The following is a 72,089-nucleotide window of genomic DNA, read 5'->3' as shown; positions in this document are numbered from 1 at the left end:
TATTATTATGTATTGTTTAGAACAAATCGAAAGAGATTTGGTAAAAGAAGGCGAAAAATTATCTGACATGCTATCGATGCCAGTTAAAAACGCCATGGGAGTCGTGTTAAACGTCGACTACGAAGCGGACATCGTAAACGTATCTGAAATATTAGAAATGACTAAGGCCAGGTGCCAACTGTTTTGTGATAGTGTGGAACTGCAGCGATTGACGTTGCAACAGGTTTCTTATGTATTAAACTATGAAACAGACGCTTCACAAGTAAGTCTTATAATACTGATTATATAGGTAGCTTATACCAGTTATGGTGTATCAAATTATAGATATTCAGTGCAACTAGCAATCGTGTATTGTAAATCAATTTTTATGGGAGTAACAAACTTGTAGTATAACTGTTTTCAGCTATCTGCGAGCACTTATTGTATGCAGCATTAATCAGAAAAATTAGATTTAGCACGGCTTATAGTTTTTTTTTTTGTTATCGTCATATTAGTTGATACAAATCAATTATTTGTATTTTGTAATAATTATAAACATATTATTACTATTTACTACATTGTTCTATTCGATCATTTGTAGGCAATCCAATGGTTAGAAGACTTATATCACGTTCTGCTTAAATCTCATTATCACGTAGGATCTAACGCGGAAGAAATTCAAGCTCAAAAAGAAGAACACCAAGCGTTCCAAGAAACCGCAAAAGTAATTATCGACAAAAAACTACACTGTTCGAATCTCGATTGACTAATATTTTATCGGTTTCATTCGTTCAGGGCACGTACGATTACGGTTGCCAATTGCTTAACGCAGCTCTATCCCTACGACAATCCTGTAAATTGACCGAAACGAGAAATTCTACACTCGCCAACAGCCTATGGCAGTCTTGGAAACAACTTGACGATATCAGCCAAGAGCAATTGACGCGGTTACGGGTGTCTACCGTTTACCACAGAAACGTAGATAAGGTAAGAAAAAAGTCAAAAATAAATGTGATGGATGGATTAATGTTAATAAAATATTGTCGTGCTTACACAGTATACGATTTGGGGCTATACACGTCGTATTACCTCGTTACAGTGTTGATTGAATCGTTATTGTGATTTGTGATTATTATTGCATACCTATATTTATATAGTACTGCGGACAACTCAGAGAGTTAATGGAAACCGTGCAAACCATTCAGGACGAGAACAACAACAACACCAGTAAACACAAAGGTCGATTGCGCAAGTGTCTGGTGTCGCGGGAGAAAATCCTGTTGGAAGTCGGCCGGTCCGTTCGTCTCGGGCGCATGCTCAAAACTAGACTTCGCGAGCCTCTTTGCGTTCAACAAAAGTAAAAAAATAAATAAATAATAAGAAAAAGCAACACACATGCGTTTAATGTGTATATATTTCGCTGTTTGTCATACAATATCTGACGATTATGCATTTATATGTCGTTTTCAGGAACGAAGATGTACGGTACCTCAACGAGAGCGCGGTTGATTCGGTTTGTCAGAAACTGTCCGTGGTCACCGAACTAGCCGAACAGTTGGATTTCACCCTATCTGGATTGGCTCAGAGTACGGTTACGCACGTGCTAGACGATTCCAGTGGCAACGTTACACAGGTGGGCTTATAAATATTTATGAATTTATCCTGTGATACTGCAGTATAATATAAGTATATAACCTATCCATTGGCACGAATGCGTATTAGAGTGGGTATAGATACAAACCACTACCACACCCCTGACGTCATAGATCTATCACGAGACGATAAATCTGCAATCTCATACATTCACGAATAGTTACATTATAAGACCCCGAGCAAAGTTCAGTCTACTCTGAGGACATCATAGCAGTGCATAAACAGTAATAGGCTTTTAGATAAAACAAATGTAGTACCTATAACTTTATTGTTTGTTTTTTTATTCTTTAAATGTAGTTTTTGAACTATATAAATAGACTCAATAAGACTTCCCAAACAAATTTAGACCTTTTTTATACATTATTCTATTATTGTAAGGAATCGTATAATGTGTAGTTTTAATTCTTCGTTGATAAATAACTTATGAACGATTGTAAAAATATCCGATGGTCATAATGATTGCTTTATGAATCATGATATTAAATAATAATTAACACGTGAATCTGTTGGTGCTGCAGGAGTGGTACGTGAATCTAAACAAATTTCCTGACAGAAATAAGGACTGCGTGACAGTGGCGACGAAAATGGAAGAGAACATCCACTGCGGTAGTAGCCGTTCGGACGCCGAAGACTTTGTGACGGCTTCTGACTGTACCGGTACGCCGCCCTCCAGGTCATCTTCGTCGTACCACACACCGTCCGAAGGCGAAGCTACTTCCAATTCGCCATGGTGGGAACTCGAAACCATTATCGATGCTGAAACGACGATGGACAGTTCCAAGTGTATGCAGCTAACGGATGAATCTCAACAGGTACAAAATTTAACTTTTTTTAAAAATGTTTGTTTTGATGGTTATGGAAGGGTTTTTTCAAATAATCGTTTAACCTTGATCGATTTAATCGACTAATGTTTTTTATTTCATAATCTTAAGCGGAATACTATTCTAAAAACGTGAACAAAAAACCTAAGTATCGATTATTGAATAAAATATATACAAAATATATGTATTTTTCCAATAAGCATTGAAAGTTTAAATCGGATCATGAACTTTAACTTTGGATATTTCACTCCGTTGAACGCTCATTTAAATTTTAAAGCACAGGGTCATTTATGCGGAATTAGATAATGATTATAAAAAACAAAAAGGCTTAAAGAATAATTAAGCAACACTCAATTATCAACAATATATTTCGTATAATAACTTAACGTTATAACAAATTACTGTCACATAGCCCATGGTTTGAAATATGATTTATTCCTAAGAAATTGAAAATATCAAATTTTGGTTTTACTATTTTTTTTTGTTACTTTCTAATAACTTCTCCTTTATCCTGGTCGAAAATTAATACGAATGTACTAATTATTCAAATTTACATTTTATAGGATATCGACTTGAAAATCGAACTGGAAGAAAATGAGTCAGAATCGGCGAATACCAGCGATCTGCAGCTGAGTACCGACAACGTTGCAGCTACAGAGAAGAGTCTGCCGATTTTGGACGAACAAGTCAACAGCGACGCAATAGACGAAGGAATTATTATTGTACAAAGTCCGGAATATGAACAGGAAACCAATAACAACGATTGTACCTTTTACAAGCAGAATTTAGCCAAACAAGCATTAGCCGGAGTGTTTTAAAGTACCTATTTAAAAACCTTGTAATTATTTATGTTTTAATTTTATATCTATAACGCACTTCTGCACCAACAAGACTGGTTCACGAGACAAGTGTCTTATTTTTAATTATGTTTAAGAAGCAATATTATTATTATTTTATATTTTTTTCTGTTATTAATTTATTACATTTAAAAAATTAAATTATTATATCACCAAAATGTGTCAATTGTCAATACCTACCTATGTAGAAACTGGTATACACCTACTGTAATAGTCAAAAATTGTAGCTTATTGTTTATTTTAATTTTTGTCAATTGATTAATCTTTAGTTTTATTTTTTGTAAGCATTTGTATTTATTATCATTATTATTATTTCAATAAATTAAATGCCTGTTGAATTAATTATTAATATTATTTATTACTACCATACAGCAGTTACAATGGAAAATTGGAAGTACATTCATTCAAATACTTTTTCGTCGATCGTACATATTATACTTCTTGTCTTTTGACGAAAACATCATTTCAGAATTTTGAGCCAAATGTTATTTTGTAAATTTACCAACAACCAACCATAATCATTAAATAGGAAACACTCGTGTAGTGTTGTATTGAAAATCCTTATTAATTATCAGTTTTATTAAAGTTTTCATAGGGAATATAATATTATTTTTTTCTGTAACTAATGGGCTATGCCCTTTTCACTTAGCTGGCTTACACCCGTTTTTAACTCTTATAAATTTTAATATACTGGCATTTGTCTTTAATATCTGGAATTATTGTAACCTGTATTTCTCTTAATACTTCTTATTTTCATCTATTTTACGTAGTTTATTATCCTCATTAGAATGAATCAATCATTTTCTGCTTATTTTAAATACCTGATTTTTGTAAATAAAAATGGAAAAACATTGCTCAATTTGTTCGAAAAACATCTAACTAGAATATTGATATTTGCTATTATTTATGAAAAAAGTAACATATATATATATATATATGTAATTAAAACATTTATTTACCCTCCGGCCTTCTTATAGCTATTGGCCATAATATAATATTTATATACAAGCAGCCAGGTAGGTACCTATTATAGGTACACCTACTTATTCACCTTTAAAAATGTTAATTTTATTAATTATAATAGCGAATTGACATTTGCCATAGGTAGTTCATTAGTATCTAAGTATTAATACATCAACTGTTGTAGTATTTGCAGTGTAATAAAGTATCTGCTTTATTCTTAAATATTTTTGTGGTTTGTTACTACACATAGGCTACAAGGCTATATTATTACGTAGGTAGGTATACAATATTGGTATAAATACTTTCAATACTTTTGTACCTGTTTGAATTACAATATTTTGGTGTCTATTATATACAATTTTATTGGTTTATTTTTATTTTTGTTGACTTGTTAAGTAGATTAACACCTTTTTTGTGAGGGTGAAGTCATACATCCTGGACAACTGGTAAACTGGCAACTGTGAACTGTCACAGATTGTAATTTGTAATTATTGAAAAAGGAATAGGTTCTTGATGTAAAGTATAAACGACCGCAGCAGTCTCTTGCGGTCGAGTATAGATACTCGCAGTTACTAAAGCGGCGGAGTAGATGGAGCAAGTATCACCGCACTATCAATCGACGGTCTTTGATTACAGTTGTACCGTAGTTCGTCGATAAGAAGATAACACGTCCTCAATTTGGGGGTTATGTTGTTATCGTTATTATACTTGCTTACTATAACTGATTATTATTATTTTTCGAAAGTCCGAAGACACGTCGTCCGGTTTTCGTGGTCCATTTGCAGCTAGTGTTCCAACCGCTTGAAAAAATGGTGCTCGACTTGGACTTGTTCCGGACAGAAAAGGGTGGCAACCCGGACCAGATTCGTGAGAACCAAAAGAAACGTTTCAAAGACCCGAGTTTGGTGGACAAAGTTGTCGAAGCCGACGGCAAGTGGCGGCAGCTGCGTTTCAAAGCGGACAATCTAAACAAGTTAAAAAACCTTTGCAGCAAAACAATCGGTGAGAAAATTAAATCTAAGGAACCTCAGCCCAAAGATGGTGGTGACGTTGCGTCCGATTTCGTTTTGGACACAATCACAGTTGACGTTTTGAAACCGTTGTCAGTGGAACAAATCAAAAAAGTGCGAGTACTCATCGACAATGCGTTGACCCAAAACGACAAAGACCTGCTTGACATAGAGAAAACGCGAAACGATTCTTTCAAAGAAATCAGTAATTTTGTGCATGAATCGGTTCCGTTAAGCAATGATGAAGAAGAAAACGCTGTTGTTGCCACTGTTGGCGATTGTTCGGTTAAGAAGAAGTACTCTCATATAGATCTAATTCACATGATCGACGGTGTAGATGCTGATTCAGGAACCACGGTATCGGGCACCCGAGGATATTATCTCAAAGGCCCAGCTGTGTTTTTACAATCGGCACTTGTCCAAGAAGCCTTGCGCCGATGGGATGACAAAGGATACAAACCATTGTATACACCGTTTTTCATGCGAAAAGAAATTATGCAAGAAGTTGCTCAACTTGCTCAGTTTGATGAAGAACTATACAAGGTAATTGGCAAAGGTAGTGAAAAAGTTGGTGATCATAATTTAGATGAAAAATATTTGATTGCCACTTCTGAACAACCAATAGCAGCACTTCATCGTGATCAATGGTTACCTGAAGCTAGTTTTCCCATTCGCTATCTTGGAGTATCGACGTGTTTCCGACAAGAAGTTGGATCTCATGGAAGGGACACAAGAGGAATATTCAGAGTACATCAATTCGAAAAAGTTGAACAATTTGTTTTAACTTCCCCTTTTGACAATCAATCTTGGATTTTATTTGATGAAATGATTAATAATTCAAGACAGTTTTATGATGAATTAGGCATTGCTTACAGAGTTGTTAACATTGTATCTGGTGCATTGAATCATGCTGCAGCCAAGAAACTAGACTTGGAAGCATGGTTTCCTGGATCTGGAGCATTCCGTGAATTGGTGTCTTGCAGTAATTGTTTGGATTATCAATCAAGAAGATTACTAGTACGATATGGTCAAACAAAAAAAATGAATGAAAAAGTTGATTATGTGCATATGTTAAATGCTACTGCATGTGCTACAACTAGAGTAATCTGTGCTATTTTGGAGACGTATCAGACCGAAACAGGAATCAAAGTGCCAGAAATATTGAAGAAATATTTGCCAACCAGATATCAAGATGAGATTCCATTTGTGAAATCGGCACCCATTGATGAAGAAGATACAAAGAAACAAAAAAAACAGAAAGAGGGAATGAAAAATAAAAAATAAATTTTTTTTTAAATTGTTCAACATTTCATGTATCAATAAAAATGTTTAATATTTAATTTTACTTGAATGGGTAAATAAATTAATATGCTATTACATCATAAATTATCCTATTTAAGGCTTATGACTGGTACTAAGCTAAACAACTTATGTATAGCTTAAATATGTATTATTTTGTACTTTTTACATGCATACAGTTCTATTAAATAATTTGTGATTTGTATTAGGTCTAAGATTTAGATAAAAGTTGAATTTAATTAATAGATCTTATATAGATAAAGTAATATAACAATTTGAGGAATCTATATTGGTATGAGATTGTTATGATATTATTGCTTGTACTGCACAATAATATTGTAATTAAAAATAAATAATTTTATATACACTAATTAATTATAAACTTTTTTCATTTATTAATGTAATTATTAATCATGAGTTATTAGCGGCACATAGGTCATAGGTATTGTTTACCTCTAATATTACATAAAAGTTATAATATTAAAGACTTTTTTACAGTTTATTTTATTTGTGGTTCTTATTGAACGTAGTGTTATGTTATTAATGTTAAACCTGACTATATGATTTCAAGCTGGCCGGAGACATTAAATTATAACGTTAATAATAAATCAATGTCCAAGAATAACAATTTAAACTCCCACATAAACAATGTAAGGATGTAAAGATCTAAATTTAATCCAAGTATCACTATTTACCATGTGTTCTCATTTAAGTCATGCTTCAGAATTCTGTCACTGATGCTTGGTAATTAGTAATTACTAACAACTATATTGTACTATACTGTACTTTATATTAACTATATATATATACACACTCTATGATTCTTGTATTACACAAGTATATTCCCAAATGTTATTGAGAATCAACAAATATAGAGTATTGTTGAAATTAAAAAAGTTAAATTTAAGTTATAACATAGGTACCTATTAATATATATACAATCAATCTAACAAACGATTATCTATGTTAAAAAAATATAAAATATACAACAGCTTGAACTTTTATTTTGTGAGGCCAATATAGATGCTAGAGGTAGACTGCTAGCCATCACCATAATATAATTTGCATATAATTATAATATATACATTTTATGATACAAAACCGTAACCGTATGTAATGGGTCACATAAAATAGTGGTTCATATTTTATAGCCAAAGGGTACCTCCACAAGCAATAGACCAATGAAATACCCCATCACTGGTGTCAACCGTATGAAATATCTAGGTATTATCGTCATTTATATCCGTTCATGTAAATACAGGTTACCATATATAATAACCTAATGCACTCTTACTATGTTAGGCACTATAAGTAACATGTTGCGGTTAAAAGTGTCACATTTTCAGGGTTGTCACTATAGGTTAGGGTATTTAAGGGGGGGGGGGGGTGTTAGCAAAATGTGCAATCACTTCAATTCCCTTGTAATGATACCACAAGAGAAAAAAAGGTTAGTGTATTTAAATATTTACCTATTGATTATTGCAAAATATTATTATTTATTATTAGGTAGGTACCTATCTAACTATATTAGCAAAAGTATCAGTCTTGTTTTTAAACATAAAATACACATATTATCTTCATTCACATTTCATAAAAGTCACCACTCATCACATCGGTAAACTTATAGGTACTTTCAGGTGGCAAACAATCTCAATATATTTTATTGAAATCTGGTACCTACGTAACAAAAAAGTTGTTGGTTAATTCTTCGTGGGCTCTACATAAACACTAGTACCTATGTTTAGCGAGGCCCATTCTGTTCAAATAAATAAAAATAAAAATATACTCGTTGATATGAAAAATAATAAACAACGTAAATAATTCTATTATTTTAAACGAACTTGAACAAATATAATATGAACAATTAATTATAATAGTAACATAAATATAATATAGGTACATGATGTACCGTACATCAAAATATATAAAAATAATATCATTGATAAACGCTGTGGTTTAAAATTAAGAAAAATAAAATTATTACTATTAATTATTATTATCATTGATATACCAGCTAGGTATATCACCTAATACCTACGTAAAGGTATAATATCATATAATATTTTAAAGGGGATTTGTACTTCGATGTGCATTATATACCTACTCGTTGGTTGAACCAATATTCGTCTTATACTTTTATGCGTGTATATTATTAAGTAATTATTTAGATTTTGAAAGGAGCGATGATCGTATTACGATTACACAACTACCTATGTAGTACCTATGTACCTATGTTTTTGTGTATGTAGTACCGATGTGTACTGTGAAGTGTACTAGTGCAGAGTCGTGCTCAAGAATTTTTAATGGAAGGGGGGGGGGGTCAAGTTTTTTAAATATAATATAATCAATATACCTTTTGAATTAAAATTAAAATTTGATGTAAGTAGTAGGTACCTAAGTTTATATATATTTGTCAAGTATCCATGAGGGGAAGAGGATTGAAATGCAGGATTTCGATATTTGTAGATGTTTGAGTGTTGTAAAAAATTTAACTTTTAGTTGGTAAAATCTTTTTTACAAGCAAACTATTATACCACCCATGTTTTTCGACCAGATTATCATTTATCTGTATCAGTTAGAACTTGGAATACCTAGTTCAATAATTGAACTTGCGTGCGGTATTTATTCTTCATATTTAAATATAATTTTATGAATATTGATAAGTGGTAATAGGGTATGCCGTATAAATATCACCAGATATACGTGAAAATCTAAGGCGAAACGAGAAGCAGTGGAACGTTGGTCAATACAAAACCACATATCTTAACTACTGGAAGAACCAATAAGTTAGGTTACCTACTTACCTAGAACTTAGTTTGAATACTTTTTCGAGAGTGTTAGATTTGTATAGCTGTAATATAATGGACATAGGCTTATACAAGTCTATAAGTCTACGAATATGGCCTAGGAGCCTTATCAAAATTCGAATGATCACATTTTTAGGCATATGACCATAAATGGTAATAATATTAGTGATTCAAATATCTGAAAATGTGGCCGTGAGCGTCCTTTACTAAAATATACAATAAAAATATTGGATGGTACACACAATATACACCTAATTCGGTAATAAACGCCATCAGAGCGTAAACGTTAAACCGTGATTCGCGCCTACTGCAAGGCACGAACGACGAGCGTACACATTCGTATTCCTTCGTACAATCTCGTGATGATGGTACCTACCTGTTTTCGTATTTCGCGCTGAATTTTATTTCTTTTTCGTAGGATCGCTGCAACCACGCAGCTATTATAACTATATGATCAATAACAACACAATAATATATTTTAATAGAGTTGTCTGACATTTAAGACGTTAACTCAAATAATAATGCGTACATGTGTACTATGCTTGAATATATTTGTCTTCAATAAGTTTTTGGAGAGTTTTTTTTTTTATGTATGTGCATAATTGTCGGGCCACCAAATACTTTATTCGGGTATCATTTAGATCTTACAAACCTCTATACCTATATTACACACTGTCACGCTACATATACAGTGATGGCGTAATCTTTTTTTATTACATGAGTCCTATACATAGACGCTAGAGGTTCACCACCTAAATTTTATAATATAAAATCGTGCGTATTAATATGTCATATTTTATAGCCGAGGGGTTCCACAACCCGATTGATCGTGAGGCAATGGCCTCATGAAATACCCTTACGCCGGCACTGTCCATCACTATATAGTACGAGTATATACTATATATAGTAACTATAGTAGTTACCTATCTGCTAATACTGTAGGTACTTACAATGTAGAAATCACAACATGGGATAAATGTCAACAAACTTTAATGTAGGTAGTTATTAAACGAAGTTGAATATTAATATTTGTTTGATTAACATGATTCATTTTAATTGAAAAAACCTATCTATACTCATATATTATTATGAAAAGAAAACACTATATATCCAAAGAAATTTGATTATTTTATTAATACAATGTAGGTACTTGTGTACCTATTTGAGAAGGTTAGACCTATAGTAGTATGACTATAAGTTAATTTGTTATAGCTACCAGTAAACCAAATTAACATATCTGACTGATCGCAAACATAATGGACTGAATGGCCTGAATCTTTAGTTTCTAAAAAAACATTTTATCTGGAGAAACTGATAAACTTGAGCGCCTGCCTAAATTAAATAAATTTTAAAGTTCCTTTACAGTCCGTCCGACATTCACAATTTTCACAATTTTCACCGCTATCCACCATGAATTATAATTTGCCAAATAAGCCTATTACATATTACAATTAAATTAAAGTACACTGTATTATCCGAGTCTATATATTAGTACACTGTCTTATTGTCAAATTATCTATCTATTATATGTGTTAATGTAATTTAATCATAATTTATACGGGGTTAGAAAAAAAAGCAAGTGAATAAAAAGCAAAGGAAAAAAAGCAAGTGAAAAAAAGCGAATGAAAAAAAAGCATATTGGAAAAAAAGCGAAAACCAATTATTATTATTTTAGTTATAAATTTTACATAATAACAAAAATTACTAATAAAGTATACTAATTTTAGGATTATAACCTATGCTATAGCATACTAGTGAATTATTTTGGTCAAACTTATATTTCGGGAATAAATAGACCAATTGGAATTTCACGGCCAGGTAAAAAATCTAAATTTCGAAATATTCACCCAATCTTCCCACCTGCTACGTGGAATGTACACTAAACAACTATTAAAAATGCAGAGCGTACTAATAATCAAACAGAAGGATTTAATCATCGATTTTCTAAACCCGTTAGCTATAATCATCCCTCTGTTTGGACACTGATTAAAAAATTTAGATTAGAGATAGATTCAGATAGCACTATCATGTTGGTGCACTTAACATGTAATACCTACACTTGTGACTTATTATAATATTATAATATACATAATATATTTAATTAATGAATTATTTTTATTTGATTTTTTTTTAACAAACTATTTGTAATAATTTATACCTATAGTAATAATAATAATTGGTTTTCGATTTTTTTTCCAATATGCTTTTTTTTCATTCACTTTTTTTCAATTTGCTTTTTTTTCCTTATGCTTTTTTTCACTTGCTTTTTTTTCCTTTGCTTTTTATTCACTTGCTTTTTTTTCTAAGCTCCATTTATACATAATACTAGGTTAGGTCGGTTAGAGATGTCTGCAGACGTACCATATTTTACGAGAATATTCCGTTTTTTAACTAATCGTATCCGTTATTTAGACAACTCTTTTCTTTAGGTAGTTAGTAAATAGTGTATAATATAGTATAGTATGTAGTATATGTAGTATAATAGGTATGTTATAAGTATAAACTTATAAGTTATAGGTACCTATGGATAAATGTTATTATAATATCAACTTATAAATTATTTTATTAAAACTTATAAGTACCTACCTATATGCACCTATAACTAATTATATATTTTAGAAAATTAATGTTAAAATTAACTCACTCCTCAAAAAATCAATGATCGTCCTATATCTATAGATTTTTTTTAGAATTGACATATTTTAACATAACTTACAGATATTAAACATTTTTTGAAGTAAAAAAATTAACCGAATACTAGTTCTATCAGTTCCAACATCTATCAGTTTTGCCTTAATGCTGCGTGTTGTACAATTAAAAAATCGTGTCATTTTAATATTGGCGGTGACTGCCGACTGCCCAGCTGGTATAATAATAGGTAGACTAATTGTCTGCGGACATACACAAATTCAGTTCACAAATTAAAACAGTTACCAACTTTTGAGACACTAATATTTTTCGAATTTTGTTTTCTATTAAGCTACCTTGATACCTGCAGTCTACACTCTATACTATGTACACTTATATCATCTTAATATAACGTAAACCTGTCATATAATTGCTTTATTATTATATTAATATATTTTATACTGTTATTATTATAATAATATGTATTATATAATATATAATACGAATATATTACTTATATATTATTGTTTAGGTAAATTGAGTTTTGTCTGTAATACAGATTAGTATTGTTATTAATTATTAAAAGCTAAAATAGTATAGACTATAGTTAAATGGAATATAATTATTATACTTAATACCTCATATATTTTTAGTACTAAGTACCTAGTAAGTACTGACAATTGAATTGTGGGGACTTAGCTAAAATTGGAGGGGAACTAAATACGGGGGGGGGGGGGTTATTAGCGCAAATGAATATATTAACAATATTAAATATTGATTAATGATTTATATCAAGAGGATATCAAACCTGCATGTGTTGTCTACGTCTACAATAAACAAATAAAACTACATAACAAAACGAACAACGTAGCAAATCTGCATTCTTCATTCAGACATTTCTTCATTCAATTTTGTATTTTTACTCTTTATATTTTATATTTAATATTTAAGCCAATATTGGGTATTTGGGTGATTGACCTATTACCAGATTTACCAGAAGGAAATAAAACATTTTTTCACTCTAACACTCGTGCACATGTCTATCTTAACATTTTGCAACTCCATTGTATAACAAAACATTAAACAATGTTTATGGCGGAGATATATTATTATGATATGTAAGCCATTTAGGTGGGAAGAGTTTAAAATAAATAATTTTGGCACTGTGTCGTCGGGCGATGGGCGACTCTCTCTTATATATAGTGTATATATTTTTATAAAATGACAATATTTAAGAGAATAAAAAAAAACGTTTCATAGAGGTGTTTCTCAGCTATGCCGACCATCAGTGTAATGTGTATCGTGGCCGTTTGAACGTTGTTACTGCAGTCGTATCACGGTTGCCCGTTTTTTACTTACTGCATAATAATATTATAAATTATATACACAAAGTATTTCTATTATATAATACATATTTATGTCATGTACAGCTGGTTTACTTTGAATTTCCGTAGAATGCTCATTTCGCCAAAAACGGAATAAACTCGGGTGTGCTGTTATTTCAACGGCCCGTCGTGTCGAAATAATACGTTTTTGAGACGGTAACATTAAAAATATTACCTATGCAATATAAAAACGTAAACCGCATCCGGGATTGCCGAATAAAATAATAAAATTCGCGTTTTACTGTACCCATATATATATTATAATATTATCACCGACGTGTTTTCCGTGTAATACGAATATCGGTTTAAATACATTTCTAGTGTCGACGACTTCGGTATATCAGCAACAGTGCAGCTGTAAAAAGCCTATCTATATGTATAATATTATATATTAACAAGAATAATATTAATTTATTGTTATTATTTTTAAATCTTACAATCGCACGCTGATGATCATTTTAGTATAATAACACTGTAAGTACAAACCGCTCCAATATTCGTGTCAATACTACCCATGCTTAGTATTTACAGTAGTTAGTATATAATTATCTGCTTACGGAGCTTTGTTTTTTATTTTATTTAAAAATATTGTCGGTATTTATAGTGCGCTTATATTAAATGCAACTGCATTTTTGATTGCATCAGGGTTTATTGAACTTATTGACCACGTACAAGCATATGCTACGAATTACGAATTTTTATAAAGAAAAAAAAAACTTGAAATTAACTTGCGCTGTATTTTTTATAGAGAGAGGGGGCTTAGAATTAAAATTCAATAATAATATGCCACCATTTATACCATTCAATATTAGGTATTCATCAATCATCATTTAATTATTTTCGTGAATAAAGATTATTACTATTTTAAAACTCATTTTATTACTTTCGAGATTAGTCTTTCAGTTAAGTATGTAAGTAATTAGGTAGATATGTAGGCAGGTATTTACACCGAAAGGTATTTCATTTTTCATTAGAAAATTAAATAATATGCATTTAATATTACTATTAAATAGATACTTAAATTAGAGTAAGAAAATGGTGTTGTTTTATCACATTTTGTATTATATTATATGTTTATGTTCACATAAGTACCTACATAACAGTTATAATACAAGGTTAATATATACATATTACCGACTACCCACACAGTGGCGTACCTATCTATCTGACTATAAATATTTTACAATTTCCAAAGGTTAGAAAAGAAAAATGTGATAAATTATAGTATTATAACTTTTAAAAGTACTACTTTAATACTGATCACTCTTGACGTCTGCAGCTCATTACCATTAATATTACGTCATAATGACTCAGATGGCTGATACTTATATAGGAATGCCTTCTACGATGTACCTTTATAGATCAGTTTGAGGTCGCATAATCGATACTGATACTTACGTTTTGGTATATTATGTCTTTCGATTTTCTATAAGTGTATACAATATACATGCAAGATGCATACTACAGCAATATACAGTTATAGTTGGAATTAAATAATGTAAATCATTTCAACACGGCCAAAGTAATTTAATTTTTTTTCTTCAAATATTAAGTGCTTCTACATTTTTCAACTATTTAAGCAATGTGTATAGTTATGTATTAAAAAATGTTTAGGTTATAACTTATAACAATGATCGGTATTCGGTAATACTTATAAGTGCCAATACTGTTATCGCGAACAATCATACATTTTTTATTTTGGTATGTACCTACAACCTACGTGATTAAATTTTTTTGTTCAGTATTTATTATGTAAGCAATATTATATAGATTATAGGTATTATATTAATTTTAGTTCATATATTTCAAAGTATTAAGAAAATGTTTACCTTCGTTATCATGACGAAAAGTGTAACCTTCTGTTATTAAAAAATACCCTTCATGGCTTTATATGATAACACAATTCTTCCCAGATGACACTACAAAAACAAACGTGCATTCCTACCCCTTGAGTAAACATGTACTGGTTCCATTAATTTAGGGTTCTCCATTAAATCATCTTAACCTCCATAGTGGTCTTACTTTTTATCTCTTCAGTTAATCTTACCAGAGTGCCAGACAATGAAGACATTATGAGTATTCTTCATCGTCAACAAATAAGATATTATATCATGATACAAAAAATAAAATAAAACAACATAATCCAGATTTAAGAATGCAATTATTCGAAAAACAAATATTATAAAATAGTACAATTTACGAGTTATACGAGTACCGTATTTAAAAAATAAAAACATTTAAAATCCAAACATGGATTCCAAAATCATTATGATACATTTTATAGTAAGATAAATATAAAGATAAATATGTAACGTTTAACTAAAATAGTAGTTGCATACTTACTTCTCACATTATTAGTATTATATTTCTTACATTTGTGTTCATAAAATCAGAATTTACTCGTTGAATATCGTTCAACCGTTGTATTTGTTGGTTATTGTCGTTATTGGTGGATTATTTAATTTGCGAGCGATCGATATCAAATTGAAAAATTGCGTTCAATAATTTTACAAAATATTATCATCTCGACATTATAAATTGTCAAAGCTTGACGAGATAAGTCTGTTGGTAATAGTCTGGTGCTGAAACAGCTGTCTACAGCTTGTCTTCCATTGATAAAGTCTTATACATTTATTATCCATGTGTATATAATATAATATACCTACATAAAAATAAACCATTCCTATATTTTATGAATCATGTTTTATGAATAATTTTTTTTATGTTGTTCCGCTACAGCGTTTTTAAATTGAATTTTAAAAATAAGAAATACAATTATTTATGTTACATAAATTATTTAATATTATAAACAATTAATTAAAAATACTCATGCATCAAAATCAATCACCCTCTGCAACACGCATACATGCAATTACGCCTGTTCAGTCCTTGGTATATATGTACCACTTAACAATAATAATAATTATCATATGCTATATATACGTACGATTGTTTATAGTGGGTATAATATAAAATAACGCGTATACTGGTGGTCTGGCCCAGGCAGAGGATCCTGTTTTTAGGACTCGACATGTGTGCTCATGTGCGCGAATATCCGAGATATTGTACGCTATAAATACGAACCCCGAAGAAGCTTTCTCCAATCTCGCTTTGTGCCCGGCAATCTGCCAAAAAAGATCGCCGCGACGACGGTTTTCCTAGATGAAATGCCGACGCTTCAAAGCCGTGTTCCGATGTTTTTTGTTTTTTTTTTTTAAATAATATTGGAGCATATATTTTACACGTTCGATCTCTACCCTGCAAGAGGCTGAACCCCGGACATCTTTTATACACCCGTGCATATCATAAAAAATAATATACAAATGAATTATAGATTTATAAATGTGTACCTACGAGCTACGTCCTACTCCAATATTGCAACACATTATTATTATTATTATTATAGCGCCTGGGTCTGTGTATATGCGTACAGAACTAAATGTGTATATTATGTAGTATACCTACTCGCCACTCTCGTGTCTGCGAAAACTTTATATTTGTTAAAATTAATAATAATATGTTTGGGAACGTTTACTCACTAAATTACTACTAAATTTTCAACAGCAGCCACGTTTATTTATGTCTTAAGTATTTTTGATGTTAATTCAGAATAATGAAAATTAAATTTGTTGTTTTTGTGTCAATTAACGATATGTGAGGCAAATAGCCAATTTATCGAGCTAATAATTTATGTAAGCATTTTAAAAGTAGAATTTTACATGTTACACTTGGCGAGTGGGTAATGATCGTAATTAAGAGGAAAATCTGCATGTGATTGTCGAGAAACTAGAGATATTTACATGTATGCAGTCATATATCTAGCAAAATACTGTATGAAATTTTATTATTACGAATTATTCCTCATTTCCTTATTATTATTTATGACAGTTATATTCATGTCACATTTTGTTTTTTGAATAAGTATTACATTTGTTTCTTTTTGCGTCATATAGGATCGGATATCAATATAACCAATACAATAGATTGACATTTAAAATACGATTGTTTGAGCTGCTTGAGCTTAAAATAGGTAACAATAATATAAATAATAGTACCTATAATACCATGGAAGAAATTGATTGTTTTTGTGTTGTGCCTTCGATACATTTTAATCTTTAAAATATAAAATACAAAAACCCTTGTAGATGGGTATTTATTAAAGCGATTCTTTAGGCCGTGGTTCGAATACTTTAAAATGGATTTCAAGTTTAAATACTTTCAAAAGTTTTTAAACATTTAGGTAACATATTTATCAAATATGTTAGTTAAACATTATGATCGTATATTTAAATTACATCAAAGAAACTAATGAAAATGTATGGACTTATACAGCAGTTGTCTTAAAACACACCTTAACTACTAGGTTTGACCCAAAATAAAACAATCCCTGGCAACATTATATTATTATAGTGATAATTTTCTGATCGAGATTAATGATTAACGAGTTTAACCTGAAACAATATTTACAACTGTCATTAATTTATCTTTGAAGTGTTTAAGTACCTATATAACTAGTTATTATCTGCTTATTAAAGGTTACAATATACAATTATTGAATTATTTTAATATGTCTGTATCGAAAATATTATTTTTATCTATCAAGTTAGATGCATGGTATTGATAATTATATACTTATATGGCATATTTAATGTACCAATTTTATTCATATACTTAATACCATTCCTATTATTAACAGTCAATGAAACTGTGTAATGTCTATTATGATTTAATATTATGTTTCGTATTGTCATTTGTCATCAACAATTTGTGACTTGAGCGTAACGAATCAATATACTTGTTGCGTATATTTATTTATTTATGATTTTTGTGTTTTGTGAGCGCAACTATATCCAAAGAGTAAACAATTCTATGATTAATAATTACCTATAGAAATAAAAATATATTAAATATTTTTTAAGTAAAAACGTAACTGTATTTTGGTCTGGTCATATTATGGTTCCTAAAATTACTATCATTATTTTAACTAACTTATAATACATAATTTTGTTCAAACTGATTTATAACTATTTACTTACAACATTAATACTTTCAGGAAAAGGACAGATTATTTCATTACTAAATAATACAAACATCAAACTGACGCTTATTTTTTCTTTATCTTTATGATATGTGGTTATAATTTTCTTGGTCTGAATGTACCGATTGTTAATTTTTTATGATCATTTTAATAAAACATTTTTTTTTCAGAGAAATGGAGAGCGATGATGATTATTATACCGTTTCGGAGTGTTTAAGTTCAAAAGTTTCTTCATACGGTTCATGTACGCCAACCGCTTCTGATCAAGATGAAGAAGTAAATATCGTTTAGTAAAAATTTTGTATTATGATGCATTTCATTGATAACTATTAAGGTTAGGGTATGAACATAACTTGTACTGGGAAGGGGTACAGGGGAATATAGTTCCCTATTACTTTTGTTTTTTTGAGGGGCAGGGTGACACTGTGACAGTACCTCCATTTTGCAAATTACTTTTTTCCAAATTTTGAGATATTGACGTTCGACGTAATAAGAGTCTACTCTAATAAAATCGTAAATTTGAAAATAACACCCAATTAAAGAATAAAAAAACATTTTTAAAAGGAATTTAAATCATCAACGGACGATTGCATCAGTGTACGATCAAAAGGTTCTATAGTATTATATTATATTTTATATAATATAATTTTTATAATAATTAGAGCACTGGTTAGTTTCAAGAATTATAAAAGTACCATGATATTCTATGACAGTTGGAAATAATATAGAAACTAGTTATTACATTTTTTTTTGCATTAACATTTTCGAGCAAACATGTTTTAGTGTTTTATGCTTACATCCTTAAACATAAAAAAATGGTCATTGACTTCCAAATTTTATATCCATAATCCATACATGATGAATTCTTATTGTATCAACAATATTTTCATCGATAAAATTAATATCAAAATAGTTTGAATATTTGAAATGTATTGAATTCCATGTTCAATGCATTGCCGATAATATATTATCACTATCAATATCGGATATGGATCGTGTATGACACATTAACATGCATTTATCTATTTTGCACAGACATCAATATTAAATTCACTAAGCAATTAAGACAACATTATGTATGTTATGGTCAAAACGATTTATTTTCTTTGTAATGATAGGTATATAAATCAAAACTAAATTGCATGGACATTTACATATTAGTAAAATGTTTAGTGTAGAGTAACTTACCAAATATCCTAAGCATACAAAGATCATAATGAAAGGCTCGTATTGATAAACTTATAATGGATTTATTTTATAAACGATCCTAATCTTAAACACTTAATAATTTGCTTAGGTATATCATATAATCCGATAATGTAAATGTGTAAACAGTGTAATATTTAGGGTTCCTTTAAATTTTTAAATTTTTGACTTATGATTTTTCAGTTTGATACTGACACTGTTGTCCGAGAAGTGTTGCAAACTAGAAAATTAATGCTTTCGCCTGTTCGAGGATGTGTGGAAACTAGTGAATATATTTATAAAGATACGCCAATACTACGAACTGAAAAACAGCCTAAAGTAAGTACATAATTTATTTTTATCCCAACATTATGTAGTAAATTTCAAAGCATTCATTTATTAGTTATTTTATTGCATTTGTTTGACGGATGCATCTAAGAAGAGGTCAAGGAATTAGTTATACTATGGTTATAATAGTTATTTTATTGTTTTATTTTTAATTACATCGTTAATATTTATGACTTCGATGGTGAGACTTTACAAGTGTACGTGTTGGTACAGTTCATTACATAAAAACTGCAGTAGACCACAGATAGACTGGAGTTCAAATTAAATTATCAAATGTAATCGAAACATTCAATACCATAAAAAATGTTAATTATAGAAAATTTGCAATTATTCTAAAAATAAAAATAAAATGTATTATAGTTAAAACTCTATTTGATGTTTAAGCTTAATTATGTATACCAGGCTGATATCAAATTAAAGAGATGACAGCCAAGTACAAATAACATTAAATATTTAAAAAAAGATTGGCTACCTATGTAAAAATGACTCACTTAACGTTAAAAAGTCAAAACTTAAAAACATAAAATCATAATAAGGGTTACATAGTTTATAAAATTGTACTCAATTATACAAAAAAGGAATTGTTTAATATCTATACATTTTCTTAAAAATTAAATTATTTAAACTTCTAGTCGGGGATATCAAGAGTTTTGTGTAAAAAATAAAATATTTATGCTGTATGATAAACAAATCAACATTCTATATTCTAACATTGTACTAAATGTAATCATAAATTATTGAAAAACATAGAATCATAAAAATATATATTTAACCCAATGGCCTATGTCACCGAGGGCTCTTTCTAAAAAAAAAAATATATATTAAATCATATAAAGAATAGTTTTGATAAATATCTATGATGTCTCCCGATCTATAATTCCTTCATTACGAATGATGCCAAAATTCTAAAATAAGTTTAAAATACTATTTTAATTTTTCTTAAAAATATCAGCAATTCAATACTACAAAATACATAATATAACTAAAATAATAGCATCGTGGGGCGGAGACATCTATTTTAATGATAAAGCATCAATTGGATTTAAAACAGATTATGGAGCTATATTACTTAAAAAAGCCAAAATTAAACACTTAAATATAATCTAAGCTAAAAACTGCCATAAGAATATCAATCGGTGGATTCAAATCCAGTCTAGTTGAGACTTGCTCTCAAGTTGAGAGCATTAGGAATATTGCAAGCGAAATTCCACTTGACCTCAGAAGAGAAAAACTACTTCTTCTATATTGTGCCAGACTAAAAAAAAAACTTAAAAATCTGGCTAACAAAGTAGTAAACACATATATACAAGAACCCGAAAAAGAAAAGATACAAGTAAATAACATACTTGAAAGAAAACCATACACTTTTCCACCATTCTCATAGACCACAACGCCACAACATTTAATGTTAGTTTTTCTCTATAAAAAGAAAACACAATGCCATCCATCTATAACAACTTGCTCAAAAACATACTGCATGAGCACCCTAACAACGATCACATACTAATGAAATATATACTAACATTAAGGATCATAATTTCATTTCTTAAAAAATCAGAATTGTATAACTTAATTTCAAAAAAAAAAACTTAAGTGACACGAATCACACAAATGTAGATACATTAATGCCCAAGTTTTCGATGTATTTTTAGATCTATAAATAACAATTTAAATTTAAAATAAATGAAACGTATTATAATATAAAGTAGGTATACCAGTAAAGCATTAAGTATAGTTAACGCTCCTAAAATATACAGTGTTGTGGGCAGTTACCCTGTAGGGTCGACTTCTCGCTAGGGTTTGTCTTTATGTGGGTGCTGGAATGCTACACTACAGCGGACTTCACCGACTAAACAAGGAAAACGACCACAAGTCCTGCAACGACCCCGTACGAATTCTCTAACTTAATTAGTTAGACGGCACCGAGCAGTTCCCGGTCTAGACGGGTCTCCTGTTATTGGTTAATGATTTTTCGAACTTCTGCTGCATAGATGATAGGAGATTCTTCAGGACAGGACTTCTTGGTCTTATGATTATTATTTTTTTCCACATCTATAGATCCACGCACCCACTCCATCGATCAAAAACCACTATTCCTTTGTAGGTGTCGGATTTCCATTCATATCCGTAATCCCTCATCACATTAAATTTTGACTTTTTGATCTCGGCCTTGAGCTCGCTTATCATCTATATAACACGCAACGGTTGTCTTGTGGTCCCGTTAAACTTTATAAATCAGTCGTCAAATTTGGCTTGGATTTTTGAAATTCGATTGGCTACATAATATTCTTCACTTATAGGTTATAATACGTATCGAAGATAATGAGAAAACGTTATTACCTATATGGCCATATCCACATAATTGCTGTTTTTACATTTTATAATAAATATATTTAAAAGCTTGATTAAATTACCTTGAATTAAATGTAAAATGTTCGTTATTAGCTATAACCATATTTTAAGTTTTATAAATAGTATTTTATTACATAATATTTTATTCAAAATAATATAAATAAATAACAACCATTATTTATACTGTATTTTAAGTTTTCTCCTTTTTTTTTTAAATTTTGGTGCTGTAAATTACTTTTATCTTTTGTATTATTTTTAAATTGATAAACTACTGTTATTATTTTTTTGGAACTAAGAATCGACTGTCGGGGGATTATTACTTATTACTGATTAATGTCGCCATGAGTGTATTTTACATTTTATTATTTTGTTTGTTCAAGTGCTATATTACACTGTACGAGTTGGTTATTTTGGATTAGTTAGTGGTACTGTTTGTAATAAAAAACATAAAACATGTGAATACGATCCCTTCAATTCAAACATTCTGATTAAATGACTATCTATAAATATAATATGTCACTCGAATAAATAATAAAGTTGCATATTATTGTATAATGTATATTATATAAAATTCATTAAAATCTACAAAAGAATTCATTTGCCTTAGTATTATTTTTTGAGTGTCTGTGTGTCACATAAATATCTCTCAACAGCAGTTAGGTTTCTTGTCAATAATCACTCAATATATATCATATTATAAATAATATATTTTTAAATTTCAACTAAGATATTAAAATATATAAATAATGACAAATTTGCATATAATATCAAATTATTATTTTAAAATATTCATAGTTATACAATTAAAACTATATTATTATTAAAGATAAAAACAAAGCCAATTATATTTTATATAATTTAATTCTTTTTAAAAATAAAACTAATTGAAAAAAGTCTAGATAAAACATAAAACATAAAATTGTATATTAAATTGATTAATTATTATCTTATTTTTTATCTTGATAAATGTTATTCGATTATCTTATATATACCTAACTTGATTAGATTCATTTTTATATATCTTTGTTTTATACTGTATTATTTGGTTTGCATCGTAGATCCGACGAACGCTGTCGGTATTCTAACGAACATCAAAGGATGTTCAGGTATGATTGTTGCGCAAAATGTGTCAGTCATACAGTCACGCAACCCGAATAACCCACAGGTCATAAAGTACTCAGCCAAATTGTTGATAATTTATCAATAACTAATAGCCATACTAGACAAATAGGAACATAATATTTGAATTCATCAAATTAAATTATATGTTTATCAATACATATCTACCTATATTATGCATGCTTATTATTTATATATAATACATAATACATTTTCAATCATTATACAAACGAATTACAACATATGAAACATATAGTTCTGGTTTATCACTTAAAATGTCCAATTTAAAATTTACAAAAGCAGTTTATATAATTATTTTTTAGAATAAAAAGGATGCCTAAGATGCGCGTTATCCGCTTATGTTTCGAACATTTGTGTTCATCACGACTGGATCGCGTTTGATTATAAATTTATAACGACGAGGAAATATTTGTAATGCATATTCAAATGTATCAAAACATCGCATTGAACCTATTGTATTTTTTTTCTCGGTCCAGACGAGTTTTGGTCTCTCACATATTTTAGACGCGTATAACTATATAGGTGCCTACTACCTCGTAATCAGTATGGGAGTATGGAACGATCCTCTATGTCGGGCCGATATAAGTGTCCCAGCCACGGTTTGCCATTTCATTTTTTTCATCTTTAATTCATAACTGTAAGATCGAAAAAAAATCGTTTCCGATGTCGGGAGTGTCGGACTCGGACGGTGGCGGCGAAACAATAATATTATTACGACAATCGCGCGAGACGAGGGAGCGAGAAACCGACAACAACCGGCAGCGGTGTCGGCGGCGGCGAAGTGGTCGCGTCGTGCGTCGGCAAGTAGACGGGCGGCTGGGTGAGGCGACGTGACTCTGTGGTCATCTCGAGCGCGTGCAGTCAGTCCGAACCCGGTGGACCGATCGGTTGTGTCGCGCGTGTCCCCTCCGCTCGCGTCAGGTTGCCGTCAGGTGCCGCCGCCACAACAACGTTTCCCCCGAGCAACGCGACGACGTTATCTGACCAGCGTGCGCGTATACAACGGACGCGGTGTTTAACCGCGAACGGGTGGAAAATATTATCGCAGCCGGCGCGGGATGGACCGCGAATCCCGGCCGCCGGCCACCACCGTCAGCACAATAGCCGTCCGGAGCGGCGCCACCAGGATCGTCATAGCCCTTTTACAGGTACGCCACACGTCGTTACCGATGATTTACGATAAAGACGTTCTCGATCGGTCACCCTCGCCGTCCCATATTATTTATCCTTATTTATCGAACGACACGATCACCCACGGACCACGGCCCACCCGTCGAGTCTCATCTATATGTAGGGACCGATCAGATAGCCGATATAACGCACATTATGTATGTACCTATATTGTTGTTGTTGTTTTAAACGTCGTTCGGGTAACTCGCTGCCGTTTTTTTGACGAACACCCCCCAACGAAAAAAACAGAAGACCTACCGGGAAGTTCGTGACCCGTGTAGCTTACGCGATACGTACGTACTTATCATATTGTGGAATAAAAGTTCGAATCGGCACGCGATTAAAACCGTCATGCCGTATAATAGTACCCATCGAAAAAAACGATTTTAGGCGCCGCGACACATGTCTGTGATATAATTAATATATTTTTTAGTACACGCGAATAATACAATTACTATGATAGCACGCGTGTGCAGGTTTAATCACGTTTATTCTTAGAATTTTTTTTTTAAACGCCAGCGAATAATTAAATACCAAATTGTTTACACTGATATAGATACCTACTATCAATTGATTACGACGATTAACAAATTTTGCACTTTATAAAAATAAGTTTAATCGTTCAGCCGAGTTTCGCGTATAGTTTTATTATTAGCTAGCCATTTGCTAATCGTAAATGGTACTTATACGGTACATATTTTATATTAAATTATCACGTGTACTGTGTACTTACTACCTATGTATATTGAACAATAATGGCGATATTTATAATATAGGTATGAAATTTGAGTGTGGATGTATAAGAAAGCTTTTATATAAATCTACTATTTATGTATGACATATTGAGAGAATTTAAAACGAAGACTAAAACAATATACTATATACACTATTTCCCGACGTTTAAGAATATTTGTTGTCCTAACATAAAAAGGCGAGTACTTTTCGAGAATTCGATCGTGCACGTATTATAGTCACGCTTTAGCATGTTCTGTACTTTTGAATATTACTGAAATGAAAATCGACCGTTACCGATGTAATAAACGCGGATATTGTGTTTTCCGATTGTATTTTAATAAAACATACAATATACATTAAAATAATACATACGCGAGTCGTTTACCCGAGCACAATTGGACCGCGGAAGACATCTGGAACTGTTCCACGTATATAGGTCATAACTCATAATAGAGTATAAATGCACCATGACGCGTTGCCAGCCCGGCCAAACAAAAATCGCTCCACACAGGGGTCGGTAGTTTGGTGTGTGATGGAGGGGGGGGGGGTCAGGGTGCTGCAACTTGAATTATAATATATTGTATAATATTGTATACATACGAGTCCAGGGGCGCACAACTCGTTTTCAGCACGTTTGCCGTATTTTAAGACTCATTCGCGCGAACAGAAAATACGCGATTCGGCGCATACCGTACATTTCGAGTTAAATATACATCATGATAGATATTAAAGTCATTACTCATCATTACAATATTATAATTATATTATACGACCAACGGGCTAGGTAGCATTTTTTGTTTTTTCTGTGAATGACAACATTTTTCAAGTAAAAAATATTCGAAACCTTTGCAAATTGTCACGGCCCGAGATAGTTGTAGATCCGGGAAACTCCGACGAACGCTATCAGCGATTATCGTTTCGTCTCCTGCAAAGGGTTAGAACGTGAGCGTATTGTCTTCCCGCTCCGAGCGCATGTACCGCTGGACAAATTCTTCGAAGAATGTTGTCCCGGCGCTGCGACTCCTATTTTGGGCATGGCGGAAATGAAAGTCAGTGAAATATCATTAGTCGCCGTCTTCTACTGCAGTCTCCGCGTACATGTTGTGTATATATAGGTATTGCAGGTCATACGAGAACGTCACCGCTGTCGGATCGAAATTGTTTTCCTATAAATCATATTATTAAAAAGTCTCGAAAATTAGATTTCTCGCGGATAAGATTCTTCTTCTATCCGTCTCTTTCTGTACATAGGTTCTAAACGATTGGTGGTACGTATGCCACACAGTACTGTCGTACATCATGATAATAATATATGTAACTCGAGAGTGAGGCTATATTATTCTATAGAGCGAGATTGCAGCGTTTTGCATATCACCTAATTTGTTGGCATGAGATGTTCCGTATTTTTAGAATAAATCTCAGCTTGCAGCAGCAGCAGCAGCAGCAGGAGTTCGCGCCTGCTGTCTGACTTCAACCGCGAATAATATATAAACGCTGCAATAAAAAGAAAAATGTAAAAATAGAAGGAATCAGCGTATACACCAGACCGCACATCGAAACAATGTTTTTTTCTGTCGTGTGGATGCACGTCGAGTTCATTCATATTGCAATATTAAGTGCTTTCGGATATCAAAGTGTATATTTTATTGTATTACTGTAGGTGTAATATCCAGGTATAGAATATTTTTTTAAAATTATTGCTGTTTACCAAAAGTTATTATAGAGGAAGTATATGATATTAAGACATATTATTTTAGTGTAGGTAGGTAATAACGGATATTCTATTATTTCTACGTATAATACGTAATATTGGTGTTTTATTTCTTGTCAAAACGTTGTGCTTTGGGCCGATAGCGTTGAGTTTCATCAAAATATTTAACATAGAAATCAACTATTTGCACCACGAGTTATAGGAATAATAAATTTAATTTATGAAATGTTGATTAAAAAGAAAAAAAGCAATAATAGATTGAAGAATTTTTAGAAATACGTGGTAAATATTTAGAAAATTGTATATAATATGAACAATTTTGTGAACACATATGAAAGCATATACACTATACACATGTTAAATTATTGTAATGACAAAAAAAATATTTTGTTCAGTATAGTTAATGAAATATTTCATATTTCCATACCTACGTAATAAACTACAGCATGGAAGACAGACTGCAGGCATACATACGTACATCCATCATCATCAATGACCCAGAAAATCGAAAAAAATTCCGTCTACCATACGGTATGCGGTTGAGTGAAATTAATGTGAACTTGACGTAATACTTCGTGAATAACCATAAATATTATTTATGTATTATCATAATAATATATGAATTTAATTTTATAATATTTGGCTATTTAAATTTAAATCGTAATAAATTACATAATTATTGAAACAATTTTTTTTGTAAACATTTATTTGTACTATTTTCCAAAAACATTTTATATTATTTAAATATCGAAAAGCGTATTGTAGAATACTTTTTGTTTAAGGAAGAAAAGAACAGAGCAACGAGTAAAAAATATTAATTTTGTTAATTATAATAGTTTCAAATTTCTTACCTATATTCCAATACGTTTTGTTTTGGAATAAAACACAATATTTTTAGTAATTTTTATTTCAAATTAAACAAATTTATTGTTTGTTATTTTTTTGAATATTATTTGTTATTATACATGTTCTTACAAATTAGTTATAAAATAAAGACATTACAGGTATTTCATATTATTTTAAATAAGGTCATATTCCAATTTTTTTAACCACTATATGTCATAGACCCCATTAGGCCTACACTTGGAACATAAAACAATAGACTATTACGGATAATATGAATTCTCCGATTGTGCGTTGCTAACAAATGACGTGTGTCGTGTGTGCGATTTTTGATCATATTTGTCGAGGTCATATACATAGATTACTCGACAATTTTTCTACATGTGTTAGTGTGTATTTTAAATTGTCATTATCATTACCATTGCACATAAATATATAGTATATATTATGGAAATTTACATGGCAATTTAATGGTATTTTTTAAATAGAATATAACGTATATAGGTAGGTTCGACTCTAAATCAATAGCAACAGCTGCACATGCAATACACGGAAAAATGTCTCGGCTTTTTAGGTCTCACTGTTAAAAAATATGTACAAGTACTCAAAAATGTTGTATTATATTGATACTATATAGGTTGGAAAAAATATGTACTACACTACAACATATTATCAACATATTATTTAATTTTTAAATGTCTTCTTTTTAGTTATATATATATATATATATACATACATAAATAATATAATTAGTAGAGCTGAAAAAAAAAATAAAGACCCACAATATAATTTGAATAAAGTACTACATTTAATGAATTAGATTTTTCAAATCATATAACATCAACAAAGAGTTTGCATCTATAGTAAAAAAATATAGTTTGTTTATCTTAACCACTTCCGTTCAAAATTAATTTAATATGCAAGATGTAGTTTTGATTGTATTTTGAAACATATGACTACAAAATATATTGTCATTTAAAGCGTAAATTATAATATATATATTCTTCTTTAAATTATAGTCTGTGACCGCAAGTAGGTGTAAAACGTTTATGGGATAAGTCGCAGTTATATTGCCATCGAAGGGAAATTATACATACATATTATTTCTTTTGAAATATTTTTCATATTGTTATTACTTTCATTATCATTTGAATATTATTTGATTTATGGTTGAAATATTATTATTTTATATATAATATATTTATTAGACATAATAACAACTTATAGTATGATGTATATAGTAAGTATATACCTAATATATATGTTTATATATTTCCATTATACGTACGTCCTACATAATTCAGTTGTTGTGAACATTTATTTTAATTATATGAATACCACTCAATATCGAATAAATAATAAATAATATAGATAGTAGCCATCATTAGAAACTATTTAGTATTTAAAAAAATATATCTTATTTGTCTGAGAAATGATGAATGTTTCCTATAACATTTTCGTTTGAATTTAGTGGTTGTAGGCTTTTAACTTATGACATCGAATTAATATGCACATTTATATGTATATATAATATTATGATAATATTAAAATAAAATTCCCTGTGTTCATATCGCAAATATGTTGATAAAATTATTTTATATAGGTAAGATAGGTATTTATAAAATATATAAAATACATTTGTAGTTCAAATATTGTGTTATATACTTACATTTTGTGTTGTACTGTCTGTTTTCTTTTTGTAGTCTATAAACGAAACTTTGTACTTTTATGGCATATGTTGTACACTAGGTACCTAACAATAATATAACATACATGCATATACTAATGTAGGTAACAACACCCATAAAGGGTTTATATTGTAAACCATTTATTTACACGAATCGATGAATTATTATGACAACAGTCTGGACTATGAAATGTAGAACACGAAGTTTTGTTACATCTTAGTTGTATTGTAAAAATTATAGCCTCTATACTGCTGGTAGGTCACTGTCCACCACTAAAAGGACAATAAGATCTAAAATAAGTACACAAAATGTAACCTCATGATGGCAATACCCCAATATACTGATACATTAATGTTTGCTGTATTGGATGTAAAAACATCGTCCGTATGGAAATCGATGAAAAAATATTTTAACTGGATGTTTCTAATGTATACATCGAGTGCTTAAAAACCGGTTGAAACGGTATCTGTACAAAACAATCGTCTGCGTGCAACATCTCGGCGAGAAAATTGGCCAATCGTTCAAGTGTATCAAAATTCAAAGGGTATACCAGATACCTATAACATCCCATTTATATAATATTGTTTTAATTTATACCGTGTGTCGAGATAGTATATTGGATTTCAAGTATCCATTTGTTGGCAATTGATTTTATATTCATCACCGTCGAAGATAATCAAACAATTCTATTTAGAAAACATATAACACAACATGCACAATATTGATTACCTACCTAATTTAAAATAATGATTTTCATCTGTGCCACATTCCACCGTTACAGAGGTATAATTCGGTAAAAATATAATGAATATAAGTGTTAATAGTGATTATCAATTATCAAATAATATCTTTATTTCTATATAGTGCATAGGTTATCATCAAGGAGAAGGTCTTGTGAAATGCATTAATAAATACAATACGACTACAAGACAATGTAATTTGAAGTAAAAATGTCATAAACACAAATCTATTAAAAACCTTAGTCTTAAACTTAATCATTTAAACGATTTAATGTCAGGAAAATTGCTGAAAGAAAAACGACTTACGAGTAATGATCGAAACAATATTGATACCTTAACGATCCTAATTTGAGCAGAAATTGTTTTAATTTGACACCAGATAAGTGTTAGTTGTATATAATAAATAGTAATATCGAGTCTTGAATAAATAGAAAAATGTTTCACAGATCGCAATATAAATGTATACAAATATGTTATATGTATTGATGCGTATAATTGTATACAAACACTATACCTAAATGATTTTTGTCTGTTTTTTATGAAATACTTTACGATTTGTAAGATACGCTGATATTCCAAATACTGTTCAATATACTTAGGAACAATGACATTGTTTTTCATTTTTCAACGATTTCAGATCATATTATAATATTTAAAAAGTGAAATCATGTACCGTGACAATTTATAATTTACCATCAAGGAACACAAGAAATTCGGTTGCTATTAGACTTAATAAACAATAATATTATTATTTTTTAAGTTTATTTTTTTACACTCAATAACACGCTCTTAATACTAATTTGCACCTATGGATTTAGCCAGATGAATATTTGAAAAGTGTGTAGTGTGCGTGATCATATGGACATGCAATATTATTAACCTACGTAAAACGCCAATATAATAAACGAAATAAAAAATAGAATCTAAAATCACGTGGGATAATGATTTCAATTTTAGACACTATATATATACTAGCTGTCTACTGAATACTGTAACCATTTAGATTTTTATAGTTGTAAAAATCGAAATGTGATATCTTATCGCAATCGAAAAACGTATCGTACAACGTACTCGTGCATGCAGGACACGCACATAATATTATGTTATAATAATAACCAGTCTCCGAATATCGCTTGGTTGTCACTTGTTTTAATGTTTTTAATTTTGAATTGGTCGAAAGATTCCTGGCAAATAATGTTTTATTTACATTAGCCGTAGTAAATGGTGGTTATAAATATAATGTTACATATTTACATTATACTTATGTATTATTTATTATGTAACTATAAAGATGTAACCATAGAATAAGTCAATGTGTGTTGACATTTAACAAGTGTATCGTATATAATATGTAACACGGTACAGAATGTGTATATATATATTATATACGAATATACGATTATCGACACATACTATATAAATATAATATATGATATATATATACGTATATTGCATCCAAAACTATAAGTATATATATATTATATGGTTGAGTTCATGGTTTTTAAAATAATTTCTAAATATTAATAACAGTGCCGATTTTGTGATCGCGATCTCTTATGACTTGGGCGGGATTTGGACGTTGAAACAGTAAACCTGGTTCGTTTAAGAAATACGTGAGATGATATTTGTCTCATACAATGACCACGGGTTGAAATATTTTACAGGTAATTTAATATAAATGTTCGGATCGTTATCATCAGATAAAAAATGGCTGCGTTGCGTAACGGGATATCATTTTTGCAGGGTATCATCATATTATTATGTATTATGTAGGCCGTGGATTATTATCGGGTGCCTTTGAGCTGACATTTTTGTCTTAACTATGAAAGATTTGACGGGCGAACGGGTACATATCGTACACGCAATAACCTTGTAACCACGGCGTAGTCTACAGCGGTGGCTAACAATAATTATATTACGACGAATTATTATTCACGATCGTCGAGAAGAAAAGCGCGTAACTGCAGGTACAACTTACTCGCGGGATGACCAAATCGAGAACCGTGACCCGGAGTCACGTAATATTATCTGCAATGATCGATTTATACCTACCTATATATCGTCATATTCGTCGGACTTATAGTAATAATTATTAACTCACCAAACATCGACACCGGATGCTTCGTTACACTACCACCGATGTGCGTATGTATATAATATGCGCACAGCTAATATGAGCTCTTCGCGAGATGTATATAGGGGAATAGAGGTATATGGTAAGACTCGAGCGTTCCATACCAGACGACTTCTTTTCGTCGTTGACGTAGGTATACGCGAGTATTGACGTTATAGGTATAACAGGTATAGGTTAAGTGGTAGATGTTTATCGTATATGTGTGTGTACCGTACCTATATATATTGTGCGAACATCACAGTGGTTTTATATTTCCCGTAGGAACGTGTATAGATACATCTCAAACAATTTTTTTTTCATTTTGGCATGTATTACACTATTACAGTATTATACACAGCATTTATCGCTTATACTGCATGATCGTTTAAAAATTGATACTTTCATAATAAAACGTATTTACTAAGTTTTTTCATGAAACCATCCAATTTTAAATTACTTTATTAGCGTCTACGCGATGTTTACGTAGGTAGTAAAAATGTACTCAGACATTAACTAGCCTTTTAAACATTGTATTATTTAATAGTCGAAGGAAGTCATATGTATCATTCGTATCAGTGAGGTATCATCAATTTTCATGCGATGGCTGCACTTAGTTTCAGATGTCAGGTCCACTTTATAATATTATGAAATTTGTTAATACTATTAAACAAATCTGATTAAAATATTATATCTAGGTAGAGTTAGATACTGTTATGGACCATTGAAACATACAATTTATATAACTAATAAACAGGAATCAAATAAAAAATAATCATGCCCCCAAGTGATTAAAAAACATATGACGTACTATTTAAATTATTCGTTTAGTATACTACCTACTGTTATAATTTTAAGTATTGCACTTTATATTTATTTTAACTAGCTACCTAACGGTTTTAAATTCAATTAATTTTGATTAAAAAATATTGTACATTTCAAACTATGGTCAATAAACAAAATGTTTTCATTACTATAAATTCTATTATAATGATAGTTTACTTACCAATTATTAATAAATTATACTACAATACAAATTTCATGAATATTTATTAATAAAAAATTATATATGGATAGTGTTCAACAAGCTCATTAAATTATTATAAAATAGTGCGATTACTCATAAATTTTGATATTTAAGTGAAAAAAAACTAATAAATTATTCTTTCAGCTGAAACAGGATATATAAAATTAAAAAAAAAATGTAGGAGTTCCGATTGTCGTAGGATGCCAAAATAGACCACTGACCGCTATATTCTATACAAGCATTAATACATGTGTGAGCTCGATTAATGAGTCCATTGCATTGATTCATAATTTAACTACAACCCATTTTTCTAAAAACTAGAGCAAATATTCAAAAATCAAAATAGAAAATAAGTTAGAAACGCTGGTGACAGCTGACATGTATGATTAAGGAAATGTAATATTCGATTGAAAATCAATCATAAACCGTTTTTTTAGTACGTTTTCAAATGTAAGTATGTTTTATATCCAAAATAGTACTATAAGTACTTTTGTTTTTAGATGAAAGAGAAGACATTTTTAACGATTAAAATATGTCATTAAGTATATTATGTAATGTAAATATATTATATATTTTTGATTTAAAACATTTTCTGAAATATGAAAACATATAATTAAATATATTTTATTTACAATAAAGTAATACTTTTTTTTGCAAAACTATGAATTTCATACAAGAATGGATAACATATTTTTTTGGTTAGAGTTTAAATATTAGTTGACAATTTTGTGACTTCTCAGCTTTACCTTTATAAAGTAGAATAGTACCTATAGTATAAATAAGATAATTTTAGAAAGTAATAACTGGGTGACAAAAAAAAATGTTATATTTATGCGAAATGCGTAGGTGTGTAAGCTATAAAATATATATTATAACAATAAGACTCACATACAGACGTCATTATGACATATGGCCAATTGTTTTGTTTTTAATAATTCTTCGCGAGTCCATATTGTTATAATATCTATGATAATAGTACATTGCCTGAAAAATGCACGTTTTTACATATGCAACTCTATACCGTGATGAAATATTGCTGGCTTTCCGATATATCCTTAAGTGGAAATTAAAAGTATATAATATTTATTTATTTATTATTTGCTATAATTTAACTATCTAGGTCCACGTTTCGAGTCATTGTCGTATAATAATAATAATAATAATAATAATAATAATAATAATAATAATAATGACCACGCGCTGTCTGTACTTGTAACCGTGCTCCTAGATCATGGCATATTTATGCTCGCATAAATCAGAAAAAACAAACACATAATATTATCATAAAATAATATATGTATTGGAGGCTATTCGTATGTATGCAATTGAAGTTATAGTTCAGAATATTTTATTAGTTACGTGTGACAGACTTCTGTGATCTAAGAGCGCCTCGAGTAGAATATATAGTGTATACTGTATAGTAGGTACACATTAAACAGGCCGACGAGTACGACTATAACGACTTTTTCCGTGTGAACGTATTATTAATTATTAGACACTTAAACATTATATTTTAATCATTATTAACGTTGATAAGTCATAAATGTATGACTAATTATTGTACGCAGGACGCATGAAATATTTAGACTCTGCGTGGATCTATGAGTGTACTGCTATACTAGTATAATAAAACAATGTTTACATTTAAAAACTTTAAAAAAAATGTTTACACCTTTAACTTCGAGTATAGGTTCTATTAGAAAATTGGATCTGGTTGATATTTTGGAGTATCAACCTATTTGTAATAAACTAAATAATCGGGAAAATTGAAAAAAATAATTACAGTAAAGCGATAATATTTACTCAACACCAATTTTTGACCAAGTCGATTTTGTTATTTTGTTGTAATTCAAAAATAAAATAATAATCGTAGGAACTTTTAAATTTGCTTTCAAATTTATTTTAGTATTTTTTAGACATGGTATAATATTTAAAATTAGTTGACTTTATTTAAGATATTTATAGACATTTAAAATGTTTGACTTTTTGTTCTATGCATGTTGATAAAAAAATATATGCTATGTCAAAGAGCTTGAGGTGATTATAACAGTAATCTAAAAATCTTTGAAATACATACCCACAATTTTTTACTGACGATTTAAGTTTAAACTTTTACTTGGGTTATTTGGACTTTAAACTTTCCACCATTATATATATTCCTATTATTTTAGAAATAGAATGTCCAGAGTACTTATGTCGATCAATTCTATGTTATTTATACCATGAAAATATTCACACGGAGTTCTGCTCCTCTACAGTAGATACCTATATAGGCATTAGTGTGGACTTATAACTTTTAAGTTAATTATAGCTAGAAATATTATTTTATGAAATAATATAACAACTATAACTTTAATATATTAAACCTAATTATATATAAGATTTTATAATTCATCATACTCCATCTAATACTATTACTAGGTGCCTATTACTACTGCTACTAGTATAAAAGTAGATTACAACATAATATACAATTATTATAATATATTACAAAACATCCTGACAGTATCTATATTCTATGTCTATATGTCAGCTCAGAATCGGTTTTCGTATACTTTGTTTTATTATTGAATTCAAATTTACATATCGATAACAGTGAACTACTCAGTGATGAAAAACACAGGATACCGACTATACAGCAGAGTGACTTCTACGGTTTTTTTTTACGATTTCTAAAAAATGATCAATTCAAATTGTTTGGCTTAATGTTTACTTACTCATGGGGTAATAAATTCCTATATAAATATAATATATAATAGCAGGTTAATTTAAAGAATCCGATAAACTGTAATCGTATACAACTCTATAATACGTTAGGACTCATAATATGTAATATACAAATCTAAAACATACACAACAGGCCTTGATAAATCGTTGTCTAACATTTTTCAGCGAATGGAATGTATACCTAAGTACACAATGTTTGTATAATATAATATTGTACATATAGTTCGTATTTGTAGGTACCTATTACATTGTTTTCAAAACGAAATATTTCTGTTTAACGATATTGTCATATTGTGTTACACAATTATGTTCACTATTAATTCAAAGTAAAACAACAAATAAATATTGTATAGTATATAATATAGTGAGCCATTCAGAAGTAATCGGACACGGTTTCTTATTTAATTTATTGGTATACCTATAATTTAAAACGCGCGTATACCTACGTAGGTATAATAAGCGTCTGATAATAACATTCGGGGCATATCTAATGCAACACCATTCATATTATTTGTACAAAGCATCTCTCGCTTTCTACTCGTCATCTACATGTTTTACAACTATTATTAAAACAAAATTGAATTTTTTGTTTTTCAAATTTTTTTCACCGACTTCCAATAACTATACGTTTAATAATAATAATAATATATGGTATTATGTTATTTTTGTGTGCATGTGATTATGTAATAGGTACACGCGCACGCGTGATGAGAATTTTAAGCATCCACTCGACCCCGTCAAACAGACGCCGGGCGTTAAAATCCCTCCGAGGGATATATTATATGATGTGCGCGCCGATAACGAATGTATGTAAAATAAATTAGGTACAACACTTTGCTCCGTCATCGCACGAAACTCGTCCGAACAATATTTGCTTGATTATCATATGATTAGAATATTTTTCTCTAAAACGACAAGACGTTGGGCGTGATTATTCGTGTCGGCTGTGTTCGCGCGGACGGACAGGAAACAACGCCGAAGGAGTTGCAGCGCACATGGCTGCGGTATACCTACTGTCAAAATATATCGAACAAGTCATGGCTGCAGGTAGTATACATTGTAGGTATTCTTTCGCAGCGGCCAGCCGTATACCAATATGAACGCACGTAAACACATTAATCCTTTGGTCGCGGTATATGCGTTCGTATCTCCATATTAATATACTAAACCGCGGTCGTGGTCATCGCGCCGGAAATCCGTACGATCTGCGGATTGGTGACGAGGGGAACGATAAAAAAAACAAAAAAAAAAACAAAAACGAATAAACAAAAACGTCCAAGCCTGCAAGTAGAACAAATTAACGATGTAGGTATACGACTGCAACGGCGGCGGCGGTTGTCTGCGCGAGTTGTCGTCCGTGTTTGGGCAGACTCTCCGCGTCCCACCACGCTCCGCCTGCAGTCAGCGCACGACTAACAGCTTCGGCGGCCGAGTTCTTTTATTTAACGGGACTCTGACGGACCACCGACCGATGGCTCTCGGCGTGTCGGAAACGTTTGCATGTGCGAATTGTGTACCATACCTATATTACCTGTATTATAATAATATCCCGCGTGTAATCGATTGCGTACGAAATATAATATGTAATCATCGTTTTTATAATATAATTACTACATCGTCGTGTGTGTCCGACGTTGCAGATTTTTTTTTAATCGTCGCGGCGCGGCGGTGCGTAGGTCTACAAATATATAATGTTATATTGGGTATATCATATTATGCTTATTATAACCACAACTAGGTAGAGTGCAGTGTGGTACTATAGTGCGTGTATGGTGTATACATAATACATAATATTAAATTATTGGCACCGCATCATCATCATTATCATCATTAATATTAGTATTATATAATTAGCGGTAGATGACGGAGGAATAACAAATAATGTGTGATGTGTCGATCAACTGATAATTTTACGTTATTATACTTAGGTGTTGTGTACATAATATTATAGCAAGTACACAATACAGCTAGTACTGTAGGCGTTTACACAGTTTAACGATGATTATATAATATTGGGCTATAGGTAGTGTTATAAATTATAATCGTCACCGTCGCGAGGTATAGCGATAGTATATTGGCGTATATTGTATCATGTTAGTCGTGGTTTATCGATTAACCCCTTATGTGTACTATATATACAACGGTGTCTATGATAAAGAATGGAATGATAAAAAAAAATCGATACCTTACTACCTTAGGACATATTATGACGTGTCGACAGTAAAAACAAAGAAACAAATTCGAATTTTGTCACGTGCGCCCGCTCGACAATCGCCCGGGACTATATAATACGTCTATAATGCGTACCTACATATAAATATTTTGTTATTATGTTATGGCGATAACTAATAAGTAGCTGTATACATATTTCCTCAGATAAGATGTTCCGTTGAACAATTTTTCAATTGACGAAGAAACTGCAAATGAAAAAAAACTAAAAAGACAGCCGAAACCATCAATATATTTTTTATTATATATAGTTTGTCTTATATATACAATACTTAGTATAATACCTTTAAAATATTATAGTAGAGATCCTTTTGGCTTGGTGACTTGAATGGAGAAGTTACACTGACGATACTCCTGCAGTAAAAAAAAAAAAATAATTTAAGTTAAAATAGTCACTGGTAAAAAAATTTCCTCTGACCGTTGGAAATCGGTTCGTATAGAAATCTGCTATGATTACATATAATCATATTACACTGAAGTATTGCATAAATCAGTCAAAATTCTATTGTATTTACAGTTTAAAATTACTATTAACCAGTTAACACGCTGTAAGATTAAGTCATTTATGATCTTTTTATACTGATTAGTGATTAGAACACAAAACATGTTTTACAAAATATTGCTTTTACAGCCATCAAAAAAAAGTCATAAAAATGTATGTATCTGATAGGGATGGTTCCAATGAAATATTATTTTTTACTGTTTTTGTTTTGTCCTTTTTTTTACTGGTTTTCGCGGCTTGTGGATTCCACAAAGTTTTGCTTGACCGAAAACAACAACGCAAATGACACATACCTATTGTTGCCGGTGCGCTGACCTGTATGTAGTGTGTATGCGTATGGAAACATTACCTCTATATAAATGCGTATGTATGTGCATTTCGTTAACCCGCGTGCCAATATGTTACGCGTTTCTCGGTCATTTGTACGCGGAACACGTGGCCGAGAGCCATCGTCCGTGTGTATATAGATTCCTCCGCCGGAGACTTACGGGAGACGCGCATTTTGTGGGGCAGCTGATATTTTTTTAAGCCATTGTAATTTTGGTTTGTTTTGCACAAAACGGAAATGTTGCATTTATTTGCTAGATTCCGATCGAAACTAGAACAGTACATTGCGGGCTAAGTATGTTATATAGATAATATATGCTCAATCGAGTGTACCCTATGACTTGTCTTTACTCTTGTTTTGTACCCAATATCATGATATTATATTATACACACCGTATTCGTATTGTTAATATTTAAAAACATTCCAGTTACCCACCCCCTCTCTTTGGATGTGTTAAATACGCCTCAGGTCGATTTATCACACACACACACACACACACACACTCATTACTGTATCTCATATAATAACAATAATAATATAATAACAACAACAACAATAATGATGCTGGTATAGATTGCTTACAAGATCCAGACGCAAATCGTTTGATCTCTCCGAACACCTGTTGGCGGCTGTTGCATATTCTAAACGTATAGTAATAATATAATATAAGGACGGACGATGATCAGAGGAGCAGTATGAAATAATCTGTGGCGAAATAAATTCGAATCGGTCACCGTTATAGGCTGTAAAACATGATAACATTTCCTTAAACGCACACCTATTATAATAATAGTAAGAACGCACGTAGATTACTATAATACCTAATATAATATTTAATCGCATAATATATTACCACGGCCTATTCACCGGAAGCCCAATTAGCATAGGTATTTCGCACGCTTAGCTCATTTACCCATCGGATATAATATTATTAATATCTGCGACCAGGTTCGTTTATGGCGCACAATAATAACAATATAATCATATACTTGAAATGGTACACGTGTTTATGTTATGTCGATTTCGTACGTAAACTAAAATATTATTAAGCCAAAAACGTGTTTCTAAACGCATAACATTATAGGTACCCACCATATGGCATATATTATTATATTTTATTATTGTTCAGTGTGTAATGTGTATAGGGAATCGTGCAACGAGCTTGTTCGACAAGATCGAACGGTTTGCAGAACGCGAAATAAATAATATTGTGTACCTACACCACGCCGTATCTATATAGGTAAATCGATACGTTAAAAAAAATAATATTGTATTCTATTATAGTATAATTGTATGCATTCGTTTCAGTATAGTATTGTGTACTATTATAAATGATTTTCGTCTCTGTATATGTATAGTAGGTAACATTATTCGTGCCAACGATTGATAAAATTCACCCAGTTTATTGCGTGTTGTGTAATGAGTGATTTTACGATAATTATTTAAATTTTATAAATTATTTTTTATCTTAAAATTACTCTTTACAAATTAATTGTATATCTGCGACTCACATCTCATTTAACATACGTAATTTTAATGTCATTCTAGGACGGATCTAACCAGCCAAGATTGAAGGATTACTCTCCGGCCCACCATTTGTATTTATGTTCCGCGGGCTTCGCCTGGTGCCTTTCGAACCCTAAAAAAGAGTTATTATAATACTATTACTTGTATTACTATTTGTGTTCAAAATATCCTTTATCTCTCTTCACGGATACGTGACTGTGTTTCCGTAAATAACTTTTTGAATCTCTGAGGATAAAAAAATATTTTTACACTTATAATACACTTTGCACCTGGTGCACCCCGGGTGTCATCATACTAAAATAAATCTTTATTCACTGATTTATACTACTGAATGCGAATGCGAATAAAGGACACGCAAAGGAAACGGTTAGTGATGTCAATGGGCGGGTTAAATTAAAAATATTTCATGTTTATAGTTAATAACTTTCAAACGTTTACCAAAATGTTCAAAACTGCTGTAGTAGGTATATACGATTTTAAATTTATACATGAAAATAAAAACTTCAGATTACCATGGCCCATGAGAGTGTATATTTTAAACACAAATAGTATAATAATATTAAATACGAGTTTATTAAAAATGTCGTAGGTATATTTATTGAAATATTTGACATTCATAACAAAACTGTTTCATAATTTATTTAAATTTTCACAAAATATGTACTCACGACTTATTATAGTACGTGTTTTATAAATTGCACGATTATCTACTAAAGTAGGCAATTTTATTGCATTTCCATTAAATTAAATGTGTTCATAAATAAATCGCTTAGACGAACTATTAAAGAAATTATTGATAACTCATACTACCACTCATTCGCCTCACGCTACTACTTATATTAACATATTATATTATGATTAATTATTAATAACTATTATCTACATTAGCTTCATACTTGTTTACCTATAATCTAGATATATAACAAAGATTTACATAAACTGTACAATTTAACCACAATATTAACGAGTTAATTCATTCATTGTTATACAATTACATAATAAATTAAACTTTATATTTGTGTTACAATAATTATTTATTACGGCAAGTTATCTTTCATAGGTAATATGTATTTCCACACAATTATAGTTTATACCTATGATTTGATAGTGCCGTTGTTATTGTTGTGCTCAAGACTTATTTGTCATATAACTTGTTTAAACATTTTTAATTTAATATCTGAGGGGGAAGGTGGGTGGCAGAACCACGTACTACTAACTTCTTTAGGTACCATTATTGCACCTTCATATTAATTTTAACTTAATTTAAATTTGATACTTATAGACCTTTTTCTGTTTATCGTCTACGAGATCCCTTTGACGATCCTCCATGTGTTATAACTTATAATATATACCCCGAAATACATAATATATTACAGAGACTTGTTTAGTATTTATATATATGTCGGTGTACACTTGATTTAAGTTATTACAAATTTACGAATGTAATAATATGTTAAATTATCGAAATAAAAACATTGTCTTTTTATTATTGTTTTAGTGTCGTGACGTGTTGGAATTAAAAGTTCTCGAACTATGCCCGGAACTTACGTTGCTCGGGGAGACGTTGGAAGAGGCCTCGAGCTTGCAGGCCGAACACGAGAGAGTGTTGGAAAAAATACAGGTTTGAAACGTTTCAAAATCGATTGTTTACAGAGATTTGGATGTAAAGCGTTTAATTTTAGAACGATAAATGTACCGGACGCCTTGCGTGTGTATTGCTATGCATCGTATAATAATATATTACGGTGAACGGCGCCAATTTTGTTTCGAAACCAGACCTCTCCGTTAATCATTCTAGCTGTTCGCGTACATTATTTTTAAATATGTTATAGTTATATATACACTTAATAAAAGTATAATGAATATTATTATTTATTATGTTATTACCAGTACGAGTGCCTTCGTTTTTCGTTCACCTTGACGCCAACAAACACTTTCATAGATATGACTATTGAATGTAATGCGATTTACACGCTCATTAATGAGTTCGCCCCGATGATGACGGTCTCTTCAATTTAACCGAAGATTACGTTTCTATAATAAACTGCAGTCCATATTAAAACATTGCGTTGTACATTTCCTTCTTTTATATTTTGTTTGCGTAGGTAACATCACTATTGATGACTTTTATTTCATCACGAAATGAACAATTTACTACTTGGTAACTACTGTTATGAAAACTTCAATATCCCACAACTCTAACATCTCAACCTGGTTGTCGCAGTATAGTTATTTTATTTTTTGAACACTTAACATTTCTATTATCATCAATTGAAATCCAAGGACTGCATAATATAATGTACACCCAATTTATAAATAATTCTCTACGTCTATAATGTACTAGTTTGCTGGGACACTTCGACCGATAACTGGGTCATGATTCCTTGCACAGATACTTTTAAATACGCCCTAAAATGTTCTTTGAGTAAATAATTTTCAGTTTATTTAAATGAAATCCCGATAGCACACGCCCGTATATTATGCTGGAACTAAACGTACCCAAATTAGTCGCTGCTAAAACTACAGTTTAGACACCTCGATTCGCTCAACCTAACCATACATTATAATATTGTCACATCGCATCTAGCGCACGAATATTGAATAATTAATATCGCCTCACTTCATTAAAATAATATAAATAATAATATATAATATAATGTGCATACATACCATTTATGGCGGTAACCGGCGATGGAATCAGCCTTGACTCGATAACGCTATAGTATACCTATATACACAATATATAATATATAAACATATACCTACGTGTGTGTGTGTGTGTGTGTGTGTGTATTTTATTATGTATGCATATTGCATATATTACACATTTGTGTACATTCCATGTACGAATATAATATTATATACGTAACGCTAAAAAAATAAACGTGTTTTCGTGATTGCGGTGTATACTATAAACTATTATTAAAATATGATATCGTGCCTCTATTATACAGGAAAAGCAGAGTCCCGTCAACGAGTTGTTGAAGAAAGCCGATCATCTAATAGCCACACAGAACACGCAGCCCGAGGTGTATGCCGCTATGGCCGATTCGCTGGGATTAGCCTGGAAAGACGTAAACGATATACTTCAAAAGAGAAGTTACTTGTTACACCTGAACGTCGAATATCACCGGTATGAGGCATAATCAGTATTCACCCACGCGAAATGATAGAAGTCGTCCATTAACAGTATCTACCCATATAAAATAATATACGACATGATGGTTTTCGATATATTATTTAACTGTGTTACTTTATCGGCTCCTAAGACTAGAAACAACGCATACATGAAGTGTTGATCTCGCTTTTTTCCGTATTAGCTCTGTGACCTACGTGTTCCAAGGTTTCTCGATAGTCGCTGATAGATATTTTCATTTGTATGTTGTGATATGATAATATCTTAATCCACGTGTTTCAGACAAGCCGAAGTATGCATGGAACGAATTAGAACGTTGGAAATGCTCTGCCACAGTTACCTGCCGACCGACGTCGAATCGATCAAAAACCATCTAGACCATATCCAAGAAGTTCGCAAGTCCATACTGGAAGCGCTTATGGTTGCTTTGGGAAATGGTACCCAGCTACTGGATGTTTTAAAAGAAATGCAAGCCAAAGGAACCTTGGATTCGAGGCCGGGACATAACTATCATTCTATTTCATTAGGTATATAAAGAGTTAAATATTATGTGCCTTGTGTTCATTTATATGACTGTGATACCAAGTTTTTATTATTTACGAATGGGGCAGATAAATACAAACATCCAGTAAGAAAAATAACGATTCAATTACACGCAAAATGTAGTTCATCGCACTACGAAAAAGTACAGTAGCTATTTCAATTGTTGGTTGAACGATTAACTCATTTTTAATTTGTACTTGGTTAATTAAATAATAAATCCAAGTAGGTAATCAATAAAAAAAAACATGCAAATGCAACAAATTTTTTTGCCATACCAAACTATGTATAAACAATGAATAATTATTAGTGACCAATTAGTTGTTTAAACAAACATAAATTATTACATAAGTAATACATGGTTAAATAACTAAAACTATAAATATACTGTCTAGGTAATAAAATTAATTTTAAAAAGTAAAATACACTACCTTGCTATGTACAAAAAATTGAAACATAAATACAAATGTAATCTGTATGAACTACAAAATGCATTTTATCAGATTTTATTATTACATGCAGATAACATTTTGTACGAGTAGCTACACATTAAAAAAAAAAAAAGAAACTAACCACAATAAATTCTTTTAACTTGATGTACCTATACATTTCCATAAATGTAGTATAGGCAAGACTATCATAAATTATTGTACCTAGTTAAATTATTTACACACACTATATAAAACACACAAAGATCTAGAACAATAAATTAGACTCCAGTTGATGAATTTACATCAAAAAAATTGGGATTGCAAAGGGAATGTCATTAAACAGAATGATTTTTTAAACATTCTTACACCACGATTGTTATGTTTAAACTATGAATGTATTGAAATTCTGCTTTTTGAAATTTTTGAGCGTTTTAAAAAACGATACTTATATATTTTATAGTACTTAAGGTGTATCCAGCAGTGATACCAACTTTGATTTTGGAAATGAGAACCTCATGTTTTAATACAAATTGTGAATCAGATGATTTTTCTGAATATTTTAACATAGGTATTGTAATATTTTTAAATTGTAGGTAATCGAAATTTAAACGATTAGTTACATATTTAATTATAATCATTCCTTAGCTCATATCCATTTACAAATTATTTAATATAGTATTATCCTTAATAGGTATTTAAATTGCTTAGAAACTTTTCGTTCAAATTTCGATTACAATACTTCAATATGTTTAGAAAAATCACCTGATTCACAGTTTGCACTGAAACATGGGGGTTATCAACCTTGAAAAACCAAACTTTGTAGTATCGCCGCAGGATACTTTTTGAATGCTATGACGAATCAAGTGTTCAAATACCATCTTTTACAACATTTGAATATTTCAAATATCAGAATTTTATATGTTATATTATGAATAATTTAAACATAAAAATGGGGTGAGCATGGTTATAACATAACCTTGTGTATTGATTATAAATGTGAAAAATTAAGTAAATTAGATCGGTTATTATTTAAACACTATTGTTAAATTTATAATTTGTTATAATTCTTTAATATTTTTTTTAGTTTAATTTGTAATAATTAATTAAATTTAATTCCGCATTGTTTCACAAGTTTGTAATTAATGCAATACTTGTTTTACTCGTATAAAACAAGTGTATTGGCTTTTTTTTTAAATGAAATTATTTTTGATAATAAGCTTATATTTTTTTTTTTAGCCGTGTCTCAAGTAGAACATTGGTTGGAGAAACTTCACGATAAACGTCATTCGTTGGACATCGACTGTCACGAACGTAAGACAATGTTGGAAAAACGACTGACAATATCTTTACTAGTCACCGATCTAAATTTACTTGAAAACATACTATCTGAAAGAAGAAATTCTTTGGAAAAAGTTAAAAATTGTCTAGGCGATTCTCAGTATGAATGTTCCAAATTTACGGAAGTCAACTCGAATTTGATAACTGAAGCTAAGGATATACGAGACCAAGCTCTGAGGGTAGCAAGAGCTACAGAGCAACTGGTATTAACTAAAGGGTACATGGAAGAGGATTATAAATTTAAAGCATATAAACTATTAGAATTAGCAACCGAATACTTGGAAGAACTAAATAGGAGAGAGAATCTTTTAGATGCCGCTATGAAATTTTTCGAGTCAGCTGAGAAAGTAATGAAATATCATGTTATAAAATTAATTTTGTAAATAATTATTTACTTTTCATCGTGGTAGGTTCTCCGAGCATGGGAAACCATACTTCAGCATTCAACCGATGAGCAATTGGCATCAAAGAACGCATACGTTACAGAGACGGTAAAGCGAACAGGCGCCTCAGTAATTCAAGAAGGGAATTTAATATTGAAAGACTTACCAGAGGCAGAGGTATTTAATTTATTCACAACATTTGTATAATACCAGACGAAGTTATAACTTTTATTTTTAGGGCGTTAAACGGGTTGTTGACGAATTGGAAAGGAAAAAACAGCTAATACTGTCAATTGTTATGAAAGACCGTGACAAATATATGGAATCTTCTGAAGCAGTTAACACGTTTTCAGAGAATTATAATAAAGTAAAAATATATACTATTACACAATGACACATAGATTTATCAGTATAAAAAATAATAATTTGTTATGTTTTATTAGTAATAACAAATAATTGTTATTGAAAGTATTCTTATAGTTTGATTAAATTGGTAAATAAGTGAGTACTTACTATGTTTAAACTGTTTAAAAAAAAAAAAATTTTATTTATTATTTATTTAAAAATGCTATAGTTCTTAACAAGGAAAGTTTGTACTTGCCTACTTAATTTATTTTTTAGTGTACTTCATTTTATCACCAAATTAAGTTTAATTTATAGAATCAACATTAAATATAAGTTTAAATTAACTATATGAGATATTATATATGATTTAATTTAATTTAATTTATCATTTATATTATAATAAATTATATACTTTCGTATTGACATAAATTTATTTATTTTCCTTAAAATTATTTATTAATTTTAAGTTTTAAGTATATAATTGATGATACTTTTTTCAGATATTTTCATGGCTTGTAAGCTTAGCCGAATCGTTTTTACATGAACATAATTCTATGGGCACAAATCTCACGGAAGCACGAGAGTTTTTAATATCCCATAAAACTCTACAAAGAGATCTTAGGGTACGTAATTAAATGAAAACTATACAACTACATAATTAAACTAAAACTATACAATTAATTAAAAGATTGATTTGGCACAAACTATATCATTTTTAAACTAGTACACATGTATCGTATTTAATCGCAATATTTAAAATAAAATATTATTGTTTAGTAGTTGGTAGAAAGAAAGAATAAAAATAAATTAAATAATTAGGTCAGTAAACTATAGTTAAATATTAAAGTCTACCTATGATAACAAAACATTATTTGGTTCTGGAAATGTATACTATTAAAATACTTATACGTAAACGAAATACGATCACAGAAAATGAGGTGAAATTGCCTTATGGATGACATCGTATCATCGTCATCATCATTGTTCTGTTTCATATTTTGTTTATACTTTATAATATAATATAATATAATACTCTGAATGATTACTCCATAAACCAGTTTTCATGCTATGTTTTGTGAATTTTTTCAGACTCGAGGGATTGACATTAACGCATTGGTAAACTCGACTAGTCTCCCTCCGTTAACGTATATCGATGCAGAAACAAGAGTAGATCTGGAAGGTAAATCGATCGTGTTAAAAGACCATTGGACGTATTTGGATAGAATATTGGAATGGAGGATACAATTGTCCGAGTTGTATGTCAAATTTTACACATCATGTGAACATTTGAACATCGAATTTTCAAACTTGGACTCGGTCATCGGAGATCATGTTGACGTGTCTGATCAAAGATTAGATTCTGCCCACAAGTATTGGACAAATATTTTACAATTATATATCCAACTTAAAAACACAGGAGAAAAGTTTTTGCATCAAAGTTCAAATGTGAGTATACTGATAATAAATAATTATTTGTTACCAACTTTTATAATCCATATATTTTTTTTTTTAATGCAAACATTCCCTTAACTGTAAGCATATAGGCAACACGTAAACATAAAAACATAGATAGTTGCATTTTCATGATAAGTCCAATAGTTATGTTTTTAAAACATTTAAGTTATGTGTTACATTATTATAATTTATAAATATACGTTGGATTTGTGTCTGTAGTTTTTGGTGATTTTTTTATAAAATTTTTAAAATTTAAAAAAAAATTTAATTAGAGCCAAGTTACAGTCTCAAAAAAATCATTTTGTCAGTTTCAGTGTCCAAATGTAGAAAAAAAATAAGATAATATTCTAGTTGTTTGTTATTGCCGGATAGTCGTATTTTTGTGAATAAACTCCATTAGGCATAATCAAGGTTGAATTTGAGACTTGAATAATATCATAGATTATAAATACTAAAATACTAGTATAATATTGTAATAGAATTAAAAATATGTATGTGTATCAATCAGTATTGTATAAAATACTTTAAATAACGTCATATTAAACCAAAACATTTTTATCAGGTAAATATTTAAGTACAAAAGTGTTCTAAAAATATTTAGAGTTGACGAGTATTGCTTTGAAATAATATAATGAAGTAAAAGTATTATCTGAGATGTAGTTTACATATGTTTGGAATCTATATATATATATAATTTTATGTGTTTTTATTAAAATTGATGTCACTGATGTTAAAATGAATGCTATAAAATTAAAACACTTAATCGTAAACGAAATTTTAACCTTTTTTTATTTATTTATACACTTATACTAGATGAACTCTTATTTTTGGAATCCTAAGAAACACGTATTTAACATTTGTACAGCATTTAAACATAAACGGTTGTTTTTCGGTAGGAACTTTCATTTTAAAATTAGTTAGGTGAGTCTAAAATGTACAAAATTATACTGAAATTTCGAATACAACAATACATTACATTCAAATAGATTTTAAGACATTATTTATCTATATCTGCGTGTTGTTCAAATTCTGACATAAATAATTTACACACATAATTTAAAATTGATGATTAATTTTATTTTAAACTATGATAGGTATTTAAAAATATTATCAGTTATCATTTAAAATCCATTCAAGGCATACGTAATATTAAACGTGAGCATTTACATGAGATTCACCTAACATAAGTAAGCTTGAACACACGCAGCACTTAACGTATCATACGTCATATATTATGTTATATATTTAAATCGATAATGTATATATAAGTATCGTGTTGTGTTGTGTGTGTGCCAAAATTATAAAAATGAGGTCTCGCAAAAGGAAAGTGTCCTCGATGCCCATCCCTCGCAATTTTGTATCAGGCTGACTTATAAGACTATTCTTGTTTAATTTTAATTATTATTACTGTATATATATATATATATTACTTATATTATATTAACTTGACGGTTATTTTGTTATTTATTGGACTGTCGTCTATGAAATACAGTTTCAAATGCTAAATCAAATTAATGTTTGTTTAATAATCTATAAACCTCATAACTGCCTATCAATAAATAATGTATTTTAATTTTAATTAAAATATAATCAAAGTTGTTCAAGTATGAGAAAAATTATAAATTATAAAACTTGAAAATTGAGCCAGTCATACAAATTTTAAGTTAAAAATAAAATAAATGTAAAAATTATTTCCATCGCACAGCCCAATTTAAAACAATTATTTTTTTTTGTCGTTTACGTCTTTTGGCAATGTCCGGTAAATCTAATTCGCACTTTTGAAAATTGGCCAACACGAACTGAAGTTGACTAATCACGTAATGAATTCGTCCATTATTAAGTAAATGCCGTTTTCTTGTTCGTTACATTTCAAAATGACCGGCTCGGCCGGCACGGTAATTTGTATTTCCTATATACTATCAGACCACCAGTCTAACGGCGTATAAATATATAGCTAGGTACAGTTTTTTTCTATAGGTTCGTCAAAAACTGCATTTAAACGAGTGCGACACGCACACATTGGGTTGGGTCCCGTTGAAACACTATTATAACAAGTAAAAACCTGCAATGCGGTGCACGTGAAACTTGTAGGTAATAGTTAAAATTCATTTAACTAATTTTGAGTGGTCGTTGAAGTACACGTCCCATAGTCACCAAGGCACTGGATATTGAATTTTTTTAAAGCAATACTTATCTATTGAATCCGATGTCATATACCTACTTGATATAATATTCTATGTATAACATAACATCATATAATGTAGAGTCCCTATGGATTGGATATGTTAATATTTTGCTATCTATTAGTTCTACCGGTTATTAAAAGAGTAAAATATAATAACAACACGACGTATGTACTTAAAGGAAGGAGTATAATATAATAATAAAAAAGAAACAATGTAGAGTATAAGAATTTTTTTTTTTTGCTATTAATTAAAATATAATTACAATATCTATAACAAGAACAATAAGTAATTTTGATTAGATACATAGTGACGAGAACAAGCGAGTTTGGGAGAGCAGTCAGTTGTGCCACCCAACAGATCACATTAAAATATCTCTATTAGGTCAGGTATTAAAAAATTAAACTTATTATTTATATCAAGTAATTTTTCAGCTGTTTATTTGAAAATTGTAAGCTTAATGGTCGTAATCAAAGGTAACTAGATTCGAATGAGTTGAAAAATACAACTAGCCTAGCTGGTGTTTAGCGCTACTTTCCGAGCCCCTCGGCAATAATTAGCCACCGTCGGGCGTAACATCGTTTTATGGGTGACAAAATAATGTAACGCGCTGAGATGGGGGAAAAGAAATGTTTTTTTTTCTATTTCTGTGTATATATATATATATTACTTTCTTTCTTTATTTTTCCATTCCACTCCTCCGCTCTTATATATTTCCGAGTTTTGGGTTTTAATTAGCGTTTCGTGCGTATGGTGGGGTCCTGTTGGCTGGCATGGTTCCTAATCGAGGGATGTCGCTTCTGTTAATACTGTACCGGCCGCTGTGTGTTACAGTCGGAGGACGCTCATCTGGAACTAGACGTAGCACGGGACCGCGTGCGATCGTTACTGGACACGTTCGCGGACAGAAAAACGAGAACTACTTCCGTCTGGGAGACTTGGCAGCGGGCGTCGGCTGAAAACAAACTGGATAAAGTGCTCTGGTCGGAAACAATGTGCGAGAGCAGCAAGGTGAGTAGACCGTACCGGCACGCACCGGACTTGAATATCTTCTAATTTTAAATTATAATAAGTTATATTATACTATTATTCACCTGAACTATGCTAACCGAACACCTTATCATACAGATAACAACCATGACATATAATGAACAATATTATTATTACTATGCGCATAATATCGTTAATCGTTATGGTGGAGAAGGTATCGTTTGAAAATAAAATTTAAGTTTCACGTATGTGCCTATTTTTAATAATACAAACAAACCTAATTTTTAACTAAATTCAATAAGCGCTGCTATAATTATACATACAGATCTTAAACAAACTTTACGTTATAGTTTAGTCTTAAGAGAAAGTGGGCTCGTATAAGAAAATGTTTTCAGTGCTCACTTAATCACAATACAGCGAGGGTCAATGGGTTTGGTGAAAATAAGCGACAAGCCGACAACTGACAGATATATTACTCTTATGTTAAGCAAACACGTATTTTAAACTCTACAAAACTGTTTACATATATCACGCACAGTTGTATATATTTGTATAAATATTTAAATCCGAAACAAAAACAAATTGAGTACCAACGGTTACGGTTGATCAAGTTTACACTGTTTAATGTGAAATACAATAAATTGTTAACAACATTTAAGATTTTTCAGTATGTGTTTTAATTTTCTTATTAGGTAATCAGTTTTTTATGTATTAATATTTAATTATTTATAAATAAAGTATTGCATGTGTACCTATAACATTTTTCACCGGTTTCAAAAATCATGAAAATTAGTACCTATTAAAAAAACTAAAAAAATTGTTTGTTCTTATTTAATCGATATGATTTGAAATAATGTGCGTATTATACTAAATTGATTACTTTAAAACGATACATAAATAACGAATTTAAAAAATATATAATAAATACTTTAATGTACATACAATTTAATTCTTAGAAGTCATAAGGTGAAGTAGTTCTGTGTAGTTAATTTAAAACAATAATTTATGTTGTACGATGTGTATAATTTATCATTTATGTTTAAACTATAAGTTCCCATTTAAACTGTAAAGCAAATAAATAATGTTCAACATTTTATGTCATGCTCTGCGCTGTAAATTTTCAGAGAAAATATAAAATATATTATTTATTAATTATTTGCTAATAGTTTGATTAGGCTTGAAAAACAGCAAATGTGCAAAAAACGTCATAATGTATTAAGTAATATCATAACCTTCGTTTGAAGTTCTCAAACTTTTAAATATAAACGAGTTTTATGGCGCGGTGGATTGATGCCAACATCCATGGAACCAAGCAACTTTGTCTTTCCGCGTCATATGTCTACATGACATACACAGCTCGTCAAAACAGATTAATAATCTATTTTATTCTTTTTTAAGATTATTATTATCATAAGATTTTTTTTTTTGTTTAATGATGTTTTTTTTTATGTAGACAGTAGATTGGGTTTCCAAATTGGAATCTCAATTATATCCAGTTTTGAAATCTGAACCGTCATCAGTTGATCGACATATTTCAGAGGTAAAACAAAAGCTAAATAATGTTCTACCGGAAGTTCAAAGGGCCCAAGACGATATCGAGTCCAGAATAAAAACAGCCGAAGAACTTATTGGAAAAGGTTAGCTGTTAAAAACCATTTACAACTTTATCTAAGTTTTGATACATTTAAAAATATGATACCTAATGAGTGCTATTATTCGTTATTTTGATTTAGGAAATATTCAAGGCGATAATATTTCTATACCTCCAAGGTTAAAAGAACTTCATAACCGCCTTGTTGGAATCACTACAGAGTATCAAAATCTTTTAGATATGTTCTTATCATTTTTCAATTCTTTACAAGAAGTATGTTTCTTACTTACCATATTATAAATTATAATAATATCATACACGTCACATTATCATACAAGTATTAACACAAAATTATTTATTTTTAAGTTTCACAATACTGTCAAAGAATCTGAAAGAGGTAGGCCAGCTGACATTTTCAACTATAAATTGAACGAAGTCGAAGAGCTCCTTAAGAAACACAACCAATCTAGACAAACAGTTTTGGATAGTTTTAAAACTGTGTATGCCGAAAATATTCGTTTAATGGATAAAATTAAGCAACAGGTAAATTTCTATTTCAACTTAATTTTTGTATCAACATTTTTAATATACTTTTTTTAATTATTCTAATGTCAATTTTTATATATATGTCATAGCCACGGTAAATTCTTTCTTTAAAAAAAAAAAATGTCCATAACGGATTTTTAACATTGTGAAATACGAAAATATTTAACGAAACAGTCACTTTTTCGGTGATATTTTGACATCGTGCAATTTTATTTTGCGAAATAAAACATTTACTACACCCAATTATTACTAGCTATTAGTTGTTAATAGTAGAGTTTGTGACATGTTTTTGCATATTATGCATGTTTTTTGGGGTGGTTGTAAATTATTCTAAGTAAGAAATATCATTTATTTTGCGAAGATTTAAATAAAACACAAGAATTGACTTTGTATATTTTCTTTTATTTTGTGATATTTCAGGAAAAGTTCTAGACTAAAAATTTGTAATTTTTTAAATCATTTTTTTTATGTAATATTTCGTTCATAATCGTTTTGAATAACGTAGTATAAAAATTATTTCACAAAATGAATTGTTTTTAGTTTAGAAGTATTTTTATTCTTTATCGTTAATAATTGTTACTGACAAATGTACAATTAGAAACTTAATGACGTCCTCTAGATTCTACATGGTACGAAGAATTAAAAATCAGTACCTAGCTATATGTATATACTGTGTATATTGTGGGATCGTTATTTCGTATTCTAATTCGATTTCTATTTCGACTTATTTTAATTAGGATGTACTTATACCTAGTTCTTTATCCACATAATTAAATTTTTTTTTCGTCTACTTACTTATTTTTTTATATTTATTATGACATATATATTTATAAATAACACTATGTATAATTAACTTAATGTATCTTTATAGAAATACAACTTAAATTAATATATTTATATATAAAATCAAGTATGGTATTTAATATGATATACATAAATAACAAGATACATTTTGTGTGCTAAATGTTTAATTTACTCGATATAAGATTAAAGTGATTAAATATTTTTGTGAATCAAGAAACGCAAAATTGACGTTTCCATTTCATAAAATTAACGATTGTTCATGAAAAAATAGATTTCACTAAATAGCTACGACATAAATGATATATATATATTTCATACAAAATAAAGTATATTTTTTATGTATTTAGGAACCTCAAATATCTGGAGAGCAAGATATGTATGTAGTTCGTCATTTGATGGAGAATGAAAGAAATCTTTGGGATCAATCATGTGAGACTTATTGTCAAAGAATCGAACAACAGCAACAATTAAGTCAGTTCGACAATGATCTCATTCAGATTAACAATAATTTGAATGATCTTTCACAACAACTATCATCTACGCGAGGACAATATGGTGCAAATTTAGCATCTGCCAAGTCAGCTTCCCTTGCCTTTCATTATTTCGAAAAAACTATATTAGTTAGTCATATAACTGAATAAAATACTATGATAATATATCTGAACTATGACTAGTATATTTTTATTTACAGCTTTTAGAACAACGAATCGAAACATTCATTAACGCTGCAAACTCATTGATGAACTTTGATCATAATAAGTCTGAACACATTCGAGAAGAATTAAATAAACTGAAGTCAAGATGGGACACGTTCCAAGCACAAGTGTTAGAAAGTCGAAACCATATTGATCTGTGTGTTCAATATTTTACGTTAATTAATGAAGTAACTACACACATTCAATTTTTTTTCTAGTACATATAAATTTATATATATATAATTTTTGTAATTTTTAATTTTATCAATAGGCACAAGATTGGTTCCACGAAGGAAGTATACTTCTCATGAACATTGCTCGAAAATCAACAGAAGTCAAAACAAGTGAAGAAGCTTCAGCATTATTAAAAGAAATTGAGATATTTTTAAAACCTGGTGATATAAGACAAGACGAGAGATTAAATCAAATACACGAACTTAGTGTTCAACTTTTTGGAGAACATGCAATAGCTGAAGTACCCCAAGTTGTTACAGAAAATAAAGAGCTTCTTGATTCATTCTCTTTGATTGCCAAAGAATTAAAGTCTTTTGATAATAAGCTTAAGTCTAGAGAACAATATGAAATAAATAACGAAGTCAATCAAATAATTACTAATACTTACGAAGAAATAATAACATCTACCTCAATGACTAATGTAAATAAAGTAATATATTTTTTCAAATAATAATTGATTTAATTATTTTTATAATATATTACGTGTTATAGGGCTTGTTACAAAATGAAGATAATATTCCATCGTCAAAGAAAATAAAACTCGAAGAAATCAATAAATCCAAACCTGTGATAATTATACCATTACAAGATAACACGGTTGATGAAGGGAAGCAGTTTACATTTGAATGCAGGTAAAATCTATTTTTTTTTTTTTTAATTAAATAATGATATTTCAGAGTTGGTTAAATTTCTGAACACTTATTGGTTAAAAATAGCATTGAAGGCGAACCTTCAAAGGTATCCTGGTTCAAGGACAACATTTCTATCGATAATAATCCAGACTACCAAACATCTAAAATTGATAATCGATATATATTGACCATCGAGGAAACTTTCGTAGAAGATTCAGCAAAATTTACATGTCGAGCCGAAAACGATTCTGATTTTATCGAAACAAGTGCATATCTGTCAGTTAAAGGTACGTACCTAAATAAAATATTAAACATAAAAAAAATATAAATATATAATATTATAATAATTTATAATTATTGAGTTCTAAAAATATTTTAAACTATAGAATGTACACCTGAACACCAAATTAGTCCATCTGTATTTACAAAATTACTATCAGATTTGCTAGTAAAAGAAGGCGATGCTTGTTCGTTGTCTTGCAAGGCTGAAGGTAATCCTCTTCCAACAGTGCAGTGGTTTAAAGATGACATTTGTATCGATAATAGCCCTCAATACCAAATTACATATAATAATGGCGAAGCTTTATTAAAAATTGAACACACCGATTCGTCTTATCACAGTGGAAAATATACTTGTGTTGCAACTAACAGACTTGGTTCAGATACAACTTCGTCAAAGTTATTAATTGATGGTAAGTAATATGATGATTTATTTTCGCACAATAATTCAATTGTTTTTATAACCAACGATTTGGGGTGACTTCTAGCTCAAGAAAAGCCTGGAGATGGACCAACATTTGTTGTACCACTATCCAACGTAATGGCTAGAGCCGGTCAAAAGTTGAAATTGGAATGTGAAGTTGAAACGAATAAGCCACCGATATTGATTTGGTTTCACAATGGAAAAGTCATGAAAGAAATAAAAGATTTCAAGGTAAAATAATTATTTAATAAAATCGAAAGAAATTATTTAAGTCGTTATCATTTGTTTAGGTTTCTGAAAATCGTGGAAAAATTAATTTAATCATTCCGGAAGCCTATCCCAAAGACGCGGGCACTTACAGTTTAACCATCAAAACGGAACAGGGGGAAGCGACCAGTAGTTGTCAAGTATCAGTGAAAGGTATACTCCCAAATGAAACTTCCGATTCGGAAATTGCAAGTGACTTGGAACCGATAAAACCGTCAATACCTTTGCGTTTAAAAGAACAAACCGTTTTGGAAGGTGGAAGTGTTCATTTGAAATGCATAATTGTTGGACAGCCCGAACCCGAGGTAATGAATAAACAAAAATAACAATAATAATAATAATTAAACTATGGTTTAATCTTTAATATAACAAACGCTTCAATCAAACGATTAATTAGGTTATATGGTATCGTGACGGAAGACCCGTTAAAGAATCCAAAGACATTCAACTTTTATTCCAAGGCGATCAGTGTTCACTTGTAATCAAAGAGGCTTTTATTGAAGACGCGGGGGAGTACAAAGTAGTGGCTATTAACTCGGCGGGAGAAGCCAGCAGCACATGCGTGTTAGGTGTCGAACCTAAACCCGGTATGCATAAAAAAATAGATTTTTGTACAAACCGCGTGATGAAATGTAAAAAAAAAATGTTACCTATTTCCAATTGAATTTGTTTTTTAGCGCCAGATATAGACGAACTTGTGGTTTCACCAAAGTTCACCAAGCTTCTATCGGACGTATTAGTGAGGGAAGGTGATTCTATTACTCTAGAGTGTAACGCCGATGGTTGCCCGAAACCAGATTTTAAATGGATTAGGAACACTGTGGAAATCAAGCCCGACCAAAGGATAACAGTAATGCTCGCTCAGGGTGTAATGTATTTGGTTTTGCTGTAATTGTGTACGATATGTGTTTAATTATTATCTAGTTGAGTACGGACGAAGATGGTACGGCAACTCTTCACATACACAACGCCTTGGCCGTGGACAAAGGACAGTACACCGTGAGAGCAGTTAACAAAGCAGGGGAAGCCAAGTGTTTTTCGCACGTAATTGTAAAAGCCATTTCGACGTTTGATGCCGCAGTCAATCCCTCAACGGACAAGGTCCATTTCGAAGAAAAGTTGGAGAAACCAGCATTTACCGAGACGTTTTCGTCAGATGTAAATGTATTTGCTGGCGAAAGTGTGAAATTCGAATGCATTGTTGTTGGCAAGCCCACTCCAAAGGCAAGTACCTACAGTCCTATCACTCGACAGTCTTATTATAACCACGCATACATCACAATGCGCCGAGACTATACAATAACTATAAACACTCATTATAGGTCCGTTGGCTTTTCAACGAGAAACCAGTGAGTGGAAAATCGTTCTTGGTGTCTACCAGTGGCGATCGTCAGGTACTGACCATTCCCGAAGCGAGTCCCGAACACGGCGGAATAGTCGAGTGCGTGGCCGAGAACGAAGCTGGCAAATGCAGATGCGTGTCTTCGCTTAAAATAAAAGGTATAGCATTTCGCGAATAAATATTATTTTTATTATTATTATTAATTTAATTTAATAACCCAAAGCAAAACACTGTCGAAAATATTTTATTTAATTATAAGCTTAAACGCACCTAACGAGTATGTTATAGTAGCGTCGGGATATAAAGATTATAAACTATTCTTGTCACAGAGTTAGACGAAAGATGTCTGAGTAACGATGTTCTAAAAATATAGTCTGTGCCAGCGTTCGTTTCCAACGTATGCATTCCCATTGTACAGTCACCGCACGCACACACCACACACTACAATCCCTGTGCATCTGTCGTTCGTTTTATAAAATAAAATACTTAATACTTTGTCCGTTCACTTTTTTCTCCACTAAACACCGTTCAGTAGCTTATCGGTTTATTTCAATATTAATTTATATAGAAAGCGAAGCTGTTCCATTAACCATGGCCTACAACGGCGGCGGTGATTTGAAACATACTGTTTCCGAAGTTTATGAATCCAGTTCGAAATTCGAGTCTAAACAATCGACGTTCATGTCGTCATCTTCGTCGATAAGTGGCGACAGAGCGCCTAAATTTAAATTGGACTCTTTCAGTTTACAGTCGGAAAAACAAAGTAGACAGTTTGGAGACAACGCTCCAATACAGGTCAGTTAAAATTTTACGATAAATAAAACTGAATAATTTTTTTCTTTTCATTAATATGACGATTATTTGTAATTATTAAAAAAAAATGTATAGTCTGAATCGTTACGAACTGAGGAGTACCATAACACGGACGGCAAGCAAAGTCAACACGTGAGTGATCTGAGTTCCACCAACGTATCCGAAGAACACCAAACTTCATTTTTCGAGCGAGGACTGTACAACCAAGGTGGCCTCATTAAGGACACCTCACAAAAATCGTTACTCGAAAGAAACATTTCGAAACAAACCAGGAAAGAAATGGCACCGCGTTTCGTGTCGGCTCCACAAGGAAAAATCGCTGAACAGGGAAAAGACGTGTTTTTGGACGCTATAATAGACAGTTATCCGCCATCCGATATCACGTGGAGCAAAAACGGTATCGATTTGATTCCCGATGGTGTGAAATTGAAAATAACCAGCGAAGTCAACAAAACTCGGTTGGACATTAAACATCTCACTGTGGAAGACGGTGGCCAATATACGTGCAAGGCTATGAACTCTGCTGGAGGAACAAGTTGTACAACAGACGTTATTGTTAAAAGTAAGTGACGTGCAATTTACGTTTACCGGACATCGGTGTGTTATATACATTTTAAATTTCATGAAATATCGATAACAAGCCAAACCGTACTTGTTACAGAAAACGTATTTCCGCCAGTCATGTGTCGAAGACTTTTACCGAACACTGTCGCCGAAGGTGAAAGAGTAGTTTTAGAAATTGAAGTGGCCGGCACGCCCGAACCAACAGTGAGTTGGTTTAAAAATAATCAACCACTATCGGCCACGTCGACCTTATATAGATTAAGACAACAGGGGTCTTGTAGTGCCGTAGTTATCGATAAAGGTAATAAAGTGAACATAATGAAAGTTTAGACTTGTATATAACTGAAATAAATTGCAGCTACTACGGAACATGCTGGAGAGTACAAAGTTGTGGCGAAAAACGAAGGCGGAGAGGCCGTAAGTTGTGCCGATTTGAGAGTGGTTCAGCCTTTACCCGATATCGGATTAAATTTGTTACCCACATATGCACCAAATGACAACACAGATAAAGTGAATGTGGTGAGTTATTAAGCAATATTAATTATGATTATATTTATCATTGTATTTAAAATATTTAATTGTTTTCTAAAGTTTTTAAAATATTATAATAAAAACAATAAATGTAATTCATTCACATATATTATTATTATTATTTCTTGTTACTTCGTATTTAGGCCCAGTAAAAACATTACTACTTGTTCATAAAGCGTTATCCGTCTGTCCTCGTATTTTTCACGTGTTAAAAATTAATAATTTGTTTTTTTACAAATCAGTTCATGATAAGCAACCATTTGCTTATGATACTTTTTATCTATGTGCTTTTAGATTTATGAGAGCACACAAATATTATATTCAAACAACTAGAACATCCGCTTTCTAGATTACTCATAGATTATTATTTACATACAGTCGTTTATACAGACTACAGAGTATCCCACAATGGCATTCTAATTTATATACTGGATACTGGATAGTAATGTAATTCGCGTTAACTGACGTTTTAAATTAGTCAATCATTGTGGGACATGATACGTAATGGCAATATAAATAAGTTGAATTAAATTCATAAAAAAAATATATGAACGACATTTTTATCTGAATATTGCTTAGTTGTAATGTTTTTCTTCAATTATTCAAAAATAATTAAAAGTATATATTCATTTTGGGTCATAATACGTTTTGGAAATATTTAAATGTATCTTTATTTGTTTTGACTTTTAACATATTTTAGTTGAACATAAATGATAATTTTAATAATTAGGTTTGGGTGTCTTGTTATGCAAAGTCCATAATATGTACGTACAATCTTGATTAACGGTAATTTAAAAGAATATTATCTATTTTTACGCAAAAACAATTTAAGTGATCTACAAATTATATTAATCAAGGTTTTTTTTATAAATGTAAATGGTTTTAACAAAATTATATTTAAAAAAAAATGTAACGTTAGTTTTTATTAAAATAATGTAGTTCTGGATCCTTTTTAATAGGTACCTAAAATCTATAATATTTATTAGTTATTGAATAAAAAAATAAATATTAAATAAATAAATATTTATGCAACGATAATTAACAAATACATTGTTCGATATTTATATACTTTATAATATTGCCTTCAATAATATAATATTAATATAAATTTTACATAAAAATTGAGATTTTTTAAAGATATTTATTTTCCGAATATATAGGATTACTACAAAAGTATTGTACCGATGAATCAATCAAAACAATTGAATATTACAAGCAAAACAGAAGAGAATTCACATTTTTCTAAATCTGTCTTCGTTCAAGAATCGACAAACAGCAGCAAGGATGTAATTATGACTGTTAACCGCTCGGAAGCAAATGATTTTGATTTAAATTCGAACAGCGCAAACGCTAATTATGAAACTACTGAAAAACAGATATCTGTTCAAAATGAAAATATCGAAAATGCATCGATAACGAAAAAAAGTGCACTCCAGTTCTTTAAAAATGTCATTGAAGATAATAAAGTTGAAAAGTCCAGTAATTCAACTATTGCATCATCGACAGGAACATACAAAAGAGAAAGTCCGATAGATAAATTCAATAATAGTTCAAGTAATTTTGCATCCGATGTGTATAACAAGACGTATAATATTGAAGAAAACGTATCAAATAGCTCGTTTAAACAGTCAAACGACGCGGAAGTCATTTTAGAACCAGGTCCACCGCCCACTTTTGATTATATGCCAAGAGTACAATCTGTAAAAAAAGATCAAATGACTGAACGGTTGAGAAGACTATCAACAAATCAAAAATTATTATCACCAGAACAAATTCCGTCTGGTGCTGTTAGAATATTTCCTGACGTAACCTCTGAGATAAAACAAGAAGTTGTTGAAGAAAGTTGTATAAAAAAAGAAGTTATTAAGTCTGGCCTATCTGAAGACACAATAACACACACTCATATACCTACATCATACGCGCCACCAACATACGGCGAACCTCATGTCCCGCTGTTGAGACCTCAAGCCGACATAGAAGTGCGACCAGGATCTCCAAGACCTTCTGCCGAAGCTATTTCTATGGAAAAGCTATGGACAAAAGCTCATTCTCCACATGTTCAAAAAACTCCAGTATCGTATTCACCGGTTCATATGAAAACATATTCTTCGACAGAAAGCCAATCATTTGTTTCAGAGACCATTGAAAAAAACGGTGAGCTTGTAAAAAATGAAAGTAGAGAAGAGAAACAGGGTAGTCTAAAAATAGACGATGGCGTTAAAAAAGTGTCAGAATCATTTTCAGAAATTTCAATTCGTCCGACGAAACATGTCGAACCACCACGAAATGAAATAAAACGCCCAGCATCAGCACAATTGTTTAATGAAGTATCTAAAGATGCGTTCTTCGGCAACAAAGTTCAAACACAACATTTTTCTGAAGAATCGTCACAAATAAAAAAAAGTACAGTGTTTGACGTAAAATCAAATATTTCTGAAAATATAGAAAGAAACAGTTTCAACGCAAAATCTCAAAATTTGCAAAATAATCAATCGTTCGATAGAAATATTCAAAACACATATCAATTTTTACCAGAACGTTCAATTGGTCCAATAAAACATGTGGAACCACCAAACAACGATAAAATAGCTTCTAATTTTACACGGTCACATAGCGTAGAATCTGCTAAGGAAAAGCAATGGATGTCTCAATCTCCGGTAGCTTTTAGAGGACCCCCTCAAAATAAAACGTATTCTTCATTTGAAGCGCATTCAAGTTTTTCAAAAAGTTTAGAAAAGGACGGGGTGTTAGTAGCCTCCGAACATAACGAAGAAGGCGGCCGGGTAGTTGATGACGGCGTTCAAAAAGTATATGATTCATTTTCAGAACGTTCAAAATTACCGACTAAGTTCGTCGACCTTTCAAAAAATACCAATAAATCAAATTCTATAAAAACCATGCAAAAAATGTTCGAGCAGACTGGTTCGTCGTCCATGGTTTCTAATGTTTCTTCGAACGTAAGACCTTACAGTAGAATTAAATCCCGAGCAAGTGATAGCGATTTTGAGAGTGAAGCGGAATTGTCAAAATACAACGTAGAGCAAAAAGTTTCGGAGAGCTTTAACAGTTTTGAATCAAAAATGTACTCTTCAAAAACTCAATTACAAGAAATTAAAAGTTCTACAATGATCATGCAAAGTCCGATCAAGGAAAGTGGTTACGCAGCTGACACGGACGAACCAAGGGGCTTTCAGAGCGAAGCAATAGTTAATAACCAAACGTTTAACTCCAAAAGGAATTCGGGGTTTCAAAGCGCTTCGATAAAGAAGGTTCGATGCGTGTTTGAATGATTGATTGAACTAACAGTGTTTGTGTTTAATCCCACATAATATAAAGAATAAAAAATCTACGACTTTTTTGTATTTTTTACGTATATACTGTGTTTGTATTGGTTGTTTGTGCAGGTTTCTCATTTTTTTTTTCACACATTTTGTTTGCACACTCCGTGATAACACAAAGAAATGCATTTGGTTTTATAATAATAATAATAATAATAATAATAATAATAATAATAATAATAATACATTTAGCACTGAAAAAAACTTATTCACTGTGTATCGGGACGCTTCTTTTATACCAATCGCAAAAGTAATTCGATTTCGTTAATGAGAGTTAGTAATTTCGCAGGCTGAATTTTCGGAAAGTGAACGTCGTCAACCACATCGAGCACATCCGATGCAGTGGGCAAACCAGTACAATCAACATAATCGAAATCAAGTCCGGAGCCCTGCAAAGTTCGTCAGGGGCGAATTCCGAGAGAGCGATTACGAGAGCGACTATGAGTGCAGGATACAACCAATATGGCGACCGTACGACTCGGAATCGGAGGAACCGGTGTACAAGCCGGTCAGGCCTGGTTTCAAGACTCCCATAAAAAAGCCTGAGGGGTCACGACACTTGCAGCCAGTGCACTCGGCACCCGCACCTGCAGTGGGAGCTTTCGAATTGAAACCAGGGTCGCCGCCCGAGATCGGATTTGCGCCGTCGCCGGACGTGCATAGGTCGGTGAGCTTCGTCGAGTCTGAACGCGACGAAAGCGTGCAAAGGACCACTCACTTCTTATCGTCCGATGGCCGTGGTCACGGGACGCTGGAGCGAAATGCCGAGGCGAAGCGACTGCAAAGGGTGGACGAGATGAGGAAGAGGTTCGAACAAAAGTCACTGTGTCCGGCCGAATCGAGTTCGGTGCAGCAGACGGTCTCGTCTCAGCTCGCCCAAGGTATCATAATCGATCAGACGATTGTCATTGTTATTATTGTCATTATTTATACGCTTTGCCGTTACACTGATCAGTGGACAATAAATAATACATCAGCTTTGAGCATAGTAATAATATTAATAATAATACAAATATTATTATGCATTATATTTATCATAATTTTTATTATTTTACGACAACGATAATTAACGTGTCTAATATTATTATACGATTAGGTACTAACCAAATCGATTTGTCCCAAACCGGAATTCCGTATTTCAAACACGATTTCGGATACGAGTTCGGTGTAGTGTATCCCGTGAGCTCGAGAAACGGTAAAACGGCTAACCCGACGGATAGCGTCAGCATACCAGTGATACACGAGTTTTCCAAAACCGTTCGGACACAGACATCCGAGATGTCTAATTTTAACACGCGCCGAGAACATTTTAAGACAACAACAGGTGAAGGACTTAATATTCTGCTCGGTACTCTTGATTTCTTGAAACTGTTCATTAACCGTATCTATACACGCGTACTATAATGTAATACTACAGTAGTCAGTAATGTACTTTAATATAGATACTTCGTGGAGTGCATATTTTATAGACTATTTTACTATTGTATCGGCTGCACTATGTATTACAATACTATATGGTGTTAATAATTATTGTGTTTACTAGAAATAATAATTTTTACAATCACTCTACGACTGACACAGCGTCGCGTTTGGTTTAATATAATATTCTTGATTATTTCTGTACGGTAGAGCTTGTAACATTATAATATTGATTCGACAACACGCAGAAAACAACCGCTTATTGTTTGTGCAGCGGCCGGCTGCAAGTGTACTCTACCGCTTTCGGCTGTCTTGGTAAAATCTTATCTTCGTTTGTAAGTTACGTGCAAGTAGTATACTATTCTGTTACTTTCGTGTTGTTTTTGTTTGTTTTTTTTAACCTTCTGCTTGTGCTAATCAATTTATTACCATTGCACGGGAAATCTTTTCACGGCACTCTTTCGCCTGTGACCACGAATACTACCCCTGTTCACTATCAATAATATTTCTTACGTGCTTATATTGCAGATGGAACCTTTACTAGCCCCATTTACCAAAAAGAACTGAACGCCGCCGAACACTCGGATCCATCGCACAGTTCACCATTCTTCGTAACCGTAAGCACTACATTTTAATCACTATTCATTTGATATTAGCAATAATACGAAATAATAAATCGGACAAAGTACTAAATCTTGACCGGCTCCTAGTGGTCATGAACAATTTTTTTTAACCTCTGATTCTGAGTTACAGACCTAAGGTTAATTTTACAATAAATACTTCACTATTAAACTTATTGCACTGAGATTATTGAAGAGTATCTAAAAACAATATTAATATTATTATGATGAATCCTTATGAATCTCATAAGAGTTAACAATTTGGTCACGTTGTAGTTAATTGAATATAAAAATTGAATTCCTGAGAAACATTTACAATGCATGGTACAATTTATTTATCATAGTGTACCTAATAATGAATAAAAAGTTCAATGTTACATTTTTAATTGATAACTTATTGATAAAATATGTAATGCAATAAGGCCGTAAATCTCTTAATACTATGGAAAAGTTAACATTTTATTTAAAAATAACCATACTTCAAGAATTTATTGTAAAAATGAAAAATTATACTAAAACCACAGTCAATTGTTCTAAAATTATGCACGTTTTGGTTAAAGTATACCCATTCAAATATTCAAATATACAATTAGGCTATTAGATAATAGATATCTTCAGACTTCAGATTCAAAAAGCAAGTACATTTATACCGTTTTGATTTTTGTCATTTTACACTGGCAGTTATCCAGTAGTTCCACATGCAAGAGTTGAATTTGAGTGGGGAAAATATCGCAATTTTTAATTTTCATGATTTTGCTCTTCAAATGAAAACATTTAACCTTGTATTATTTCTGAAACCATGTAACAATGTGATTGATTTGTATCGTTGCAGCCGTTAAAAGACATAGCTGTAGTTAGCGGCAAGACTGCCAGATTCGAGTGCATAGTGCAAGGCGAACCCGTCAGTGAAATCGTGTGGTCGTGTAACGGCCAAATGCTGGAGAACTCGGACTGCTACCAGGCGCAGTACAGGAACGGCGTGTGCAGACTGACGATACCCAGGACTTACCAATGTGAGTGCTCCCCCCCTCCAAATTGACCTGTAGAGTCGACTGAGTCGAGCACGGTTATATTATGTGTGTCCAAGATGACAAACTGTTTGAAAATTCGGTTCAATGATATGAATTTAAATGTATTAAAATATGTTATACCCGGCACATTGTCTAAACGTGGTTACGTTATCGATACCTGACCGGTCACTAAAAGAAGTTTCACCGTTTTTTATGTTTGCTTATAATTTATAAACAATAATAATTATCGTACCTTTTCAGTCAATGCCGGATCGTACTCTTGCACGGTGTCCAATTACCTGGGGTCCAGCAGCACGTCGGCCGACCTCCGAGTGTCAGGTGAGTCTCGCACGTTCATTCAACACTAAATTCATGTATGGGCTTGTACTTCTTTCTCTTCGAATACCAAAAATTACTTCCGGTTGGCGCGGTGGAGTTTTCGAGATTCTTATTTTATTCTATAATAATAATAATAATAATTTAATATATTATATAGTTTTTAACATAATTTACGTAATTTTGTTTGTAGAATGTTAAGACTTATAAACGAATCAGTTTTAAGAAAGTACAATATTGTTTAGACTTTAGAATGTATAGTGTTGTCTAACTACAAAACATGTCAAACCTATTTAATATCATTAACTTTGATATATATTATACATATTATATGAATGTTTAGTTTTTTTTTTGCAATTGTAACGAATATAGAGGTATGTTTTCAATTTCATCGTGGAAATAATAATAATATTAATAATAGTAATATTATTGTTTTGTAACAATAAAAAGTTTCAATAAACTTTTTTAATTGGTTATGGTTTCTTCTTTCTCCTATCTGTACGCTCTCGTGTGTCTTTATGCCTTATACGCTTGCAAGCAGTAAGTAATATTCATGGTGTGGTTAAATAGCAAACTTTGTTTTTTTATTTGTTTATTAAAAGCACGTTTACTTGCAATAATATGTTTGCTATATTTACTATAGCGAATGAATGTGGCAGTATACAAATGAGCTATGAGTATACTTTAAATCGCACGTGTTTGGTGTGATAATGTCAAAACGTACCTAACGTTTAATTTGTCCAGATGCTAGTGATTAATCGAAAGCGAAATGTCGCCAAACAAGAATTTGTAAACACTGTAATTTTATTTTTTTAAATACTTGAATAGGAACACTTATTGTGATGAGCATTACGGATTTTCACCGCCACCGAATAAGTTTTACTAACATGGTAATTGGTAAGACGTATTAGCATAACCGCGTTGGTCAGACGCATGAACACAGTTTTATTCAATTTATTATTACCATAAGTTTTCGTCCAGTCACTTGCAATTACGATTATAACGTGAACGCAAGTCACAACTTGTTGACGAAAAATTCTTAAATCGGTTTCTTAGACATGTTATGAGACGCTGTGAACAACAAAATAAATTACGCAATTGTTTTTCTCGAGTCTTACATATGTGAAAATTATATATTATCATGTTTTAATTATACTTAGTGTTTATTGCGTACCTACTTTGGTTGGATGATGTGCAGTAAAAGGATGTAGTCCACTCGTGTTTTATATTTATGCCATCATAAATTTCACTTGTTTTTATTCGTTGTTTATCGTAGTTAACAACTTTGAACACAACATTAATACACATTATATTATAATTAGATATTTATGTCTCTCATTCGAATCCATGACAAATTTACAACTAGGTAGTAGGTACCCAATAATTACAAAACCTAAATAAACATATTAAAATGTAAATATATATATATATTTATTGTGTATTTGCCTTATATTTTTATTTTTGTATTATAAATCGAACTTATTTTTAACTTATGAAATTTACATATATTTTTTTTTTTGATAAATTGAACATCGATATTTTGATAAAAATAGTAATGACACTAATGACTAATGACAAATAAATAAACAAAATCTTATAAAAATAAATTTTTAAAATTATTTGAACACGAGAGATATGACACAATTTCTTTTTAAAACCAAAATGCAACATTTTTTAAAGAAATAAGAAAATAATTTTGTTAGTAACCTACTCATTAAATTTAATTATTTCTGTTGATAAAATGTACATAAGTTTTTAGTTCTTATAAATCAGTGTATCATGTATATACTGTATCTGTGTGCGTTTTACAATATCTGATCTCACTATGTGTGCTAGCTGAGTGGGCATGTACTTTTAAAGTAAACGTATTGCTCATAATATTTATTCTAGATAATATATGTATACGTAAATATGTTCATAGTTTATTGCGGCAAAACAATCATAATCCACTATATGGTCTAAACATACGTATTATTTCCGATATAAACACTATGAGCTTACAACTTTAAATCAATTGTTTATTCTATATCATAAAAAATTTAAGGATAAGATCTCATGAAAAGATATCCAATCTGTACTCATATACATATCATGATATTCATATTTCTAATATCACATTTACTCGATATTTATATTTACTCTACTTTCCACTAAATAGCCAGTTTTTTTTTAAATTGTGAATTTAATTAATTTTAAATTAATAAAAAACAAAAATAAAAGTAACCAACAGTATGTGTAACTATATAATCGTATGTAAAACATTAGAATATTAAAGAAATTCGCTATTTACCTATTTCTAAAATAACGTTACTTTAAAATATTTTTTTTAATTTTAGCTTTATCTATTATTTTATGACGCTTATGTTAAACAATTTCATATTAAAATAAATCAAAAATATATTTTGTAAAAAGACGTAACAAATGCAAATCATTTGAACAATCAAAAATAAAAAATGATTTAATAACTGTACCAAATTTAAAAGATCCGAGGAATATTTGATAAAATGTCTATGACTATAAAAAATAATGTTAAGACAAAAGTACGTTTTTCACCGTGCGAAATTAGGACGTTACTATATAGTTGCCTCTGTATATTATACTCAGCAAACCCGTTTATATTTAGACGTGTGTTATTTTTCGTTTTACTCCCACAACGACACATTATTGCATTCTGGTATTAAAAAATTCGCTTTGTATGATATGTGAACGTTTTATTTATATTTTAAATGGATTTTTATTCGAGAGTACGGTTGCTTTTTTATACATTCATAGTTAAATATTTTTTTTCCACATGAATAATATTAGTCAAATATAATCACAATATAACATCATACTGGACAAACATGGCTGAGTGGCGACAGGACTTTAGGACACACCTAATTACGTTATGGTTATCTATATCTATATCTATTATCTATATATATAAAAATTCAATATAACTAACCATAACTATATTATAATTATTAATAACATTTATACACATAAATTATTATACGTTTATGGGGCTTATATACTTGGAAACTACTAATCCAGTTGGCACCAAATTACGTACACTTCATATCTCTTGAGACTCTAGCTACATTTTTCAATCATTATAGCATCGGTTCCCAACCTCGAGTCACGACTCAAATTTGGGTTTTGGAGATTGTTACAAAGAGTCGAGATGGATCACAACTCACATGCTATTTCAGCATTATTTTTATGAAAAAAAAAAGTTTTCCTAAATTACTTGAAGAACAAAAAAAAAATCGAGGAAGAAAATAGTTGTATGAATATTATAAATGGCCAATAGGTAATCGTTATTAGAGCCACTTATGGCTTATAAGGTGTACTCCTAATTTCTATTTTGTATTATTTTATACTATAATTTAGTGTAATAGTGTTAACAAAATATGAGCATTATGTTTGCAATTATTGTGATTTTTTTAGGGTCCCGAAACTTAAAAATTAAATTGTTTAAATCGCGCCCATAAAAGGTTGGGAACCACTGTCACTGTAAGTTGTGACTTGTGATAGGGTGGCTCATACGTGAATTTCGTTTTGGCTCGAGAAAGTCGAACATTTTTTTTTATATTTAGGGTGGCAGTATCTTGTGGTTATATGTAACAGAAATAAAATATACTTTTATAATAATATAATCTTTATGTATAAAATAAATGTATATTTGTAGCTTATACCAATATAGCTAATAAAAAAGTACTCAACCGGTTTTACGATAGTTTCAAATAATTTTTCGAGATATCGAGAAAATTTAGATTGTAGTTTGAACCATATTCGAAAACATACCAATTGTCATATCCAATCTACCAAAGGTGGAATGCACATCTAGGTGGAATCAGTTCAGAAATTCCTATGACGTGTACCGATAAATTTTGCTATTTATTATAATTTTATGTCATGGTCTATAGCGTAAAATAAAATTTCCCTTAATTTTCGTTAGTATTTTACAGACGTAGTAATAATTACAATTTAATTAATTTAATATATATAAATTGTATTACTAGTATCTTTATTCTTTATTATAGCTTTTATTATCAGCTGCGTGACTTATTTATGAGCTTTGTATAAATAATCTATGATTAAGGTGTAGACGTGTAATGTGTGTACGAGAACGATCTATTTATACGTTTCAATGAAAACTGGATTTACACAATTTACATTTTGGGCAAATCGAATTTATAATTCCTGAATGTAATAATGTGTCGTTGTGGGAGGAAAACAAATAATGGACAGCACACCTTAAAGTTTTAACATTAAACTTGGTTTATGTTTATTACAACTGCGTTACTGCTTTAGTATACACAATATGTTACAATGTTTAATACTATGGAACAACTGACTATTTATGCACGGTCTTAATGCAATAATACATTTTTTCAGAGCCTGCAATTTACCTATCAAAAAAATTATTTTCCAAACAATTTCTGATTGATTTTCGATACATAATATTAAGAGTATTGAAATGTTGACATAATGAAACACTTCTATTTTTATCAACTGACTTAATAGTAATTTGATGGCGGTATTAAAAATGATTTATACATTTAAAATTGTGCATGATTATAAAATTAATAATATATTTTTATTTTTAATTTATGCTACGAAGTTTTATAATTAGACCGATGAGCTATGTCAGCGTTGGCATTGTTATCATATATTTACATTTTAAAATCTATTTTAGTTACACGGACAGTTTAATAAAGATAGGTAAATATTTCTCTTTTAAAGTTAAGCGGGATATAATCTAATCGAATCGGACGTCATAAGTACTCAATAAAAGTATAGTTTAACATATATCATTTTAATGTCAAACCGATCATTATTTCAACCCTTATGATTTTAATTTTTTTTACAAATTTCTGACCTAACAAAAAAAAATATCCTTCAATATCATAGACTATATCATTTATAGACAATCAATAATCATATTGCTTAAATTATTGAATTTTTTGATTATTATTGTTTAGATTATTTATTTATTCATGTATTAAGATTTGGGGTCTATGGTAGATACAAAGTGTAATACATACTAAATTTTCCA

General features: G+C 30.8%; 3 protein-coding genes across 8 annotated transcripts in view; all 3 read left to right on the top strand.

Annotated features, from left to right (window-relative positions):
• LOC111037511 (SEC14 domain and spectrin repeat-containing protein 1-B) overlaps positions 1–3,591 on the top strand; it is a 16,033-nt gene extending 12,442 nt beyond the window's left edge. For both annotated transcript variants that reach the window (XM_022320134.1, XM_022320135.1), the window contains exons 9-15: positions 21–262; positions 581–703; positions 775–966; positions 1,137–1,336; positions 1,450–1,612; positions 2,151–2,444; positions 3,017–3,591. In XM_022320134.1, coding sequence (XP_022175826.1) covers positions 21–262; positions 581–703; positions 775–966; positions 1,137–1,336; positions 1,450–1,612; positions 2,151–2,444; positions 3,017–3,271 — 1,469 coding nt within the window. In that variant the 3' untranslated portion in view covers positions 3,272–3,591. The remainder of the gene's footprint in view (positions 1–20; positions 263–580; positions 704–774; positions 967–1,136; positions 1,337–1,449; positions 1,613–2,150; positions 2,445–3,016) is intronic.
• A 1,389-nt stretch (positions 3,592–4,980) lies between these two features.
• On the top strand, positions 4,981–6,957 carry LOC111037512 (serine--tRNA ligase, cytoplasmic). Its single transcript, XM_022320136.1, has one exon. The coding sequence runs from the start codon at positions 5,083–5,085 to the stop codon at positions 6,565–6,567; it is 1,485 nt and encodes a 494-aa protein (XP_022175828.1). The 5' UTR covers positions 4,981–5,082; the 3' UTR covers positions 6,568–6,957.
• A 6,367-nt stretch (positions 6,958–13,324) lies between these two features.
• Positions 13,325–67,192, top strand: LOC111037509 (muscle M-line assembly protein unc-89). 5 transcript variants are annotated; one of them, XM_022320131.1, is made up of 37 exons: positions 13,328–13,876; positions 18,611–18,716; positions 19,830–19,964; positions 42,301–42,423; positions 43,757–43,935; positions 44,221–44,465; positions 46,146–46,594; positions 46,658–46,807; positions 46,869–46,997; positions 47,476–47,598; positions 48,065–48,421; positions 51,448–51,624; positions 53,057–53,240; positions 53,337–53,467; positions 53,561–53,737; positions 54,892–55,164; positions 55,236–55,427; positions 55,511–55,894; positions 55,966–56,105; positions 56,190–56,392; positions 56,492–56,797; positions 56,873–57,039; positions 57,099–57,380; positions 57,473–57,662; positions 57,753–57,925; positions 58,000–58,299; positions 58,398–58,575; positions 58,986–59,212; positions 59,306–59,792; positions 59,892–60,095; positions 60,153–60,313; positions 61,486–63,594; positions 63,953–64,544; positions 64,760–64,987; positions 65,611–65,699; positions 66,535–66,715; positions 66,974–67,192. In XM_022320131.1, exons 2-37 carry the CDS (start codon positions 18,615–18,617, stop codon positions 67,078–67,080), a joined length of 9,834 nt encoding a protein of 3,277 aa, XP_022175823.1. In that variant the 5' UTR covers positions 13,328–13,876; positions 18,611–18,614; the 3' UTR covers positions 67,081–67,192. The 5 variants fall into 5 exon arrangements, 4 of the variants coding, with proteins under 4 accessions (XP_022175823.1, XP_022175822.1, XP_022175825.1 ...); XM_022320130.1 differs by having other exon boundaries at positions 55,511–55,903; XM_022320133.1 differs by lacking the exon at positions 64,760–64,987 and having other exon boundaries at positions 55,511–55,903.
• Positions 67,193–72,089: the final 4,897 nt, after the last annotated feature.

This window comes from Myzus persicae, unplaced genomic scaffold, assembly GCF_001856785.1.
Source record: "Myzus persicae strain clone G006 unplaced genomic scaffold, MPER_G0061.0, whole genome shotgun sequence".
Classification (NCBI taxonomy): domain Eukaryota; kingdom Metazoa; phylum Arthropoda; class Insecta; order Hemiptera; family Aphididae; genus Myzus; species Myzus persicae.
This window is presented reverse-complemented; position numbering and strand designations above follow the sequence as displayed.

Coding starts and splice junctions, on each gene's coding strand:
- LOC111037512 (XM_022320136.1), top strand. CDS start 5,083: ATGGTGCTCGACTTGGACTTGTTCCGGACAGAAAAGGGTGGCAACCCG.
- LOC111037509 (XM_022320130.1), top strand. CDS start 18,615: ATGGAGAGCGATGATGATTATTATACCGTTTCGGAGTGTTTAAGTTCA. Junction 55,904..55,965: donor CAATGACTAATGTAAATAAA/GTAATATATTTT, acceptor TACGTGTTATAG/GGCTTGTTACAAAATGAAGA. Junction 59,213..59,305: donor GAGACAACGCTCCAATACAG/GTCAGTTAAAAT, acceptor AAAAATGTATAG/TCTGAATCGTTACGAACTGA.